This window comes from Azolla caroliniana, unplaced genomic scaffold (genome assembly GCF_043228905.1).
Source record: "Azolla caroliniana isolate FFs.n. ecotype wild unplaced genomic scaffold, voAzoCaro1.0.p SCAF_18, whole genome shotgun sequence".
In the NCBI taxonomy this organism is placed as follows: domain Eukaryota; kingdom Viridiplantae; phylum Streptophyta; class Polypodiopsida; order Salviniales; family Salviniaceae; genus Azolla; species Azolla caroliniana.
Window position 1 is genome coordinate 3909733 of NW_028230453.1, and position 69325 is coordinate 3979057.

Consider the following 69325-nt stretch of genomic DNA (forward strand, 5'->3'; position numbering starts at 1 on the left):
ACTCCCCAATGGCAAATGCCCCTATATACATCAACAAACAAAAACGCTTGCCTCTCCACTCAATGCAACCGTGGAAGCCTTGAAGGCTTCTTAAGTTAATGTTAAATTAACACACAATCATTGCATTAATCAAGGAATATGATCGTCTTAATTTAGAAGATAATTATTATATTAGTAGTACTATATGTCTCAATTAAGTAGATAATTATTAAGCAAAAAACATGCATATCTCCATTAATTAACGTGGAAAAGTTACGTAGAAGAAAGTGGCTCTTAGTGGATGCAAAGGGGAGAGAACGAGAACCAAAGGGTAGCTCAAAAGGGCACCCAAAGGCCCCTTTTACATGAGTTGGAAACCCTAAAGGGTCCCTTATCACATTACAATTTACTCTCCCATTGGCCATTTACGATTCTCGTCTAAAAAAAGGGTGGTTCCCCACAATTTTTAATATGGTATGTTTCTTATATTCTTATAACTAATCTTTCACCTTGGAAACACTAAGCCTTATAGCTTTGTTAAAACTAAAAAATATACATTATTTCCCTTAAAAATGTATTATTTGCCTTGACATAAAGGCAATGCACTAAAATAATAAGTTTGTGCGAGAACAAGCCGAATGTTTGTTAGTGGTTGCCAAGATATGTTACCCTAGTAATGTTGATATCTCACCCCCTCAAAGGTTGATTTAGGTATCAAGAACAATATTGGATAAATTCTTATATTTGAAGTACTAGGTCTAGCCATTTGCTACTTGACTCAAAGTGGTACATGAAATAATGGTCCTATTATATATTGTCATTGTCATTACTAACATGGACAAAGAAATCACTCAATTGATGAAGAAAGGGTTAAGATTAGGCATGGTTTGGGTTTCAATAACTCATAAACATACCCAAAAGTATTAAGAGGGGAAAACCTACTAAAATTGGAAGATTATATGGTTGTCTGAAGATTCAAACTCTTAAAAGTGTATGTGTAGGAACTCAACCATGGGTGGAAATAATAAGTTATCTTGTTGGAAAGGGTGGTATGCCCAACCGAAATATGAGGTTGTGTCTTCATGGGGTCATGATGTCAATAATGCACAATCATTTAAATGGTTAGAATCTATTATAGTTTGTAAATAATTATATTGTGTAACTATAGTAGGGGGAAATTGGAATAGATTAGATGTGTGTGTGTGTGAGAGAAGAGACATGAGGCCGATAGAAGATAAAAGACTCAAATGTAAATTAATAATGAGTAAGAAAATACAATACTTAAAATATTAAAATCAAACCTAGAGTTTGCACTCTTAGAGTATTTAATAAAGGTTATTGTTTAAAATTTCAATCAAATTTCAACTAATATTATTAGTAAAGAATAAAGATTTGGGAATATATATCATTATTACATGATGATGATATTATTTTAAGCGTGTTATAAAAAAACATATAATATTGTGAAATGTCTCAAACTCTCCTACTTTCTTCCATTACATCTCAACTCTTTTATAGAGTCTCTTAGTACATTCCAAGACACCTTTTATTATCTTGGCACGCTTATATTTACTCCTCTAGTTACCTCTAACTAACCCCTAACTAAACTAAGGTATAACTCTGAGGGGTTTGACCTTGTGGTTTTACCACACGATCCCACAACTCCCCCTTTCAAAAAACCTATGCATATCGGTTGTGCTTGATGGTGCCTCTGATTCATTGTTGTGGGAGCTACATTTGATAAGTTGCCATTACAAATGGCGTCCAGGTTGCTCGTGTTCGATGGCGTCTCTAGTTCATCCTGCTTGTTGGCTAGGACTGAAGGGCTTTCTGATTTGTCATTGCAGGGGACATCATGGTGAGTTGCTTATTCTTGTGATGCCTGATTTGTCGTAATATCCATGGAGTGCTTGACATATGGCTTCATCCACATCACATGTGCATAGGTCATCCGCCCATTAGGATCTCAATGGAGGGAATAGGTGTTGGTCCTCATTGATCGAATGACAATAAAAAGGTTGATCCATCTATGCATCATTGATTCACCGAGTCTCGTCGCCTGATCGGGAAATAGACTAGGACCTTGGCTCCAGTTGTGTACTCTACCACATGTCAGCCTTTATCATAGCACCACTTTTGTCGGGACTGAGATAGTTGTAGGTTCTTGTGCATGCTCAATCATAAGATAGGTTGGATCTGTTGCAAGTATAGGCACCAATCCATTGGGTCGGCTCAAGTATTTTTGTTGGGTAGGTCCATATTGATGTCAGGGGGTAAGCGGGGGTCTCCCCCATATAGTGCTCAAAAAGGGTTGATTCGAGTCGAGGCTTGCATCAAGGTGTTATACACATGTGTGATGAAGGGTAGGATCAAGTCCCACGTTGTCAGTAATGGGTCGATGAATGCGGTAAGTTGTTGTTTAATCGTCTTGTTCATCTATTCTGTTAATCCATTTGTATGGGGGTGATATGGTGAGGTAAATATCGATTGAATGCCTAATTGTGTGGCTAATGCTTGCAGTACCTTTTCGCTAGATTACGGTCCTTTATCTGATAGGATGCAAGCTGGGCAGCCATGTGGGAAAACAATTCGCTCTATCAGCTTTGTTGCTATGGTGACGGCTTGTGCATCCAGAATTGCGGCGGTTTTGGTTCATCGCGTCAAGTATTCGGAGATGACTAAGGTATACTTGTTTCCTGCCTGGGATTCGGGAAAAGGGCCAACGATATCTCATCTATTAACTCAAAGGGTTCAGAAACGGTAATAGTTGGAGTTGGTCATCATTGGAATGGGGCGGTTTAATCTCTTGACACGATTGGCATTGTTTGATGTAATCCGCGATCATTGTACGCATTTGTGGCCAATAATATCAGAGACTGATCTTTTTCCAAAACCATCGGTGATCATGAAAAATTTGCATATATAAATTCTGCAAGCTATGTGGTATGTATATTCGTGGCTCTTTTCCTGTTTGTATAAAGTATAAGACATTGTTTTGTAGTTGGAAATGGGTGTGTGCCTTTTTGCATGATGTTGATTGGATCTCATGGATGATTTGTCGTATTTGCTCATCAACATGTTGTAGGCTGCTATCTGTGCCATCGTTGTGGGTATTTGGACTAGTGTAGGATTGAATTGAACACATTGTGTTTCCACTCTTGACAGACCATCGGCGATTAGATTTTGACCTCCTTTTTTATAAGTTAATGTGAACCGATATTCCTGTAAAGCCATTGCCCATCCTAATAGAAGACTTGGTGGGTATGGCTTGTTAATTAGATGAATTAGGGACTAGTGTTCTGTTTCTACCTTGACGTGGGTGCCATGCAAATAGGGATGGAACTTTGTGAAAGCTCATACGATTGCTAACCATTCATTTTTTGTTGTGGAGTAATTCTTTTTTGCAGGTGTAAGGGATTGACTTATATAGGCAATCGGCCGCTCTGCTCATGTTGTATCTACTTGTACTAGTACAACTCCCAACCCATCATTGGATGCATGTATCTACAAAGGGAAGGGGCATGAGAAATTGGGGTGAGCCAACTGACCTGCTTGGTGTAGTGTGTCTTTCAATTGGATGAAGTTGTTCTCACATTTAGTTGTCCACTCAAACTTTGAGCCTTTTCGTAATAGGTGTTGTAGGAGTGTTGTCATGGTGGCCATGTTGGGGATGAATCAGAGTGAAAAAGTCACCATGCCTAAGAAATGCTGCAAGGACTTGACTATGGCTGGTTGGGGAAATTTGGTCACGGCCTCGATTTTCTTTGGGTTCATCTGTAGGCCTTTGGCAGAAATGATGTAGCCCAAAAACTTTAGTTGGGTGCTACCCCATCTGCATTTCTTCCACTGTAATTTCAGATTGTGTTGTTGTATTCGTTGTAGAACTGCTTGTAATGCCTGAATGTGCTGTGGCCATGTGGAAGTATGAATTAAAATGTCATCTAGGTATACGAGCATTGTACCGTCAGAGATAAGGTATGCGAATATTGAATTTGTCATCCTGTAAAACATGTTGCCTGCATCGGATAAGCCAAATGGCATCATGTTGAATTGGAATAGGCCTCTTCGTGTTCTGAAAGTTGTCTTATGTATGTCTTTTGGGTCCATTGGAATTTGCCAATATCCTGCCGCAAGTTCAATACAGGTGAAGTACGGCAAGCATCCCAAATGGTCCAAGAGATCATCGATTCACGACAGGGGGTAAAGGTCATGGATGGTGACTTGATTGAGCTTGCGAAAGTCAACACAAAATTTGTATGTGCCGTCATCCTTCTTGACCATGTGTGGCTCTGATACCCAATCACTATGTGAGGGTGAGATGATCCCCATTTGAAGCATCTCATTCACTGCCTGGTCAATGCGTGCATGATCTAAAGAGGAACGTCGCCTTGTTGTGGTCCAAATGGGTGTTCTAATGCTTGTGTTGATGACATGTTGGTCTGGGAATGAGAATGTAGTGGGCTTGTCGAATGAGTTGATTAGCTCGAGGTATTTAACTAAAACATTTTGCACATCATTTAGTTGAACCTCCTTGCTCAATGTTACCTGGGCATTGCTGATTTGGTGGGCACGTTTGCTTGTGAACAGGGGAATTGACCTTGGTTGCGGTAATGTGAGGTGATGTGTATCGAAATCAAGTTGGGCCATGCTCTACATGAACCAATCACATCCAAGTGTGAGTGGGAACAATTGATGCACACGTATGTAAAAGGTGTGTGTGATTGTGGTTGGGCCAAGCTTGAGTGTGTAGACGGTTGTGGTGTTGGACTGATATAGGCATTGGTGATTGCCGAACAACACCTTGATGGAGGGGGGGGGGGGGGGGGGCTTTGGAGGTTGCAAGATTGAGGCGATTGACCAAATCTTGGCTGATGGAAGATATGCTACTACCGGAATCGAAGAGAACTTCATGTGGGCTATGGAGGATTGTGGCGATGGATGTGCGCACCGAAGAACTTGAGGATGTGGATGCTTGTATATGTGAGAGAACAGTTTTTTGACAAGTTGGCCCAATAACTGTTGTTAGCCAACTATACTTGCACATTTTGCTTCTGTGTTTGAGCCATTTCCGACAGTGTTTCTTCACGTGCCCATAGTTATTGCAGAAAAAACATTTAGGTCTTCCTTGTGCATCACGCGTTGGCAAAGTCCTTCTTGCTTGTAGACTTGTAGTTAAGCATTTTGGACATCGACTTCCATTGGTGTGGTGTTGCTATTGTATTGCTTCTCGGAAGTGTCATTGGATGACCAGGTCATTTGGAGCTCTGTTTGTGTTGCTACTTCAATGCATTGTGCAATGAGGATGGCTTCTTGAAATGTATTGGGGCCTTGATCGCACACTTGACGATATATATCTGGGTGTAGCCGTGGCTATAAGAAGAATAGCTTCATCAATTCTGGCATTGTCGGATTTGTACGGGTAAGTAATTGACATTGACATTCTTGAAATGTATTGGGGCCTTGATCGCGCACTTGACGATATATATCTGGGTGTAGCCGTGGCTATAAGAAGAATAGCTTCATCAATTCTGGCATTGTCGGATTTGTACGGGTAAGTAATTGACATTGTAATCGTATTGCAAATTGTGTTACTGGCTCATGTTGTTGTTTGATTGTCTCTAGTTGTTGTAGCATCGTCTAAGTTGAGTCATGGTGAGCAAAATTCCTGATCATGAGGGATTTAAGTATCAACCAATTGTTCTTGGCCTCCTCTTTTTGTTGAATGAACCATGTTGTTGCGATACCCCCCAATAACGTTCTCATTTCTAGTGCTTTCCGGGTTTTGGGCCATTGATGATAGCTTTCCACCATTTCAAAATGATCGAGCCAAGAAAGGATGTCCTCATACGGTAGACCAGAGAAGGATTTAGGTTGTACTCGTGGATCTAGGCGATTAGCGTGCCTATCTGTTTGCGAAGAGAAAAAAGATAGCATGTCTTGATTAGTCATATTTGATTGTATTGCGATGTTAGATACAACTTGTGTTAGTTGATCTATTTGGAAAGTTTGACGGTTTTCTTGGTGTTGTTGTAGGAATTTTGGATTCATGTCGGTGAATTCTATTACGTTGTTGTTATGTATTGGGGATGCCATATGATGTATGTTGGTTTCGACTTGTTGTGCCTGCATCTTGTTGTGTTGGGGTATCGTTGCGACTTCTTCTTCTTACTGTGGTGGTGTCTGATCTGTTAGAGTAGCATCTTCTTTTGTTGCGGCTCTTTCTTGATGTGGTGTCTAAGTGATGCCTGTCTTCTTCACCAAAGTTTGTGAAATGCCTCAAACTCTCCTCCTTTCTTCCATTACATCTCAACTCTTTTATAGAGTCTCTTTGTGCCTTCCAAGATACCTTTTATTATCTTAGCACGCTTATAGTTACTCCTCTAGTTACCTCTAACTAACCCCTAACTAAACTAAGGTATAACTCCCCTAACCCTAGTAACTTATAGTTACTTGGGTTAGGTGAGGGGTTTGGCCCTGTGGTTTTACCACACGGTCCCATAATATAAATATATTATTATACACACTTAATAATAGATACATATATTTATTTATAATATGTGACATATATATAAGATATATGACATGGAAAATAGAATTTTAACATGTCATTTGACATATATAATTTTTAGGGGTTTTTCACATGAAAATGGAAATTTTAACTTTATATATCATTTGATGGACATTTTTATTAGGTGTATGTTTTTTACGAGCATGACACCCATCAAATTTTTGTCTTGACTACCGACCCACCAAGTATAAAGGAAAGAGGGAGATGCTTTATATGAAGTCACCCTCTCTCTGCATTCTCTCACTAACACGCCCACTCTCTCTCTAGCAACTATAGAAGCTCATGTGTCATGGGGACCGTGGAAACTCATTAGTAATGTGTCATAGAATATGATTCTATGTCACAAAGTTAATGTTAGAAAGTAGTGGTGACCTTTGACCTTTGAGTGTTCATACATTCTCAAGAAAGGTGTGTTCACACACCAAACTTAGGTTGAGTTTGATTCTCAACATAGTTCAACACTTAGTGCTCTTTTGGTGACAAAGTATGAGATTCGCCATGTGGCAATTGCCATGGTGTAGACAATACAATATTTCTCTACCAATAGGGATTCTTTCATTCTCATGACTCCTACATTGGGATGGAGAGCTAAGTCTCAAGTCTGATTTCACTTGACAAAAGTTGGTTTACTGGTAATAGGGCAAAAGGCCATTTTAGTGCCATGCAAACTTATCATGGCCTAATGGAGAATGTGAAGCAAGTTTCATATATCTCCTAAGTATGATTGTATTTGGTGATCACGATCTTCATTACCTATATCTAGAATTGGATGTAGATGACTCATGGAAATATTTTGGAATTTCCAACAATTGAATCTACAATGATCAAGGATGATGCCAAGAAAACAAAGAATGATTGATGCACAACTTGTATGGGAGAGAGAGAGAGAGAGAGAGAATCTTGAGAAGGGGATGCTTGTATGGAACCAATTTGCATTGGCTTCCAACTTACATATTAATCGGAGGAAGCCTAGTCTCATATCATGCACTAAAAGGGATTTGGAATGTTTAGGATGACAAGGATTCGTGGTTAGGAAAGACTCTATTTTTCGAACTTGGGGTATCCATCGGGAATGAATGTTACAAATGGTTAATTGATTGAATGGATGTCTAGTAAGTTAAGGGATGGCAAGTTCATGTATTGAAAGTCATAATCTTGGCCATGTCATGTATGCTTGAAGGTTGTACAATGTATTATGGAACCCATGATATTATATTACTCGTCATTGCTGCAATGGACAAAGAAAGTTTTGCATTCTGTTTTACAACCTCTTTGATATTGTTGTGGAGGAAGAGGGATAAGATAGGAATCACATGGGTTGAGTGGAATCATCTAGCAACCCCTAAGCGTCTAGGGGGAGTTGGAATATTGGACTTACCTATCCATATGATGGCTCGTAGATTTCCATTATTGCAAGATGTGTGTTCACACTCACAACCATGGGTATCTATTGTTCAATATTTCATTGAGAAAAATGGTTCAACACGTGGGAGGACAACGATTAAGGCTTCATGATGGCAATTACTAAATAGACGTATTTCACTTAATATTCTTGGCATGTGTTCAACAATTGGTTATCTCATGGTAATAATCACTCTTGTTATGTGCATGGAAACCATCTTCTATTAGAGAGCATTCTAATTCTTTGCAAAAAGAGTTACTTATGTCTTCCCGGTTATTATGTTGGCTTGGAAAGAGAGATTGCGCTCTTAGTTTAATCGCCTATTTCATTTGGGGGTCAAAGAGGTGGGAGATATAGTTGAGGTTCCATTACAAAGAATTTTGGAGTTTGTTGAATTGTGACAATTATTACGCATCCCGCCTAATTATGGGTTTATATGGCAACAACTACAAAATATTGCATTGATGCAAGGCCCTTTACTTTTACAAACAAAAGAACAACCATGGATTGATTGGTGTTTACAGGGTTAGACACCGTTTTTACAAGTGACTACTAATATTTTGTATCATAGCTTCGTTGAGTCTCTTGGATGGCTATATGTAAGGCTGAAGAAGAATGGAAAATACATAACTCTGATCATAGATGGTAGCAGATCTTAAAACGTAGTTGCCATTCTAAATTGCCACTTGTAGCAAAGGTCTTCCTTTGCAGAGTTTTGATTGTTGAACTACATTTGGGATTACCTCTAAAGCGTTGTGGATTGGCAACGGGCAATTGATTCTTTTGCACTGTTCAAATGGAAGATAATACTCATCGTTTTATACAATGTCTGATTGCTTGTCACATTTGGAGGTACATTTCTCAAATTGGGCAAGTTTGATCACAATGTTATTTGATGCCTAGATAGTGGGTGTTTGCACAAATTATTAAGTAGTGATTTCACACACATTTATTAATATATTGTGTGTTTTCATGAGAGAGAGAGAGAGAGAGAGAGAGAGAGAGAGAGAGAGAGAGAGAGAGAGAGAGAGAGAGAGAATTAGAATTTTTATCGTCCATAAAGAGGCCAATTTTGACCTATGGGACCAGAGTATACATGTGTTCTTGATATATGTCTCCTTCCTAAGAAGGGGTATTCATACATTGAAGCACAAAGTCTTTATGTGTTAGTAAAGCATACACATATGAGCTCAACCTTCTAGGTGGTGTCTTAAGTATGGCACTTAAGTTATCACTCCCTCTTAGTATGTCAGCATATCTTGAATGAATTGCACTACATATATGTCGAGCATGTGGAGAGCAAGTGACATTCATCCTCTACCATGCCTTCATTGCATACTTTACATGTCTTCAAATTCGTTACATTTTGATACCATGACGCAACTTCAATACCTAACTTGTGTGTGTGTGTGAGAGAGAGAGTTTTACCCACCTTATTATATATCAATATGTTTGACTACGTTAGGTAATGGGGTCTATGGTACGACTGGACTACGAAAAATATGGCTTCTTGTTTTGATGGTTTCCATGGTGTACCAAAAACAGGTATGCAAGCTAAAAGGAAAATTGACATGGCAATTCTCGCCTTTATAACACTGATGCCGACAAAGTGTCAACAAGTTTAATTTGCCACAAGGCCTTGAATATGGTGGTAGAGACAGAAATGGATGGTTTTTCTGCATTTTCATGTGGTTTTGACATAATTATTAATGCACTCTAATTTTAAGGGGGGGGAAAAGAGATCGATCGAGGGAGGGGTATCGTTCTGGAAATAATGAAAATATGAGGGGTATTTGGAGAAATATATAAAATTTAGTCACTAAGCTCTGCATACATTGAATGAGCGACAGTAGTACAGAGACTCAGAAGAACAGCGGAGAACCTCGGCGATGGCGAGCTTAGGGTTCGCTCCTGCACTCACTTCCACTAGAACTATAACATGCCATTCCTCCTCCTCCTCCTCCTCCTCCTCCTCTTATTCTTCTTCTCAAGCCTCACGGACGTTGTTTTCATGCGCTGCAAAAAACGTTCGCCTTAGTAAAAGAGCTCCCGCAGCTTCAGTTTTACACAGCAAGTTCGTTCCTAGATCGATCTCAAGAATTCACTTCTTTGGAAGTAAGTCTCTTTTCTCTTTTCTAGCTTTATCTCACATTTTTTCTGTCGATTTTATTAGTTTTTTGGTTCCGCATTCATTCATTCGTTTGTTATCTTGTAATGATACAATATTCAATACTACAATTTGATGTGTTATATTATTGTTAACTTTATTATCATGCATCCATCATGTATAAGACCCCCTACTGTTATATGTATATGTATTATATGTATCTATATCTAGCATATATATGTATATGCATGTGTTCTGAAATCGATCACAAGGTGATTATAGATTTCAATAATAAATCGGTGTGTTCTTTCACAGATTTAGTTCCATTTTAAATGGTATTATATACCTGTGATTATACCTTTGTTAATTATATATATAGTCAGAATTTGATCCTGATGGGCTCAATAACAAATTGATGTGTTTTTGTCATAGTTGTAGTCTCTTTGACATATGTAACTAAACACATGCTGTTTTTAACAATCACATTCTTTATGTGTTCAGAGATTGATACTGATTTGGTAAGTTCCAATAGAACAGCAAATTAATGTGCTTTTTTTGCAAATTTATAGTCAATTTTTGTATGTGAGAAAATATCTACCTTTTATACCACCCCTACAGTTTTAAATATTCAGAATTCTCAATGATGTTAGAATTTATGAACCCAAGCTTTGTTTGTACATCCCTGAATTCACTACATGCCTTCAAAGTTCAGCAATAGGTAGAAAAAAACGGGTTTTAGGCATTCTCTCTCTAGACATTCTCCTGTATCTAAAATTGCATAACCTTCTGATTTTCCACTTTTTTTATGGTTATAAATGTTTTAGGGAAAGTATGAAACATAACAATACAATTTCATTCCTTTAAAATTGGTATAAATGGTTTTTTACACATTGGAAAAGTGGTGTTTCCCTTCAAGTTGCTAACCATTACAAGATGAAATTCTTTGTTTACTCCAAACATTAAGGCTGAATAGACAAGAGAAACCATCATGTGTTTTCCGCTACAATAGTCATGTTCATATATGCTCCCATGGAATCTTTGTCTGAACCATGTGAAAGGTTTTTTAAATTTCCATGTCTCTCTTTTTTAGTGGTACAATCTGTTAAATGTATAGCTATGGCCTCCTTTCAAGTAGAATTTCAGAAACTCATTTGCAAGAGGGGAATTTCAAGAAGGTGTACTGTTATAATCACTTGACCGAGAACAAGCTAAAATGGTTCTGACATTGAAAGTGCAAAGCACCATACATTCAGTTCCTAGCCTAGATGTAAAATTAGCTTTAGTATTTGTTGGTAATTGGTGACCTGCTAAGTGGGAAAAGTATTTATGGGTAATGTGACAGTATGCTTATCTGTATTTCTGTTTTCACTCACAAAAATATGGAAAATGAATATTATCCTTGGCATTGCCGTTAGGAATGGTCACTGGTCATAAACATTGTCTGGGGCTATCACCCTTCAACACCTCCTCTCAGCTCCAGACTGGTGCTCCTAGATTGAGATGCATAAGGAACTGACCAATAGTGTCCCTAGGAAGTGGCATGGTAAAGAGTTGAGCCACATTTTCGTGAGTGGAACAATAGTCCAATCTGATGATTTGAGTAGCGAAAAACTCACGAACAAAATGATAGTGATCTTCAATGTGTTTAGTTCTACCATGGAAGGAGGAATTGTGTGCTAATGCACAAGCACTTCGGCTGTTGTTGAAAACTTGAATAGGAGTGGCTTGTGGAATTCTAAGATGGTCAAGGATTCGTCTTATTCAAATAGGTATGATATTCGCTTCTATAGATGAAGTAGAAACTGAATTTTGTTTCTTGGATTTCCAAGAAATCAAACCTGAGCCAAGCAGAAAGCAGTAGCCAGATGGAGTCCGTCTTGTGTTTGCATCTCTGCCCAATCAGCGTCTGAGTAACCAATTAACTCAATGTCTCCTCTGAATAAAAGGCTATTGTCATACGTGCCTGTTAAGTACTGTATAACACAAATGGCTGCTTGCTAATGAACTTGACATGGAGCCTTTGAAAACTGACTGAGAACACTTACATTGTAGGACAGATCAGGTCTTGTGTAGCCTCCTGTACTTTGTATTATCTGCAAAAATTGGAGAGTATTCTTCATGAGAAAGCTTGGATTGCAGATCCATGGGACCAGAAAGGCGCTTGCAATCAGTCAAGCCATAAGTTTCAATAAGTTGTCGAAGATACCAATGCTGGCTGAGAAATATGCCTCCATGTGATTGATAGACTTTGATGCCCATTAAGTAATGTAGAAGCCCTAAATCTGTCATTTAAAATGTTGCTTTTAAATCATTGAGAAATTACTCTATCTTTACTTCAAAAGAAGCTGTAACTAGTAAGTCATCTACATAGAGAATAGCTAGACACATCAAGATATCTTGGGGATGACATAGAGATTGCTGTGAGTAGAACATTGCTGGAATCCAAAAGAAAGAAAGAAAAGCTTGACACTGTCATACCAAGACTTGAGAACTTGTTTCAAGCCATTAAGGCTTTCTGCAGCCTATAGACCATATTGTGCTGACCTGAAATCTCAAAACCGGGGGACGGCTGCATATATACTTCTTCCGTGAAGTAGCCATTAAGAAAAGCAGACTTGACATTCATTTGGATTATACACAGTTTGTAGTGAGTAGAAAGTTGTAAAACACATCTGATAGAAGTATAATTTGCTGTGGTAGCAAATTTCTCCTCATAGTCTACTCCTTCTACTTGGGAGTACCCATTTGCAACTAATTTGAGCCTTGTATTTGTCAATTGTACCATTTATGTGGTATTTAGTTTTGAATATCTACGTCAAACAAATAACTTGTCTGTCTTGAGGATATTGGACAACTTCCCATGTGTGATTCCTCTCAATAGAATCAATCTCTACTACCATGGATGCCTTTCATTCAGGAAGAGTAAGGGCTTCTTTTTCTCTGGTATGCTCATGTGTTAGTAGCACATTACATAGTAAGGCAAAGTTGCTCATATTGTAAGGTTGTTGGGATTTATGAGCTCCTGTGAGATGTATAGATGAAGTGGCTGCATATTGATGAAGACCATCATCGGAAATATGTGAATCATGAAGTGTTTGTTGTAGCCATATTGGAAATTAATGTGGAGGATTAGATTCATGAATAATAGGGGAAATTGGCATAGAGGATGAGGTTTAAGTAGTTGAAATAGGAGGGGAGGATGTAGGTGGGATAACTAAAGAAAAGGTAGGAGCTGGAATCTCCAAGGCAAATTCTGGAAAAACTCGAGTTAGACTAATAGTTGAAATAGGAAGGGAGGATGTAGGTGGGACAACTAAAGTAGAGGAAGGAGCTGGAATCTCCAAGACAAATTCGGGAATAACTCGAGTTAGATTGTGATAGCAGAGGTTATGGAGACCTCACAGCTTTGATACCATGTGAGAAAATTGTTATGAGCAATAGTAAGGTGCCAAGGAGTCTAGCAACATATGTCTTTTAAAAGGCCAAAATGGCCTATAAGACTAAACAAGAGATTACATTGTAAGTGTTGTCTCGTCTTTGAGAACAACAAATCAAAATAAAATAAATATTACTGGGTAAATATAAAAGTAAATAAGGTAAAAAGTAACAAAAAAATCTGGTTTTCAGCACATGTAAGATTCTCAAGTTAGATATGTTATAACTTTTGTCTTCAAAAGATCTCTAGCATAGGTTGATCCAGAATGGAGAGGTCTCCGAAGCACTTGCAATGGCAGGAGATAATGGCCGTTATTTGTCGATAAGGGTGGTGAGGTCGTGGTCTATGGGGCCGGAGCCTACATGCACAACAAATTGCTATTGCTCGACTTATTGTAATCCCTGTCCTGGTCGGAAGCCCAATTTGTGTAACCCTAAACCCCTAAACCCTAAACCCTGAACCCTAATGTGATACCTCATCTATATAGAGACCGGAGAGAAAAAAATGTGTAGTAAATGTTGTAATGAAGTAGTGACCAGCTCACAAAGTCAAACAAAATAAATGTTGGAATAAAGAAAATCTTGAGAGACAAAAACATATAGAGAGTTGTCACCCTCCCAACATATTGCAATGAAACATATTTTAGTACAATGTATTCATTGCAAACAATATTCCAGATTTTAATAAAGGATCATTTGTGATGACATGTATTTTAAACCAAACCTCGGAATCTTGTCTATATTGGTGTGTTCTCATAGGTATCAAGTTTCATCAAAACAAAGTCTTGTCTTCATCAGAAGTAATTGAGTCCCCACTGCATTGAGGCATCTATTTATAAATCCCCCTATCTGAGGTAGGTGAAATAAGATAGATGTTGATACCAAGCCCCTAGGATGTGGAAGGGAAACCAAAGGAGGCATGGGAACCTATCAAGGTACACAGAATTAAAGAGACCTTTCTCTTATGATGAAATCCTAACATAGCTAGAACAGTTATATAGAAAAGAAGAAAGAAAGAAAGAAAGATATATTAATGCCTTTTAAGAGGCCAACATAGCCTATAAGTCCAAACAAGAGATTACATCTTAAGTGTTGTCTCGTCTTTGAGATCAACAAATCAAAATAAAATAAATATTACTCTGTAAATATAAAAGTAAATAAGTTAAAAAGAGATGAGGGAAACTGGTTTTCGGCACATGTGAGATTCTCAAGTTAGATATATTGTAGCTTTTGTCTTCGAAAGATCTCTAGCATAGGTTGATCCAGAATGGAAAGTTCTGCGAAGTGAGGGAAGGACCTGTGATGGCGGGAGATAATGGCTTTTATTTGTCGATGACAAGGGTGTTGAGGTCGTGGTCCATGGGGCTGGGGCTTGCATGCACGACAAATTGCTATTGCCCGATCAATTGTAACCCCTTTGTTATGTCCTGATCGGGAGCCCATTTGTGTATACCTTGATTGACTTGTAGCATCAGGAGTGATGGGGCTAAAGAAAGTTGTGATTGTTCTTTGTGGATGAGCTTGTGTGGCTGTATTCTTCAACAACTTTTCCCAATGTCTCTTCGGCTCTAGCAAGAAAAGTCCTAGGCACTGTTGGTCCTCATATTCCATTACCTTGCGTAGCGGGCCAAAGCCTTGTTTAAAGAGGTAATGGTATCTCCCTTTGATTTCATAATAGACACTACAATGACAAACATAATGTTCTTCAGATTCCACTCCTTGATGACACAATTGGCAAATTCTTTCTTCTAGAGGTATTCGTGTATATTTGCCTACCTCAATCTGTAACTGATGTGATGAAGTTCGCAGCTGCCCTATCACACTGCGTAGTGCATAGATAGATGTATGTCCATATAAGGTGGCCTGATGATGAATCCATCCTCTGATGTTTGTAAGAAGTGTCTTATAGTGGGCCATCTTTGTACCAAGTGATATTTTGGGGCTCATCCATGTTATCTTGTTTTTCAAGTTAATAATATAAGTTCGTATCACTCTATTCTTTTCCACTTTGGTCATATTTAGATTGGGACAGTCCAAGCTATATTGGAATGGGGCTAGTGCATCTAAACTCATGCCATGAGACTCGAACTATTGCTGCATTTTAGCACACCAATAATGAACGTCTCCATTTTCAGCTAGTTGTCTTGATGACATAAGGGCCAACCTTGGGTACCTTCATTTAGGGAGCTCCCAAAGACGTTGGATAAATGTCACTGATTAGAACAATGCCTCGGTGATTATAGGTGCTGTTCCCATCTCTGCCCAGATTATATCGTGGGGCACCGATGCTTTGCTCCTTATCTTGCGGGCAATCATTGACACTAAAGGTCTCTCTAAATCTTTCCAATGATTTGCCTTGTTAAGACTCGGTCCCCACGTTTCTACTCCATAGAGAAGGGTTGGTGTGACAAGTGTATCAAATAACCATAGCTTAGTTTGTGGTTCTTGGAACTGCAAATGTGCACATTGTCTCTCGAGAGCACCAAGGGCTGCATATCCATGAGAAAGTTGGGCACAAGCAGCCTCCCATAAGGAGAACTTAGGCCTTGTAAATATTACTCCTAGGTATGTGTAGGAGCGTGTGTATTCCACCTTTTCTTCTCCCAAGAAGAATTCTGGTTCTGATCTTGTTACCCATGCTTGAGTGGTGTTAAACATCATCACTTTAGTTTTATCCATGTTGATTGACAAACCTTTGTCCGTACAAAGTAGTTTTAAGGCATTTAGATGTTTTTGTAGTCCCTCTGGAGAGTCAGAAATCAGCACAATATCATCAGCATATAGTAATATTTGTATAGCTATACCTGCTAGGTCTGCTCCCGAACCCCTGAATCTCTCTATGTAATGTGATACCTCATCTATATAGAGACCGAAGAGAGTGGGTGATAGTGGGCATCCTTGCTTCACTCCGATTGTACTAGTCACTGCCTCTAACAAACCCTTGGAAGATCCCACTTTTCTTGACACGGATTCATAGAGTGCATAGATTCCCCATTGCATATTTGTAGGAACACCAAGGGCTTCTAGCCGCTGGATAAGCCGAGCACTGTGAGAAAAGCTGTTAATAGCAGCAGCGGAAGACTTAAAACTAAATAGACACAGCCAAGCTGTGAGAAGGCTATTAGACAGCAGTAGAAAAAATGGTTGCAAAGAGCAAAGACACAACCAAGGAATAGAGCTTGTTTTTAAGTAGCAACAAAGAAAATGAAAACTTTACAAAAGAGGCTGGTATAGCCTATTTATACAAAATTGGGGAATGTGGGTGAAATGGCTGTTTGGTAGTTAAGTGACTCTTGTACTACCAAACAGGTACAAAAAAACTAGGAATAAAAGGGAATATCTTGGAAAAGGTAGAAGAGAGAAAAGGCATTTAAAGCATTGCAGATTCTAGAGAGAGAAGGCATTTAAAGAGTTGCAGATTCTAGAGAGAGAAGAATCTGAGAAAAGAGAGAATGTAGTACAGAGATAATAAATATGAAAGAGAGTGCAGGTCTGGAGCTGCCACCCTCCAACACCTCCTCTCAGCTCCAGAACGGCCATCAAACATTGAGTCGACTGAGGAGCTGATTAATGGCATGCCTTGGAAGCGGGAAATATATATATATATATATATATATATATATATATATATATATATATATATATATATATATATATAGAGAGAGAGAGAGAGAGAGAGAGAGAGAGAGAGAGAGAGAGAGAGAGAGAGAGAGAGAGAGAGATTGTTGTCAACATAACAGATCTGAAACCCAAGAGAGAGAAAGAAGCTATCAATTTTGTCATGCCAAGCTTTGGGAGCTTGCTTTAAGCCATACAAGGCTTTGTGTAACTTGTAGACCATGTTTTTCTGCTCTAAAATCTCGAAACCTGGAGGCTGTTCAACATAAACCTCCTCTTTCAAGTCACCGTTAAGGAAGGCTGACTTGACATCCATTTGAAAAATGACCCATTTGTTGTGAGCAGCAAGTGCAAGCGCACATCGGATAGATGTGTACCTTGCTGTTGGAGCAAAAGTTTCCTCATAATCCACTCCTTCAACTTGTGAGTAGCCTTTTGCCACTAAACGTGCCTTGTGCTTATCCAAAGTACCATCAGCATGGTATTTGGTCTTGAAAATCCATTTCAATCCAATGACTTGTCGATGTGGAGGCCGTGGGACCAGCTCCCATGTATGATTCCGCTCAATGGAATCAAGTTCAACTTCCATTGCTGCTTTCCACTTTGGAAGAACAAGGGCCTCTTTTGCTGTTGTGGGTTCTTTTGATTGCACAACAGTGCACAATAAGGCAAAGTTGCATGAGTGAAGAGGCCGTTGTGACTTACGTGTTCGAGAACCAGATGTATACTCATGAAGTTCAGCATCAGAGAGATGAGAATCACGAATGGTGGCTTGAAGCCACTTGGGAAGTGGTGGAAGCTGGTTTGTAGAGGGAGTGGAAACAAGTGGAGTTGAGGGAGAGGTTTGAATTGTTGGCGAAGTTAGAGATTGAGTAGGAGGAGATGAGGGGCTTGAAGATGAGACATCTTCGTCTAAAATAGGAGATTCCGGAGGAGCTTGGATTTCAACCATGAACTCAGGTAAAATCCTAGAGTCATCCGGCTGAGACTCCACAAAATGAACATCTTTGGATATGACTAGGGACTTTGACTCTAAATCCCATAACCTGTATGCTTTAGATTGTGTGCTGTACCCAAGAAATTTGCATTTCTTGGTTTTGGACTCAAATTTCGTCCTTTTATGATCTGAAATGTGAACATAAGCATTACAACCAAAGACTTTAAAATGAGATACTGAGGGCTTTACACCTGTAAATGCTTCTGCAGGTGTCATTCCAACAACTGCTTTTGTTGGGCAGCAATTGATGATGTAGATTGCTGTGTTGATAGCTTCACCCCAAAACGAGAGAGGAAGATCAGATTGAGATAGCATCGTACGAGCCATCTCTTGGACTGTCCGGTTCTTCCTTTCCACGACTCCATTTTGTTGAGGAGTATTGGGTGTAGAAAATTGGCGAGCAATGCCTCGTTGAGAGCAGAAATGGTGGAAAGCTTTAGAGATAAACTCTCCACCATTGTCCGACCTGATCTTTCGAACTTTCTTCGATGTCTCGTTCTCCACGAGAGCTACCCATTCTTGAAATTTTGCGAAGGCTTGGGATTTTTCTACAAGAAAATAAACCCAAACCTTGCGGGAGAAGTCATCAATTATAAGCATGAAATAGCGTGCACCACCAAGAGTAGTGGTTTTCATGGGACCACAAAGATCCATGTGCACTAACTCCAAGATAGATGTTGCTCGGTGAGTGGCTTCATGAGGGAAAGGCTCTCGATGTTGCTTGCCATGAAGACAAGCAACACATGGGGTATTGGGAGATTTGAAAATAGGAAGACCCTCAACTAGTTGGGAGGAGGAGAGCTTTTGAAGAGAATCGTAGTTGAGATGACCAAACCTAGCATGCCACAACGTGGGATCTTCTTGTGCCACCAAGGCATTAGAGCCTTGAAGAAGATGAAGAAGATGAGATTTGGAGTTTTCCAAGGGGCTATGGGAGCTTTTTAGGCGATATAAACCCCCTTCTTGTGTGCCACTAGCTACAATTTGTAGGCTGTTGGTGTCAATCACTTCCAAAACTGAGCTATCAAAGTAGACTCCATAACCTTGCTTGGTGATTTTGTAAACCAAAAGTAGGTTGGTAGAGATGCGAGGCACATGTAGCACATCTTGAAGAACGACAGGTTCTTCACTTGAAGAATTGTCAAGAACCACATTACCCACACATGAGGCCTCAATGCTTGAGGCATCTCCTATAGAGATTTGGGAAGAGCTAGGCTTCACATCATGCAAAATGGATTTGTCATAGGTCATGTGTGAAGTGGCACCACTATCTACTAACCACTCATCGATGGTTGAAGTAGTTGGTCCAGCCAAATGTGAAGTATGTTCCTCAATGCCAAGGAAAACTGTTTCTTTGGCTGAGTGGGCCGAGTTGGATTTCGGTGTAGGTTGATTTCTGGTAGAAGAAGAATTCTTAGCATTGTCCCTTTTCTTTTTCCGACAATCTAGCTGAATGTGACCTTTGTAGCCACAATAATGACAAGTGAGCTCCTTGTAAGCTGGGTTGTTTGGCGGTCTTGGATTGGGTTTGTTGTAGGAGTTACCATTTTGCTTCCACTTGCCTTTACTTGTCGCATGTAGAAGCATCTCATTGGAAGTTTGAGCACTTTTCTTCCATGTTGCCCTATCTTGTAGCATACCAAGAAATGTATTCATGTCAGGTGTGTTGGGAAGAAGAGAAATGGTGTCACAAAAGGCTGAGAATGACTCAGGCAACTTTATCATTAGACGATGCACAAACTCAACTTCAGTGGACTTGCTTCCCAAAGAAACTAGTTCCTTTTGGAGAGTGACAAATTCCGTTATTTGATCCATGATGTTGGGAGTGTCATGAATCTTGAGATTTGCTAGTTGGCTTTCAATAGCTATCATTTGAGCATGATTAGCTCGATGATACCTCCTTTTGATGGCTGTCCATAGTTCATTGGCTGTCTCGTCATCTTTATCTTGAAATTGACGAGCGATGCTCGGTTTAATATTAAACATGAGGAAAGCATGAGCACGAGAATCCTTATCTAGCCAAGCTTCAATCTCAGCGTTAGATGAGCTAGCAACTGATTTGGTTGAAGAGGATGAAGTTACTGGTGGTTTCTTGTCACTACCATTGACTACATTCCATAAACGATGGTATTGTAGCAAGGTCTTTATTTGTAGCTCCCAATCCAAGTAATTGTTCCCATCCAAGATGGATTCTTTGGGGAGTTGGGGAATGGTTGATGAAACAATGGTGGCATGTGAGGCCATGGATATCCTCCTCTTGAGCTACAGCTGGACAATTTACAGCAGTTGTAAGTAGATACTCGGGGTCTTTCTACTTCTCCCTAGATGCTAGGTGAGGCTCAGATAAGGGGAAAAGAAAACAGAAGAGCCTCCTTTGTAGGGTTGGGAGGGAGGGATAAAAGAAGATAGGTCTGTGTGCTCTTTGGCAAAAAAAATCAGGCTGAGGATATGGAGACCTCACTGCTCTGATACCATGTGAGAAAAGCTGTTAATAGCAGCAGCGGAAGACTTAAAACTAAATAGACACAGCCAAGCTGTGAGAAGGCTATTAGACAGCAGTAGAAAAAATGGTTGCAAAGAGCAAAGACACAACCAAGGAATAGAGCTTGTTTTTAAGTAGCAACAAAGAAAATGAAAACTTTACAAAAGAGGCTGGTATAGCCTATTTATACAAAATTGGGGAATGTGGGTGAAATGGCTGTTTGGTAGTTAAGTGACTCTTGTACTACCAAACAGGTACAAAAAAACTAGGAATAAAAGGGAATATCTTGGAAAAGGTAGAAGAGAGAAAAGGCATTTAAAGCATTGCAGATTCTAGAGAGAGAAGGCATTTAAAGAGTTGCAGATTCTAGAGAGAGAAGAATCTGAGAAAAGAGAGAATGTAGTACAGAGATAATAAATATGAAAGAGAGTGCAGGTCTGGAGCTGCCACCCTCCAACAAGCACATTGTACAATGTCAAAAGGCTTTTCGGAAATCCACAAAGCAGCAATAAATACTCTTATTATGGCTCTGCCCTCCTCAATAAGGGCCTGGAGGGTCAAAATGTGATCCAAAGTTGTGAACCCCTTCCAAAAGCCTGCCTGTCCAACTGAACAGAAGTGAATACCCATGATCAATAAATTTCCCTTAATGCCCACGGAAGTTTGGAGTGTTAGGAGCTAAGGAAAGCGTGCGGTATGAAAAATCCAAGCATAAGGAGCTAATGCCTGTGGTAAGGCTGCAAGATGCACTTCGTCTATGCTCAGAATTAGCAATGGGCTTAGTTCCGTTCGGTTTCTTTGCCTTGAAACCAAACCATTTATATAAAAACAAAAACCAAACCGAACCATTTAAACCAAAACCGTTGTTGAAACCAAACCGAACCTTTGAATAAAATTTTTTAACCTAACTATTTAAGTTAAACTAATTAAAAAACTAAATAAACAAAAATGCATTAAATTAAATAAACATTTAAGTTAAATTTATTAAATTAATAAAAAAAACATAATTAAACCATTAAATTAAATAAGCATTTAAGTTAAATTAATAAACCATTAAGGGAAAAAAAATTAACCAAAAACCTTTAAACCAAACCAATTAAACCTATAAACCGATAAACCCAGGTTTTAGAACCAAACCGAACTAAAATCGAACAGTTTATTAATAATCCAAACCAAACCATAAATTTTTTTTGGAGCCGACAAATTGTTAAACCGTGGCTTAATGGTTCGGTTCGATTTAAAATTGCGCAGTGGAGAAATAACGGATACATGTTATTACTAAGGAAGGTAATAGCACAAGGTTTTCCGGGAGATTTTCAAAATAACTGAATTGAGCCACCATACAAAGAAGGGAACATGAATCAGCTCACCAATTATCACACTTTTATGGCGGGATCTTGTATGACTAACCTTCTAGGTACTATTGCTGAAGATCGGCTCAATGAATGGGCTGAAAAACACAGAAACTGGACGGTCAAGCTTACAATAAAAAATGGAAGCAAAATTTTGTGCTGAGAGACAATGAAAAAGGTGAGCAATCACAACGAGCAGAGTGCCTTTATACAGGTTAGTGTACATGAAACTAAGGTTCACACTCCATTGTGGGTAACACACGAAGGTAGAGCCACCAGACTAAGGTTATGAGAGGTATACAAAAAGGAATGGGTAGGATTACCCAATGCAAGAGGGTGCAATGATAATTGGTCCATATAGCCATGGATTGTTATCCTCTTGCTGACATAACCAAGGAAATCATGAATTGCAAGGAATTATTTTTCTAAAATAATGATGCATCAATTGTACCTTTCAATAATTACATTTTGATGATAACAATGTCAAAGTTTCAAACTTTAATATTGGTTTTGAATATGTATATAGAAAAATTACATTCTTGTTTGTAGTTTGACATGTTTATGAAGGTTAGTTGTGGAACTTTAAACAAATAATTTTTTATGGGTTTATTGCATTTGCTGTTTAGATGGAGCACCACTCCTTGCAGGCTTACCTATTAATTCTGGAAGAGGAGGTGTTTTAGCGGCTTCCATGAATATATTTGAGCGTGTTGTCCGAATTTTCCGGGTACATCTCAGATTGACTTATCTTATGCTGATTTAATATAGTATAAGCTCATAAAGTTCTGCAATGTTTCAGTCCTATGCCAATGCTATTGTAAGTGCAGCAGAAGATCCAGAAAAAATTCTTGAGCAAACTGTCATAGAGATGAATGAAGATCTTGTAAAGATGAGACAGGCTTCTGCGCAGGTTCTATTTTAGGATCTGATGTATTCTTACTCAAGCAACAGAAATTTAGCTTTATTCTCTGTTTCTGACCTCCTGTAGCTGCTGTCTGAAGGTTTTGGCTTCTCAGAAACAGCTGGAAAGTAAATACATCACTACACAAAAGAATGCTGATGATTGGTATATTATGCTATGCTGGCAAAACCTCTATTTAATAACCAGGCTTTGTTTGTTTATTGTGCTAGATGTCTTCTATGAAAATGTGTATTTTCTGAGAGCAAGTTTTGTTACATTGCTTCATGATAGGTATGGAAGGGCCAAATTGGCATTGCAAAAAGGAGAAGAAAATCTTGCACGTGAAGCTCTCAAAAGACGGAAAGACTATGAGGTATGACAACGTGACAATCTGATTGTGATGTTCCATTTCTCCTTTGCATTGGTAATAATGATACTTTCAGTATTAGATATGAAAATCATGGAACTGTAACTGAAAATGTTATGAAGATGCCAATAACTTGTGGTACCTTGTTGAATTTAACTTCAGAGTGGTAAAGCTAGATAAGATTGTATAAGTACACACATTCATAAGAAGGCATACTTCATGATGGCTTGCCTGCAGTGAGTATAATCACCTTTCTGTCTTCAATACCCCTATTTCTCCATGTACTTTACAGAAAACTGCCATAATCTGAACCCTTTAGGGCAAATTAGCATCATACAACTTAGTTCAAAGATAGTTGTAGTCTAATCCACATGTTTGCAGCCTCTGGATATCGTGTCAATCATGTAGCTCATGAAGAGTATCATTACTTACCCTCGACCGCCTGTGATCTCCTCTAGTCTCCATTGGATATTTATGAATCCCTAATTGATAGCGTTACTGCCTATGATGACATGACCATCTCTGTAGATCACTCTCTTCCTCTCCTGGTGTAGCTGAAGAACTTAGGGGTCTTGCATGATCTTTTATGCTCATCAGGCATCTGGGTAAGGTTGTCGTCAAGAAAGATGGAATCACCACTTAGCTTTTGTAAAAGGATGACTGTGCTGCCCGTTCTAGTTTTAGCGATTGCACCATGATGGCTCTTGCGAGCTGCTGCAACAGATTGATGCATGTGCTTTTCCCCTGGAATCATTCTACTCTTGAAAAACCTTTGTTGTAGCAGAATCTGTTTATATAGTTAACTTATTTCATATCACTAAGATTTTAGCCTGAATGGTTAAGGCTTGGGCCTCTGAAGGAAGTTTCAAGTTTGAAACCCATCTGCCACAGTTTCTATGTAATTGATGCACTCTTCTCTTCTCCTTGTTTTGATAGGATATGCTGAAGAATTGAAGAATATTTCTATTCGGTTGATTTGCCCTTATAGTTTTTAATTATTCTTCTCCATAATGAAAACACCCTTCTCTTCTCATATTCAGATGTTTGGTTTGATAGGATAATGCTAAAGCATTGAAGAACCAACTTGAACAGCAAAAAACTGTAGTTGAAAAATTGATCTCCAGTACTCGGGTAATTTCATCATATCTAATGCAGAATGCATCCTTTTTCTCTAATGAACTTCTTGCAATTGTCTTAGTTCAATACTTGTCAATTGTTTCAGCTTTTAGAAAGTAAGATACAAGAAGCAAAGTCAAAGAAAGATACCTTAAAGGCGCGGGCACAATCAGCAAAGTGTGCTTTGTTTTTCTTCTTTTTGAGCTATACAGAGTTTTATTTTATTGTGAATAGTAGAGAATAATTCTTTAACTCAATGATTGCAGAACTGCTACCAAAGTGAACGAAATGCTTGGTAATGTAAACACAACTGGTGCTCTATCCGCATTTGAGAGGATGGAAGAAAAAGGTTATTGCCTAGTATCCTTGTTCATGTTGCTAAATGTGCTCTGGTTATCCTTTGGAACTTTCAAAACCTTTTAATTCAAGATCAAGAGAATTGAGGAGTTTCGCGTCTGTTTTGTAGAACCTTCCTTACATTGAGGAACTCTAATAAATTGTATTCTTTATGTGTCCAGTTGCTGTATTAGAGGCAGAAGCAGATGCATTGAATCAACTCAGTACAGATGATCTTGCAGGAAAGGTAATATGCAATATGATTTTTATGCTTGTGAAAACATTTCTTGATCAGATACACATTTTTTTGACAGTTTGCACTACTGGAGGGTGATGCAGTGGATGATGATCTTGCTGCATTAAAACGAGAAATGCTAGGATCACCAAAGGTGATTTTCTCATCTGAGATGTTTGCCGTTTTTTTCAGATCATTGAAACATGTGTGTTGACTTGACTGACAGTTCCTTTTTCCTAGATGAAAAAAATATTTTTGTTTTTACCCTTGTTCATGTGTGATATATACCCTAACAATGGATGATTATCTCTTGCGGAACCAGAAAAGATGAGTGAGCTGAATAGAGAAGTCATCAAGATATCAAACAAAACTGCAAATTCTCCCTCACCTCTTAGAGTTGTATATTAATAAATATATCCCACTCCAATGATTCATATCCGTATATTAATAACTATTTCTATACCCCTCATTTGGAGCTGTTTTTTTGTCAAACCTGACACAAGTTTGACTGTAAAAGGTCACAATCTGAACATGCGTGCTCATCCAATGAGGCTGTGATCATTATGACTTCTCGCTTTCCTACTGTATGTTGAATTTGATCTCACAACAAGAACATAGGTTAATATAGGAGAATCAATTCAAGGGTAAGCATTTTTTTTTTTTCTGCTTTTTGACCCTAGTATAAGTCCCTGCAATCTAATCATGCGTGCAAATTCTCCTTAACAACCTTACCCGTTTCAATCTCTAAAAATAATCTATCTTATTGTAGTGTCACTAAAGCTTTGAGAAAGATCAAATTCTCCATAGAAACCCTTTTCGATACTCTTTTGATAGGCTTGAGACTTCTCAATGATTCGTGGCAGTGTGAAATCATGAAGTGCATTTGTATTCTGGAGAGAGTTGTCATGATAATAGATTAGAGGTATGTAATGCTTCGTAACATGTTATCTGATTTTTTGTTTGCAGAGAGCAGGTGAGCTTCCTTCTGGTAGATCATCAGTAAGTAGTGGTCCTTACCCTTACAAGGATGTTGAGATCGAGAAAGAGTTGAATGAGCTCAGAAGAAAAGTAAATGAATTATAGTGTTTCATGATGGGGCCAATTGTGTACATACATAACGCATATTTTTGAATCTTGCAGTATTTGAGAAAATGTATATTCCTTGATCGGTCCATTGCCGCCGTAGGCTTATTCCATGCGCATACTCATTTTTATCATCTAATTCCACCAAAAGCTTAAATATCGTGTTTCATGTCGAATGATAGGATAAACAAACCGTTGTATATTGTTAACATTGTGATGACATTATGTCATGTGTGTGTAATTCACATCATAAGGAACACTCAAAGCATATTTGGTAGAATATCATAGGCTATCCAATCCTGTAAATGTTAGAATGTTTGATGAGTGGTTATAAAGAAGCACAATTCTGCCCATATCACTCATGAGGGTTGCATCTATTGGTTGTGCAACATATCATAATTATCAACATAGAATTGCCATTTGTACTTGTGTTGATGCATCAATGATCATCCCCAAGTTGTAAATCTATCCCCATATGTGCTCTAAGAGTGCACATTTTGTGATAGCGCCCCAAATGAGGAGCGGCTAGTGTGCCCCATATGGGTCAATAAGGTGTTAAACTAGGAAACTGTAGATGTGTAGGACACAATGGATTTAGGAAAGAGCAAAATAGGTAATAGGATTGGTTAAGTTACGATGTACTTAGTCTTGAAGTATGTGCCATTTACTTCAAGATAAATAGTATCTAGCACTAGTTTGTATCTAAGGAATTGGGTCATATTAAATGACAAGTCAATTGATAGAAAAGGAATATCTCCACTAACTTGCACATTTAATGTTATACTCAAACCAAACATAGAATATAATCCACTTTCTTACACAATGGTTGGATTGATCATCAATCCTTACTAATTTTGTAGTGAGTTAGTCTAGATCCCATCTAAGTTCTAAGGTGTGAGTGGATGGGTGAACTATCATTGTGAGCCACTCTCATATGTAATAGAAGTTTTGTTTTCATACATCCATCTCTGTGGTTATAACTTTATATACCTATTTAATCGATTCTCAATATTTCTAATATGGTATTAGAGTTGAGAGGTTGATCTAGATTAGGTATATACGGGTAGTTCTTGTCTAGCAACAGAGAGAGAGAGAGAGAGAGAGAGAGAGAGAGAGAGAGAGAGAGAGAGAGAGAGAATCAATGGCCTTGTCCACGAATGTTGCAGTTGATCCACTGCGCATTCACCCACCTCCATTGTCTGATGGAAAGCTAGATGGAACCAACTACACTCTATGGAAGTTCAAAATGTCTGCCATTTTGGACTCCTATGAGTTGTTGGAGATAATCATGGGACCCACAGGTGGAGACCCTAAGCCCATGGTGACCTTTGACCTTGCACACCCTATCACATCAATCCCTCCAAATGTTGATCTACTTCGAGCTTGGAGGAGAAGGAATGTTGTGTACCATAGTCACTTGTGCATGTGACCCTGTACTAACATTAGTGCAACATACAACCAGGGCACACGAAGCTTGGAGCATGTTGGTCAGCCAGTATCAAACCAGAAACTATACAAGGATACAAATCCTCGAAAATCAACTTGTTGCAGAGAAGCTCGTTGATGGAGAGAAAGTAGAATCCTTTGTAAAAAGGATTAAGGATCTTCAAGACCAGCTCGTGACTATTGGAGTAGTCGTCTCTCCAGAGGATATGGCTCGTCGGTGCATTCAAGTACTTCCTTCCAAGTATGATGGCATTGTGACAACATTGAACACTTAGGTTCGACCCACTCCTTTAAGATTTGATGAACTAAGTACAATGTTACTTGAAGAGGAGCTTCGGCTGAAGACAAGAGAAGGAAGGGAAGATACGACATTTGTCTCTGAGACTAAGGGTGAAGGGGCATCCAATTCAAACAATGCGAATAGGATACCAAAGAAGAAGAAGTTAAATGGATCGTGTTTCTACTGTGACAAGAAGGGTCACACAATCAAGGATTGTCGGAAGAAGATGGCGGATGAGAAGAATGGTTCTAGTAAGACTTCTTGGAGAGAGCCTGAGTCCGCCAACAATGTCGTAGATGAGCTTGAGTTATGGGTCGCAACTGAAGAAGTGTGTTCTTCAGTTGACTCTCAAGTTGTCAACGACTCTTGGATTCTCGATAGTGGAGCATCCTAACATATGACCAGTAATCCTGACTGGTACAACTCTTGGACACCTCTTCAAGAGCCCATCAATGTTGTGGTCAGGAACAATGCTCAATGTCCAGCCAAAGGAACCAAAACCGTCTCCTACAAAGCAACGACCGACGAGACAAAGCATCTCTCTCAAGTGTTGTACGTGTCATATCTCAGGAAGAATCTATTGTCCATTTCTGCACTAACCGACAAGGGTCTTGATGTTCGAATCAAGAAGTCGGGTACAAAAATAACAGATTCTACTGGCAAGGTTGTAGGAATAGGGGTAAGGCGTAACAATCTTTATAAGTTGAGCGCGTTTACAATTTCTACTAACCACAACACAAGTACTAAACAAAGCAATGGCATGAGAGATTTGAGCATCTCAATGTTGTTGTTTTGAAGGAGATGAAGAAGTCGAATATGGTAGTTGGGTTGCCAACCCTATCTGACTTAAGTCATGTTTGTGATGCTTGTATGATGGGGAAGCATCAAAGGTCAACCATTCCAAAAGAGAGTCAAAATCGGACAAAGACTCCTCTGTAGCTAATACACATCGACCTCTTTGGAAAAATGGTGACTTTTGCAATGGGTGGATCTCTCTAATATATGCTAGTAGTCGACGAATTCAGTAGAAAAATGTGGGTTTACTTCCTTCGGGAGAAGGCTGAAGCTTTTAAAATCTTCAAAAGATGGCATAAGTTCGTTGAGCGGGAGTCTGTAAAGTTAGTGAAGGAGTTACGCTCTTATCGAGGTGGAGAATTCTTATCAATAGAATTCTGTGAGTATTGCAAAGAGCGTGGTATTAAGGGCCAAATTACAACTACATCCCACAACAAAATGGTATTGTCAAACATCGAAACCGAACAATTATCGAGAAGGCTAGGTGTATGTTGAAAGCACAAGCGATGCCTGACCCATTCTGGGTTGAAGTAGTGAATACAACAGATTACATCCTCAATCGAAGCTACACAAAGGCACTTCAAGGGAAAACACCCCAAGAAGCTTATTCAGGCAAGAAACCTTCAATGTTGCACTTTAGAACCTTTGGGTGTGCATGCTACGCACATGTTCCAGATGTGAGCAGAAAGAAGTTGGATGTTAAAAGCAAGAAGTGTATCTTTCTCGGATATAGTGAATAGTCAAAGGCCTATCGACTCTACGATTTGGAGGCAAGAAAGATATTGACAAGCCTCAATGTGGTGTTCGATGAGGAATGACCACAACTATCTGAGAATAACAATTCTCAATGTTGAGAATCAAGCTCAACAAAATGCAACGTGTGAACACACCTTTGAGAATCTATGTGCACTCAAAGGTCAAGAGTCATACCACTCTCTACACATTAAACTATGTGTCATAGAATCATATTCTATGACACATGACTAATGAGTTACATATTCCTCATGACAATGAGTCTTCACATTCCCCAAGAGAGAGAGTGGTTTTTGTTGTAAAGTTAATGAAGAGAGAGGGTGACTATATATAAAGCACCCTCCTCACACTTCATGCTAAGTCAGTTGTGACTCCTTGTAATGCTATATTTTTGTATTTCATATTCTCCTTATGAATATATACATCTTCTTCTTCTTGAGTATTCTATTTTCCATTCTATCTATCCATCTTGTGTCGTCTCTTCTCTTCTCTATTTCCTCTCACACGTACACATAACACATAACACATATCTCTTCCGCTACACAAGAATCATATCGGATTCTTTACATGGTATCAAAGCGATTTGGTAGCTCGATCTAGCCCACTCGCCTCATCGTGATCGTGTGTTGTGCTCTACACCGACGTTCAAGAAGAACCGACTCATCGCTATCGTAGTACCACTACATAGCTCGTGTTCGAGAGAGAAGGAAAAGAAGAAAGGAAGCTTAATCGACAATGAATACTCAAATGGGGAGCTCTCTCCCTAGCGAGAAGTTCGACTGAAACAACTTCGCATCTTGGGAGTACAAGATGCACCAATACCTTGTCGGCCAAGGCTATTGGGGTTACATCAAGGGAGCACAAGAAAACTAACCCGACCCGGAAGACGCCGATTATGCAACGTGGGAGCAAGCGGCAAGCCGAGTGATGTATTGCTTCGCAGCATGTGTTCACGACCACATGCTCGGGTACATTCGAGAAGCCGAGACGCCGAAGGAAGTGTGGGAGAATCTACGAAAGATTTTCGGCGCCAACACTACCGCGAAAAAGCTTCAACTCTGCTAAGAGTTGAACAACATCCAACAAAGGGATATGTCCATCACAAGCTACACCTTGAAGTTCAAGGAGCTTTGCGACTCGCTTGGATCGATAAGCGTCAATGTGGACGATGATGAGATGGTGCAAATATGCCTCGGCGGCCTTGCACCACGATTCGGCGCGATGCGGACCATCGTACTAGCACGGGAGAATCCACCCTCCTTCTTCGATCTTCAATCTATGTTGTTGGTCGAAGAAAACCATGTTCGAATAAGGAGCAACGCCTCAGAAGGCCACATGCTCTACACGCATTCGGACGGAGGAAGAGGACGCGGTCATGCAAGAAGAGGCCGATTCGGTCAAGGACGAGGCCCGACTTACGAAAACAACTTGCATTTCGGCATAAAGACGGAAGCCATCGAGGAACCTTCGGAAGAAGGGGGTGCTTCCATTATGGTCTGAACCGACAAAGCTCGATCGAATGCGGATATTGCGGAAAAATCGGTCTCCACGAAGAAGAATGCCGTAAGAAGATACGCGAGTTGGCTTCCACTAGTTAAAAACTCACCAATTACGTCGTCGACTCCGAGTACGACGATTACGGTGGATTATTCGTAATGAGACATAGAGAGAATTCTATGTCGACCTCTACTTCTACTAGTGCCTCCGGTCCGGAAGACGTATGGTTCGTCGATTCTGGTGCCTTGAACCATATGATGTCGCATCAAGAATGGTTCCGAGAACTTCGAGAGCCGGACCGACCCGGCTATGTCGAAACCGAAGACGACACTATGCACCCGATTCGGTACATCGGCAATGTTCCGATCAAAAAAGAAGGTAAGCAAACTTACATTAAAAATGTCTTGTATGTACCAACTATCATGAAGAATTTGGTCTCCATCGGCCAAATTGTAGAGCAAGGAATGCAAGTTCGATTTAATCAAGGTGGTTTCTTCATCGAAAAAGAGGGCCAACTCATTGCGTGCGGACGAAGAGAGAGCCGAATGTTCATTCTCGACTCACACGAGATGAAATCAGCAATGTTCGCAAAAGGCACGAAAGCCGAGTCTGACATAGAGTTATGGCACAAGCGGATTGGCCATATCAACCTTCAAAAGCTCAAGGCGATGCAATCGAAAGGAGTCGTCATCGGACTCCCGACCTTCAAAGAGAGAGAGAGAGATTGAAGGCGTATGTGCGGCTTGCCAATTTGGCACGCAACATCAGCATCCAGTTCCAAAGGAGAGGAATGTAATCAAAGGCGTACTCAACGTAATTCATTCCGATGTATGGGGACCGGCTCAAACGGCGACATTCGGCGGATGCCGATACTACGTGACCTTTATCAACGACTTCTCTAGGCACACTTGGATCTACCCGATGCGGCAAAAGAGCGAAGTGTTAGAACACTTCCAAAAATTCAAGAGTGGAGTCGAAAAAGCTACGAGTCGAATATTTCTCGGATGAGTTTACGACGTATCTTCGAAAAGAAGGGATTCGACGAGAATTTTCGTGTCGATATACGCCACAACAGAATGGAGTAGTTGAATGCAAGAATCGACACATCCTCGAAATGGTACGTGTTATGCTTAACGAAAAGCACATGCCGAAATCGTATTGGGTGGAAACAACTAACACAACCGTCTATATCATGAATCGATGTACGACATCCGGTGTGCATGAACTCATGTTGTACGAGAAGTTTTTCGGAAAGAAGCTAGATCTATCACATGTTTGGATATTCAGCTCCATTGCATATGTGCACATCCCCGACAAAAAGCGACAAAAGCTCGACCCGAAGTCGGAGAAATGTATCCTCATAGGATACTCACTAGAGCAAAAGGGGTACAAGTGCTATAACCCCTCAACTCGAAAATCTCGAGTAAATCGAGACGTTGTTTTTTACGAGTCCGTATCTTGGTACGCACCAGAGACAACTTCGACTTCGATTCCGCTCGACTCGGATTCCGCCGAAATAGAGATAGAAGCCGAAGATCGGTTCACGCACATGTTCAAAGAAAGCCCGATTATGACAAGGCTTAGTGGGCCACAAGAGCCCTCGAGCGATCAAAGTACATCTCGGCCAAGTCCGAAGCTGGACAAAGGGAAGGAAAAAATGCTGGATTATGAAGATGATCACTTTAATGACAACAAATCGACTCACTCCCTTGATAGTGAGTTCGAAGGCCTTGAGATCCGAACAAATGGAGCGGAGAAAGCCGTAGTATCCACAAATGAGAAGCTCTGCCGATCCACCTATGAAAAGAACCCCGTAAGCCAATTCGGCTACAACGATTATATGGCGTACCATTACACTTTTATGCTGAAGGTAGCGATAGTACGGGAGCCGGAAACGTTTTCCGAAGCCGCGACGGACCCCAGATGGGTTGAAGCGATGAATGAGGAGATGCAAGCACTCTCCAAGAACGAGACATGGGATCTCGTTCCCCACTCACCGCACAAGAAGGCAATTGGCTATAGATGGATCTACAAGGTGAAGTATAATGCCGACAGCTCCGTAAACCATTACAAAGCTCGACTCGTAGCGAAAGGATACGCTCAAACGCATGGAGTCGACTATGAAGAGACATTTGCCCCCGTGGCAAAGATGACAACAATGCGGACCGTAATTGCACTCGCAGCGGCGAAAGGGTGGCACCTCCACCAGATGGACATCAAGAACGCTTTCCTCCAAGGCGAATTAGAAGAGGAGGTGTACATGCTACAACCTCTCGGCTTCGAATTGCGCATTCATCCGAAAGTCGAATGCTGACTCAAGAAGTCACTCTACAGTCTCAAGCAAGCATTGTGTGCTTGGCATTCGAAGATTAGACAATATCTTCATCAAATCGGCTTTCGAATGTCGAAATCTGACAACTCCCTCTACGTACAACACGACTCTAGAAGCTTAATTGTCATCATCCTCTACGTGGATGATCTGGTTATTGGAGGTGAGCATTTAATCGACATCAACAAGGTGAAGTCCCTCCTCTCCAACAAATTCGAGATGGCTGACATGAAGGAACTCTTCCTAGGCATCGAGGTAATTCGGATTCCGGCCAACATTATGATCTCCCAACGACACTACATCCTCAACTTGTTATACAAGTTTGGGATGACTCAGTTTAAATCCGTGGCAACCCCTCTCGATCAAAACCTCAAACTAGATGTTGACTCTAGCACAGACGAGTGCGAGCCGACCCAATATCATCAATTGATCGAGAGCCTCATCTATCTCACGATCACTCGACTCGACCTTAGCTATCCGGTCGAACTCCTTAGCCAATTCATGCAAACTCTCGTGAGATATCCATTTCGATTGCGCTAAGCGAGTATTACAATACGTGAGCGGCACAATGGATTACGGCGTTCTCTACACATCGGCCCCACCAATACGACTCGAAGGGTACACAGACGCGGATTGGGCAGGCTACAAAGCCGATCAATGATCAACCTCTGGTTTTGTCTTCTCCCTTGGTAGCGGAGCAATTTCGTGGAGTAGCAAGAAGCAACCAACCGTAGCTCTTTCGAGTACGGAGGCCGAATATTGGGGCACAGCCATAGCTGCATGTGAAGTTGTATGGCTCAAGAGGATTTTGAAGGATCTGGGCGTCCCCATCAAGGATTCGACGCCCATTTACTGCGACAACATGAGCAGTATATACCTGGCTCCGAACCCGGTGTTCCACGCACGCACAAAGCATATCGAAGTGCACTATCACTTCATTCGAGAGTGCGTACAGGCTGGAGATGTCGACCTTCAACACATCAACACGAATCTTCAAACGGCCGACATCTTCACCAAAGCCTTAGGAGCCGACAAGCTTCAGCAATTCATGTCAGACCTTGGATTGACGATCCCTGATTTGCCAAGCTTGAGGGGGAGTACAAGCGAGAACCGGATACGTTCTGAACTGGGTACAAGCCGAGGCGGATACCGGAGATCGTCTGAACCGGATACCAGCCAAAGCGGGCATCAATCAAAAGGAACCGACCCGAGTTGAGCTTGAGGGGGCATGTTGAGAATCAAGCTCAACATAGTGCAACGTGTGAACACACCTTTGAGAATCTATGTGCACTCAAAGGTCAAGAGTCATACCACTCTCTACACATTAAACTATGTGTCATAGAATCATATTCTACAACACATAACTAATGAGTTACATATTCCCCATGACTATGAGGGGACTATGAATCTTCACATTCCCCAAGAGAGAGAGTGGTTGTTGTTGTAAAGTTAATGAAGAGAGAGGGTGACTATATATAAAGCACCCTCCTCACACTTCATACTAAGTCAATTGTGACTCCTTGTAATGCTACATTTTTGTATTTCATATTCTCCTTGTGAATATATATATTCTTCTTCTTGAGTATTCATTCTATCTATCCATCTTGTGTCTTCTCTTCTCTTCTCTATTTCCTCTCACACATACACATAACACATAACACATAGCTCTTCCGCTACACAAGAATCATACCCGATTCTTTAACTCAAGTTATCTCATCAACCGATGAAGTATTCCACCCAATACTGACCCACTGTCTAGAAAAGGAACCTGAACCATCTTATGGTAAGGGCTCACTAGTTCAGCCTATGCTAGTGCCACATGTAAAGAAAATACCAAAGTGAGCTCAACAACTCTTTAATGACCATACTCCTAAAGTTGAGTTTCTTGAAACTTCAACTGATGGATAATAGAGATTAAGAAGAATACACGAGCAAGGGAGAACCTCTGACCACATTGTCAACATGGCTCTGATGGTGGACATTATAGGCTTAGTGAGTGAGCCGGCCTCAGTGGAGGAAGTCATGGCCGACCTGAAGTGGAAAGAGGCGATGATATCAGAATACAATAGCATCATGAAAAATGCCACGTGGGAGTTAGTAGAGAGGCCAACAAAGAGGAAGGTGATAAGCACCAAGTGGGTGTGGAAAGTAAAGTATAAAGTTGATGGTTCTTTGGAGAAATTTAAGGTCAGGCTATTAGCGCAAGGATACTCCCAAATTGAAGGGTTCAATATACAAGAAACATTTGCCTCGACAACTCGCATGACAACAATTCGAATGGTCATAGCGTTGTCGTGAAGATCCGTAACTACGTGCGGATCATGAGGCGGAACCACTAGGGGCCTGGACCGGAATGATTCTAAGTTTGCACTAGCTTTAGCGAGAAAGGATGTAAGATAGATTGAGAGAGAGAGAGAGATCGATATTAAGATTCCAATTTATTTTGAGACAGATTGAGGAAGAGAGAGATTGAACCCGTGACTTCAATTTTGAGGGAGAAAATACATCACCAATAAGATAACTAGTTTCTTAATATTAATTTTGATATAAAGTACAAAGCTTGCTTGATTTCCATTCCTTTTTCCTCTACTCTTTTATAGATTCCCCCATGCATATGATGCATGTGAGGGTACAAGACATGCATACAATGCATGCTTGCCATTTTGGCGTTCATGCATCACATGTCATGCATGATGACCATGTCACTCATCCAAGCTCTCATGTATGGGAATTTACATGTGAAAAGTATAACGATGAAAATAAACTTCAAAGAAATAGCTTGAGTTAGTGGTAAGCTTATTGGTTCTTATCTTGTAGGTGTAAGGATCAAGCTTGGCTTGCACCCCTTTGTTTGCACCTAAATATTACTAGGCTTTAGTCTTCTTCTTCTTTTATATTTACAATTGAGCGCACATCATATGTGCACATGTTTAACTTTACATCTATCTTTTCTTTTATGATTCTCATTTCAGTCCTATTTACAACATGCTAGTATATGTGTCTGTGTGGCCTTCACCCCTTTCACACGTGCACATTGCACCTTCTCGATTTCGTTCATTGCACACAATATTCACATCGTTGCTAAAAATCTTCACGACAACGTTGACTACTTCAAGAGGATGGCCGATTTATCAAATGGATGTCAAATCAGCATTTCTGAATGGGCATCTCAAGGAGGAGGTATACGTGACACAACCACCAGTGTTTGAGATGTTGAATTCAGAAAACAAAGTTTACAAGCTAAAGAAGGCGTTGTATGGTCTAAAGCAAGCACCAAGAGTTTGGAACAAGAGGATAGACAGCTTCTACGATCAATCGACTTTAAGCAATGTGCTTTGGATGCAAGTATGTATGTCAAAATGAAGGACAGGAAACAAGTCATCATCGTCATTTACGTGGATGATCTAGTACTTACTAGTGACCATGAAAAGTGTATTGGTCAAACACAAGAGTGTTTGAAAACTGAGCTTGAAATGACAGACTTGGGGATTCTACACTACTTCCTTGGAATTGAGGTTTGGCAAACCTCGGTTGGCATCTTCATGTCACAAAGAAAGTATGCAACAGAGATCTTGAAGACCTTTGGGATGATTGACAACAAGTCAAAGTCGACTCCAATGGAGTCAAACTGCACACTATCCCAAGAAGACTTGTCACCAATGGTTGACATAAGGAAGTATAGACAACTAGTAGGAAGTCTAATTTTCTTATTCAACACTGGGCCAGATATTTGTTTTGCAATCATTGTGGTGAGTCGATTCAACAACAAGCCGAAGGAGACTCATTGGAAAGTTGCACTACGTGTATTAAAGTACATTGTGGATACTTTAAATTACAGAATCTTCTACAAGCCAACGATTGACGAACTTAGTGGGTATTGCGACTCCGACTGGCCTAGAGAAGTGATTCTAGAAAATCAATTTCTGGATATTGTTTTTCAATAGCTTCTGGAGCTGTTTCATGGAGTAGTAAAAACAACCAACAGTGACATTATCTTCAACGGAGGCAGAATACAAAGTAGCATGCATAGCAACATGCAAGACAATCAAAGTTGCATGTCCATTGCCAATAACCCCATATTTCATGCACATACTAAACACATAGAGGTTTAGTATCACTATGTGCGGGAGCTAATAAATGATGAGATAAGTAGTATCTAGCACTAGCCTGTATCTAGGGAGTTGGGTCATATTAAATGACAAGTCGGTTGATAGAAAAGGAATATCTCCATTATTATCAACTGACTTGCACATTTAATGTTATACTCAGACCAAACATAGAATATAATCCACTTTCTTACACAATGGTTGGATTGATCATCAGTCCCTACTAATTTTGTAGTGAGCTAGTCTAGATCCCATCTAAGCGCTAAGGTGTGAGCGCATGGGTGAACTACCATTGTGAGCTACTCTCATATGGAATAGAAGTTTTGTTTTCATATATTCATCTCTGTGGTTGTAACTCTATATACCTATCTAATCGATTCTCAATATTTCTAACAATTTGTACTTGCGTTGATGGCCTCCAAGATTGAGATTCTTGAATGCTAGTAGCTCACACAACAACAAGGAAGATAATGGACAAAGCATAGACACATGCAAATGTATGATGTTTCTTGATCACTAGAGAATCACGTTGCCATAATATACATTACCTTCTAAATGCATTAATTATCATGTGATTTGTACCATATCACCCACATTCTTTGTTGTCAATGTTTTTTTGCCATTTCCATCCCATGCCAACTCCAAAATCTTTTGCTACCAATGGTTTTGTATTTAATTAATGCTATTCCTTTGTTAATTGCATGTTATTTATTTTGTGCCATATCAAATGGATGACCATATTTTATGTCACTTAAAATTCCTTTCCACGTTAAAGTTGCATCAAAGTGGACAACAATATTTCATATGACTCTACCATGTAAATGTATTCTTTTGTTTGCTAGTTGGATATAAGGTTTAATATAAACAAGTAAGACAACAAACAATTGATATTTTGGTGGCACATATTGGCTTCAATTGGCTTTGAAAACCACATATTTTGTGGTCGACAATTGTGCACCACATTAACATGAATTTTGTTCTATTAATCGAACTCAATTGGACTAGATTATTTAGAACCAATTATTGTTGACCATTATGAATATGAAAATTGTCCATGTTATGGTAGACAATAACATTTTGCGATCATCAAGGAGAAAGTTTCTAACCCGACACAAAGTTGATGATAACAAAATTTATGAAATTTTTATGATAAGTATGATAACAAAATTTATGATGAGTATGATGAATAAATTTATGATAATTTATAATAAGTATGATGATTAATATCAATAAAAAATGGTTTGGTTTTGATTTATGATAAACCAGTTTGGTTTGGTTTAAAAATTTTCGTAAACGGTTTGGTTTCTCCTATTCTTTAAACGGTTTGGTTTAAATGGCTTCGTAAATTTTAAAACAGTTTGGTTCGGTTTTTTTTATTAATAAATGATTTGGTTTGGTTTGGTTTGGTTTCAAGGCCAAGAAACCAAACCGGGTCCATTGCTAATTGCAAACACCTTACCTTCTCAGATTTAAATGAAGATTAAAATTTTAGCCACTAGTTTTTTCAACATTGTTATAAACTTCAAAGATCACATCTTGAAGTCGACATGCCATACGTGTTCGAAGATCAAATCTCAGACGTGGCTCAGCTTTTAACACTAATTTGTTGCTTCTCGCTGATTTAAACCTCTCGGATTGCATATTGGTTATTGCTCGTGCATCCATAGATGAGAGCAACTCCTTTTGCATATTTGCCATGAGTTGCCGACAATGCTCAACAACAGCCATGTTCATCGCTCCTGATTCTTGCTCGAGCAGTTGAAGTGCTTCTATAGTTTGATGTGCTTCTAACTTTATTTGTTCGCTTTGTCAACTTCTACTTCTTGTGTCAAGTCTAGTTATGTATCAAAGAGCAGTGTGGAAATGGTAGATGTGGTGGTTCAAATTCATGTGGTTTTGGTAGCTTTGGTTGTATTAATTACTTGTGTATCTACAACAAAATTGTTTAATGGAGGAAACCATATCCTTGATCGTTGAAATGACATCATTGCTTGTACTTGGCTCAAACCGTAATTATCCTTGAGTTAGGTGCAAACATATATTTCTTTCTAGGGTTGGGGAAATGATCCATTCATGGACTATGTTGATGTCATCTCTTTGGTTTTGCACATGGATCTCTATTCTCCATTTGTGATGTAAACAGCCAAATCCAACCTTCTACAAACTTAGAACCTGTTTTGCATCACAAAATATTACCCTTCAAATATTGATTGTAACTACCACTAAACCCTAACTAGCCTACCATACATGGTGAATGCCTTTCTACTTGTCATGTTGGTTTTGTGGGGTTCTGACGAAAATCTATTTGTAATTACTCCCAATTGAAGACACCGTTTATGAACCTTTCCAAAGGTTAAACATGCAAGTCTACAAAACCAATCCCTTGGAGTGATCATCTTTGAGTCACTTGGAACACTTAAAAAGAACATGTATGTCAGGCTCCTTCACTTCTCTTTGCAGACCCATCTAAACCTTATGACGTTGAGACTAATGGAAGTGATTATGTGGTAGGGGCAGCCTTGTATCAAGATGGAAACCTGTTGTATTTGAGAGTAACAAACTTACTCCAACTTAATGTTGGCGCTCAATTCAAGAAAAATAACTTTTTGTTATTATACATGCACTTAAGTCATGGAGACATTACATACTTATATGGGAATCGTTTTGTGGTAACTAGCCTACTAGGGACCACCAATCCTTGAAATATTTTTGTGACCAAGAAGGCCTCACGGGTTGTAAAGCACAATGGGCATAACTCATTAAGAACTTCTAATTTTTCTATACGATATCGTAAGGATCCATGAACATAGTTGCTAATGCGTTGAGTTGTATTCATGAAGTTAACATGCTTCACTTCACTGAAATTAAATCTGATGTATATGAACAACTTCGAGGAAAGTTCCTTGATGACAATTATTTTCGAAAATTCTAGGTTAGAGCGAAATCTAGATTAGATGCCATAAACACTTCATCCTCGAAAGGAACCTTTCACATTGCTAACAGTCTGCTTTACCATAATGGAAATGTTTGCATCCCTAATTTGCTTGAGGTAAAAAAGAAAATTCTTTTTGAATGTCATAACTCACCGTGACGAGGGAATCCTAAGAATATTGTACACGTGTTATTATCTCTACTCAAATTTTTTGGCCTCAAATGCATCCTAATGTTGAAGATTATGCGATTAAATGTCATCAATGTCAATTTAGTAAGGCTCAACAACTTAAGGCTACATGTCTTTTACATCCTTCAGATATTCCTAATAACAAGTCGGAAAGTATATTAATGGATTTCATTGTTAGTTACCACGCACTAAAAAAAGGTCATTATTCTATTTGGGTGGTTGTTAATAGATTAACAAAAATGGCCAGATTCATTCCAACGAAATCCACAGTGACAACTCAAGACTTGGCTTATCAAATTGTCAATGAGCTATTCGATTCAACGGGTTACCGATGGATATAGTGAGTGACAGAGATACTAAGTTTACCAATGATTTTTGGATGCAAGTCTTTAAGAAACTAGAATCTACGTTGAGAATGAGTCTCATAGATCACCCTCAGCCTCATGGACAAACAAAAGGAGTTAATAAGATCATTGAGGATATGCTTCGAGGATATGTGGGTAGGAAGCCTGCTAAATAAATGGGAACACTTTCTTCCTATTTTGGAGTTTACATACACACACACACACATACATACATACATACATACATACATACATACATACATACATACACACACACACACACACACGTACTCATGCACACACACACATACATTCACATACATACATACACACACACACATACATTCACATACATACATATACACACACACATACATATATACATACAATGATACATACATAACATTCACACATACATACATATATACATACATACATAACATTCACACATACATACATGCACACACACGTACACACACATGTACATACATACATATATACATACATACATACACATGTACATACATACATACATACACACACACACATACATACATATATACATACATACATAACATTCACACATACATACACACACATACATACATGCACACACATGTACATACATACATACACACATACATACATACATTCACACATACATACATACACACACACACACACACACATACATACGAGTGTGAGTGAGTGAGTGAGTGTGTATATGTATGTGTGTATACGTACATGCATAGTACATATGTATGTATGTATGTATGTATGTATAGTAATAACATCATCGTCGTCTCTCTCTCTCTCTCTCTCTCTCTCTCTAACGGCTCTTTCTGCCGTTGTCGCCGCCGTCTACTGCCGTCGCCGCCGCCGTCGTCTGCAGCCGCCATCGTTGCCTACTGTTGCCTCCGTTTTCTGCCGCTGACGTCTGCAGACTGTCGCCGTCGCCGTCATCTGCAACTACTGTCTGCTGCCGCCGTCGTCTGCAACTGTTGTCTGCTGCCGTCGTCGTCTGCAACCGCTGTCAGCCGCCGTCTGTTGCCGCTGCCGACTGTCGCCGTCCGCCGTCGTCTGACGTTTAACGTTTGCCGCCGTCGCCGTCGTCGTCGGTTCTTGGCCATCGTCGTCACCCGTCGCTGTTGTGGGTAATCGGTGCCCTTGTCGCCGTCGTTGTTGTCATCGTTGTCGACCGTCGCTATCACCTACACCTCTTACGGCGTCGTGACGAGAGAGTACAAATGTGCTTCTACACTTGTACCTAGCGCGCAAGACATCGATGCTCGGCTAAGTTTTTTCTGCCCTTTTTGACTTTTTCTTTCGTTTATTCTTTGAATTACAACATGACTTCTCGACGAAACCATAAGGAAACACACGACGAAATGATAAGTAAGGAAGAATTTTTAGATGTCCTTAACCGGTTAGTAAAATTTGAAAAATGGGCGAAAGAAATTGAAGCTGAAAAACAAAAAGATAAGGAAGAAAAAGAACTACTTTTTGCGGAAATAGCGAAACTTAAGGTAGACAATGTGAACCTCCGAAAACAAGTTAAGGACCTCGAGATATCTAGGGAAGATGGTGAAATATCTTCCCTAGAGGATATTAAGGACGAGATAAAAAAGGTTAAAGAAGAGGTTAAAAGTGATATGGAATTAGCTAAAACTGGGTGGGTTGATGTAGTAAAACGTAATATTAAAAAAGAACTAAAGGATGAAAACATTGTAAACACTACCCTCGAGGAAGAAAAAATGCGTCAAGCTCGACGCCTAAATGTACGAGTTACTAGGCTCAAGGAAGGGGCATCTCCGGATGAAGATGCACAAACATTAGGGAAAATGTTAGGGTACGAAGCCCTACCAATCACTAAAACCTGGAGGGTAGGGCGTGACACAACTAGGAAAAGAGCTTTAGTCCTTCAGTTTAAGGACTCAGAATCTAGAATCGCCTTTTTTAAAAAGAGACCAATTCTTCGAGGCTTGGGCGGGGAGCCTATCTACCTCGATGAAGACTTGACCAAGATGCAAATTGAGCATCGTAAAACTTGTATGCCGCGAGTCATACAAGCTCGTAAAGAGGGGCATCGTGCTTTCTACCGGGACGGACGTGTCATAATAAATGATCGTGCCGCCAATTGACGGCGTGTGGCCCATGTGACAGATAATAAACTTAGGATCACTTTATGGAACTGTAACGGCGCACTTTGGACACATCCTGGCCGTCTAGAGGAGATTTTGAAAGTATCTGATATACTTTTTGTAGTAGAAACACATCAAAGCCCAAATCGAGGACTGCCACGAGTTGACGGTTTTCGTTGGGAATCTGTCTTTAGACAAACCTCACGTCGACACACTACTAGAGGGTCTGGGGGGGTTGCGATATTATTTCGGAAAGAGATAAATAATAGGATAGAAATACTAAAGTCAGACCCAGAAGCCCGTTTTATGTGGGTGAAAGTCCTCACTAGTAAGGATCAGGTGATATTTATCGCAGTTTGTTACTTCCCCCCGAAAGGGTCCCGCTACAATATGGCTGGAGAGGCGAGTATAGTTGATGAAGGAACGCCACATGGGCCTTCTCCATACGAACCTTTGTCGGATGACATAATCCGATATTCTTCTCAAGGGGAAGTCTTCCTGGTAGGAGATTTCAATGCGAGAACCCAGTCCCGACAATGCACAATATTTCAGATGGATAGAAACCTAGAAATGGTGAATGTCGACCCTTTAGCCTTAGGCATAACACGTACATCGAAGGATCAAGGTGCGGATGCCACAAGCTTTGGCCATCATCTGCTTGAACTTGGAAGCCGACACCAGATGATCATATATAATGGCTTAGCCAAGTGGCCGGGCTCGGAAGAGCTCACATGTTTCCCACATGGAGGAGGGGAAAGCACCGTTGATTATCTAATAGGACGCCCTGAAGCTACCCACATGGTTAGCTCCTTCCGGGTGGCCCCATGCCCCATTGGGGCAGACCATACCTTCCTATACTTTGAGCTAAAATGTGACACCTCCCACACCACCAACTCTAGTAAACCAGCCCATCACACTATAATACATTTCACGCATGAGCTCGCGGACATCTACTCTCGACATGTTCAAGCCCATCTTTCCTCGTTTGATTCTTCCTTGCCTTTAGAGAACCTCACTACAGAACTCACACACATCCTTCACTCAGCCGCCACTAGTAGCTTCCCATACACGAAAGACTCCAATCATAGTAGAATAGGGTCTATGCCACAAAACAAGTGGTATGACGAGGATTGTAGAGAGTTGTATAGACAACTTAAAGTATCGCGACTCAGTGGTACTATCTCCTTAGTACAGGCCCGCAAAGAGATGCGCAAGATGACACGTCGTAAAAGACGAGCTTGGGAAGCATCTCAATATTGGGAACTCTACCATATGCTCATGAGTAGGGATTGTGCCCTTGCATGGAAGAGACTACGGGAACCGAGACCACAAACACCCATCGAGGATCCAAATATTTGGCACACATATACCGAGAGACTCTACCATGTCCCGAACCAACCACCTATTCCAATGCCCTCCACACCTCGACCTACCATGGGGACACTTTTCACGACCTCTAGGGTCACGAAGGTCATAAAAAAATTACAACATAGGAAATCCATGGACCACACAGGATTGCGAGCCGAGCACATCATATATGCTCGAGAGTGCCTAGCTCCCCTTCTCACTCTAATCTTCAACCGCGCCCTCGCCGAGGGTTTTCCACCACAATGGGCCATGAACACTGTGGCCCCTATACATAAAGGAGGGGACCCAATGGACCCAAATACATATAGGACCATTATGATAGGTCATACGCTTGCTAAACTATATGGTGCAGTAATGGAAGCGGAGCTCAGTGATTATATGGAAACATTAAGTCTTCGAGCACCTGAGCAGGCTGGCTTTAGACGAGCCTTCTCCACTATTGACCACATCTTCACACTTAGGTGCTTAATTGACCAAACAAAGGCTCGTAAGAAGAAACTATATTGTTGCTTTGTGGACTTTCGCAAAGCCTTTGATACAGTTCCTAGGGAGAGGTTGTTTGATAGACTTAAGAGCTTGGAGATACCAAATGACATGATTTGGGCCATTTATGCCCTATATGAGCAAGTCTGTGGGCGCGTAAGATGCCCAGGTGGCCTATCCGATTGTTTCACTAGCACCATTGGTGTAAAACAGGGTTGCCCCCTATCACCGACTCTTTTTGGGATCTACATTGATGAGATCACTGATTTTATTGCTCGTAAGGGAGGCATAGGAGTGGCTATTGGGGATACGCAAGTTAGTCTCTTACTCTACGCAGACGACATTGTCTTGCTCTCGGAGTCGGAACACGACCTACAAAAGCATCTTAATGCCCTAGATGACTTTTGTACACAACGAGGACTGGTAGTGAATCTAGCGAAAACTAAAGTCCTTATCTTTCATACATCGTCCAGAGTTAGGAGTAAATGTCACCTCACCCTCTCTCATAAACTAGTTGAGGTGGTGGGATCTTATGTATACTTGGGAGTCACTTTTAGTGCTCGCTCAGGTAAATTCTCGATGACCCAGGCAGCCAAAGATAGGCTAACGAGAGGATATGCATCCCTCTCACTCTTAGAGAGACAATGCCACCAAGCATACTTTCAAGAGCCACGGACTAAGGGATGGCTTTTCGACTCATTAGTGACCCCGTCCCTCATGTATGCATCAGTAGTATGGGCTCCAGGTCTACCATCTTTCATGTGGACGCAATTGGAGAGACCTTTAGTGGTGATGTTATCACGTCAACTCCGAAGCAAATCGACAGTACCACATGACATTATTAGAGCGGAGTTTAGCCTACCCCCGATGTTAGTAGAAGCACTCTTTCAAGTGGTAGCTTTTATTCATCGGATACATAGTCAACCACAAGATAGGATATCCCATCGAGCCTTTGAGGCATCCCGATCCTCACATGTGTCTGGAGACACTAACTCTTGGTATAGCATTGTGGTGAGTTGGTTATTTGCAAATGGCATAGACATTAATAACCTACCTCCCCTTAAGTACAACCATGGGACTGATCAAACTTTAATCTCTCGTGAAGATCGTAATAAAGTGATACGCCAAGAAATATGGCAAATCTACACTCGATACAAATGGATCACCCCACGAGAGCCACTCCCATCTAAAATGGTGTACTATAAGGAACACTTCTTGCACTTCTCTAAGTTAGGGTTTATTACACGACCAAGATACCTAGATACTTTCTTATCAAATGCACTAAGGGTGGCCATTGGACAACTTAGGATATCATCTCACCAACTTGAGATTGAGAATGGTCGAGCTAATAGAGTCCCTAGAGAGGAAAGGCTATGTAGGTTATGCCACATAGAGATAGAGGATGAGTATCACTTCACATGCAAGTGCCCAACTTATGCCGAGATACGGGCGGAATACCAAGACATACTAGGACCCTCTCCCACCCTCTCCAAACTATTAGATACCCCGAGTGTAAAGAGACTAGGTAGGTATATCTTAGAGCTAAAACAACATAGGGAGGATAAATTACAAAGTGTTAATCATAACCCTTTTACTACTCATCAACATGTACCTAGTGTAATTTTTCAGGAACATGGGGAGACGATGAATGTGGATACACTTATGCCGCTCGGCCTCTCCCTTGAGGAAGCAGAAATACAAAGAGCAACCAAACGTCCTCGGATGTTGGGCTTCAACACAAGTCAACGTGGAGTAGAAAAGATTAAGAAGATAAGGGAACGTGAGCTACGTCGACTCGAAGCTATGGTTGGGGTACCTCTTACATGGGGACCACGGGCCACATCCACATGGCAACCCTTTGACGCCCCGCTTCTCTTCGAGAGACTTGGATGGAAATGAAATTAGGCCTAGTATAGAATCATTCTCATTGTAGAACATGTTTTTTATATAGAACATGTTTGTTGTTTTCTTAGAACTATTTAGCTTAAACTCTATTTTATCTTATTTTTATTTTTACTTTCGATGAATGGGTAAATATCCCATTTTTGTTGTACACCATTTGTCTCATGGGCCAATTTTGGCCTTAGAAGACGTTAATATATCTTTCTTTCTTTCTGCTCAAAATACAAAACAAAAACAAAACAAATAAAGAGAATACAGTGAGTGAAGTAAGTCTGCTTCGTCTGTCTGTCTGTCTGTCTGTCTGTCTGTCGCTGTCAGTCCGTCATGGCTGCTAGCAGCCGTGCTGTTTCTCTGCTCTCCTCCTCCTCCTCTTCTTCTTCTGCCTCCTCTCCCTCTTCTTCTTTCTCCTCCCTCCTTTCTCCATCACTATCCTCCTCCTCTTCATCCTGTCCCCCTCTTCCTACTACCTCTTCTTCGTTTTCGTCTGCTTCTTCTTCTTCTTCTTCGACTTCAGCTAAAGCTTGCCTTGATTCCGTTCCTCCTTCTCAGTCTTCCTTCCCGTTCAGGAACGGAAAGGGAAACTCCAACGGGAGCGGGCCGCGTCAGAGACACGGAGATCTTCCGATCCCTGCCATGGCATCATCTGATGCTGCGCATCTCTCCAGTGGCCTTGCTGCACCGACTTCTGCTTCTTCCGCCATTGATTTCCTCATGCTTTGCCAGAGTTTAAAGGTACGCTTTCTTATGTATTCTTCTAGGAAGCGGATGACTCGCATCATCTAGGAAACGGATAGGTTATTGCCATCTTTCTTCCAAGAAACAATGAATTCTTCCAGGTAAAGGATCGATCACATCTTCTAGGGACGGGTAGGTTATTATTATCATTCCTCCACGAAATGGACGGATTATTATCACTTCTAGGAAATGGGATTGATTATATTTATCTAAAAAACGAATCCATTACATCCATCTATAGCAAACGGATTCATCTACCAGGTTTCTGCTAAATGCAACTGGTACATCTTTCTAGAGGAAAAAGATCAAATCTTGTTGATGTCCAGTCCGATGGTAAAGTTGTAAGGTATGAGTTACTCTTTCAACTGTGATGAAATGAGAATTTTATGCAATTAAAAGATCACCGAATAATTTTGTTTAGCAACGAGATCACTTACATCTATATAGAGCAAAAGAACAATATTTGTTGAATATTTCATGAAAGTATTCGATCAATCCAATGACAATGTGATAAATAGCAGTTAAGATTTCATCTCTCATGAATTGATCATTAATAATTTTCTGTAGCATATTTGCAACGACTTTATCAATGTACAGCAGAAATCAGGCGTCCATGGAAACTGTTGTAATGAGTTATGTCTACAGAAGCAGTAAAAAAAGGACCTAATGTCTTCTTGGTGAATCAACAATTTTATGACGTACATTGGACTGAGATGTCTGAAACTGTAGTATGCTTGCATACGAACTTTGCTTAAATTAACGATGATGGAAACTAATCATTTAGAAGATAGGAAAAGGAGCGGTGCAAAAACTACAGCCAATATGTCTGTTGAAGAGTAGCACGGTACAGAATCCATGTTTTGGACTTGTAGTGCGTGCCTATGTTAAATCGTAATATATGCAGCTATATAAGGCAACTGATCAAGTTTGTTAACATTGTTAATAAGGAAGCCTTCACCATGGTCACAACGTCATGGATTTTAAAAGAACATAACTGTTTTGGATTCATCCTCAAACAAAGCTGTGCACATTGCTCCATGAATCCTAAGAACAAGCTCAGTTGTATGCAGAGCACTGCATGATTTATTTACGAACTTGTCAAGTGTATTGACCTGGTTTTTTATTATATAATCTCATTTGAAAGGGAAAAACCTCAAGAATACTCGCATCCATCTAAATCTGGTTTACAATCAGATAAGAGAAGTGATTACGGTCTTTAGCTTTTCATCCATTCTCGTGACATTAAATGATTGGTCTGGAAGAGAGGTAACCATGGTCCTTAGTTTGTTATCTAAGCAATTGCATGATTGCACGCTTTTAGCTGTACCAATTCATCTGAATCAAAAAACATAAACGTACCCACGTGTCATCTATGTCTGCTGGTATTTGGCTTATCATCCATTCACATGCCAAGAGAAAGCAAATTCAACACCATTGCTTCAATATGACTCAGTTCACATTCTCTCCAATCTGGGATGGGGCATTGGGGGCATAGGTGATGAGAATCATCAGCTATGCATATTTTGTCTTGAACAAGTTTAGAAGTTAAGATTTTCACACTTCGATATGATGCATTGCTTTTGGCCACATTTGAGATTGCTTTCCACACATTGTCGATGTAATCCACTCCCAACACACATTCTAGTCACATTCACGATGTGCATCTCAATTGTAGCGTTCATTCGTAAAATTCTTTTCTGAGACACTACATAATATTTTTGGTCCTATGTCATATTTGACCACCAAGAATGAAAGTAAAAACTATCTATCTATTTATCTCCATCTTGGATTTGCTTGCATTGGAGTTCATTAATGGCAAAAGTTTTAGTCCAACTACTCAATTTCAGACCTTCTCTGTAAAAATGATTAAGTTCTGGTCCTATATGTCATAATTGACCTCTGAGAATGACAGCAAAAACTATCTAACTATTTATCTCCATCTTGGATTTGCTTGCGTTGGAGTTCATTGAAGGCAAAAGTTTTAGTCCAACTACTCGATTTCACACCGTCTATGTAAAAATGATTAAGTTCTGGTTCTATATGTCATATTTGACCTCCGAGAATGATAGTAAAAACTATCTATCTATTTATCTCCATCTTGGATCTGCTTGTGTTGTAGTTCTTTTGAGGTCAGGATTTATAGTGTAGATAATAAAACTCTTTCCTACCATATATTTAGCTATATTGATTTATTTCGGTCTATAATACCTCGTTTGTTCTCATACACCATGTTAGCATATTAAAATCTCTCTCTCTCGATGGTAGCGCTAAAAGGATGCACAAGGCACCCAAAATACATGTTCCATCAGAGGTCGAAGAGGGGAAAGATGACATCTTATGTCATTTGATTACACAAGATCTCAATTGTATGAGAGATGATGTAGAAAGAGTTTTAAGAGAGTAAATGCAAAAGGAGATAGAGAAACAGAAAATAGAGTTGAATGCCTCTTTCAAGATGGAGTTATGAGAAGCCACACAAAACGACATCACAAGTCTTGTCACAAAATTGAGCTTACAGCTTAAGGGTGGCACTCAAGGGTGGCATAATATATATGGATGAGTCTAGGGTGGCTAAATGTATAAATGATATGGGAGCAAGGTTATTAATTTTCTTCTTCTTCATCAGGAGGGATTTGAGGGTTTTATACATTCAAGGTTCTTTGATCCATGAAATCATAAATATTGGTTATAATACTAACGGGGAATGCTAACAAAAGGATCTCTTTTTAATGCAGACCACGAAGAGGACTGGTTGGGTAAATCATGGACTGAAGGAGACAGAATCTATATCAGATCATATGCACCGGATGGCTATTATGGCTATTATTGGGGCAGATATCCCTGGCATCAATAAAGACAAGTAATTGCATGTTTCTGAACATGATGCATTGTTTATTATTTATGGACCAAGTTTATTAGACTGTGAATCACAGTTTATTGATGGCAAAAATCATTAAACTGAAAATTTATGGATGGACAAGTGGGGATCTTAAATTATGGATAGATAAATATACTGCAGTTTTCTTTTTAGATTTGTCATATCTTGCGTAATGTTCAAACATGCATTAGATTGGATTGACAGAGTTAGACAGAATTTTGCTCTTTGTCCATAGGCACATCCATTGACAAAATTTAAGTATTTTCTCCAAATAAGTAGTTTCAAAGTGTTTCAGCCATTTTTATTTTACATTGATTTCTATTCCATAGACAAGTTGTTTGTGTTTATAACTTATGTTTCTCATATGTTCATGTGCAGATGTGTAAAGATGGCAGTGGTCCATGACATTGCAGAAGGTAAAATAAAGAAACTATGTAGTAGTATTTGTAAACATTTTAGGATGTATACATCCATTCTCAGTTCTCAACAGTTAAGAATCTTTTTGTTCTTTATAGCTAGTATCACAGCTAAATGTGAAACCTTTGATGGCCTATTTGGATGAATGTTTGTGTAACAGGAGACCCAAACTTATTTGAGTAGTCTTATCCATTATGAAATAGTCACTTTGTAAGCTTATGGAAATCGTGCATTATGAAACTGTCACCCTTGTGAATTCGAAAATACAACCTTGGTACAGGTTACGGTGTCTGTGGTTGAAGATTTTTTTGTATAGGAAACCTGCATTTTATGTCACTTTTATAGGATTCTGCTGTTATAGTCCTTTGTTTTAGGGTTTACTGCTAGAAAAGGTTGGCGCAACTACTGGTTGAACAGTTCTATTTCCGACAAATGATGCATTCTTGCTTCTTGGACATGTTAATAAATGTCTTTTTATTGTTTATTATCTGTGTAGCCATAGTTGGTGACATCACTCCTTCGTGTGGCATTCCCAAAGAAGAGAAAAGCAGGCGAGAAAAAGCTGCCATTGATGAAATGTGCAATTTATTGGGTGGTGGGATTGCAGGTAATGCATTTGTCATCATTTTAATTGAAGTTTTCACTACATACTTAACAGAGTGTCAAATAAAATAAAATTACAATCTGGCCTGTCATATTTGATGAATATAAGAAAAACATGGACCATCTCAATTCATTTCAATAATAAATCCATTGATTCGGAAACAGTATTTTAAGCAACAAATTGTTCAGAATTGGGACTAAATATTTAAGCAGTTGCATGCATGTCAGAAAGTAGTGAAAGGGGACAGCAATCTCTTAGTGAGTTGGAAAAGAGGCTGGAGACTGTATATGTTATGCTTTTTTTTATTGTGGAATGTGTTTTGTATTATTAGATGACATCTCTATGTAGTGAGGATGGCCTTGTTCTAAAAACATCTCAATTTCATGATAACTATTATGTACAAGGAGCTGTAGTGCCATTTTACCTGCATGTGAGCTAATGCCAAGAAATTTCCCAACTCTCGTGGTAGTAAGTATATGGATCATCTCAATGTTGTTTGTCCCAATACTGTTGTGGGAGTTTCAAAAATCCATCAGATACACTTTTTCTACTCCATCCAACATATATGGATAATCTCAATCTAAAGAAATCCAAAGGGGTTTATTGGTGCTGTAGAATCCATATTTTGGTGGTGTGCTATCTGTGCACTAATAATTATTAAATGAACTATTCTGTTTGGCCTTCCTGCATACTGTCTTATAACTGTTACATTTGATTTTGAAGTTCTTTGTTTATTCTAGTAACTTTATAGATATATTTTGCTTCTCAAATTGTCTGCATCTCTTCTGCAAGTGTTGAGACTTATACTTTTCGCAGCTGAAGAAGTGAAAAGCCTATGGTTGGAGTATGAAAATAATGCTTCACTCGAGGCAAGTCTTGTTAAAGATTTTGACAAGGTAATTACCTGTTTCTGTCATTCTTTTTCACATCACTTTGATGGCACTGCATGGTCTATTCGTCAAGATTGTGATGCACATCCATATGATACCATGCTTTTCATTTCTTATTCTAACGATGTAACCTGAACTCTCATATGCAGGTTGAAATGATTTTACAAGCCTTGGAGTATGAAACAAGTCAGTCATACTATTTTCCTTTACATTTCGGTTTATTAATCTGAATGGTCTTCTGTGGTTCTGACCTGTTCCCTTTATTATACAGCTCAGGGAAAGGTTTTGAATGATTTCTATGAGTCAACAGCTGGTAAGACCCTTTATAGGTTTGTTGCCATGTTTTGTTTTGCAATAATTACTTACATATTCCTAGTGGGAAGCCTCATTCATTTCCAACTTATATTATCATCCGTTCAAAAAATATTCACGGATTGCTATATTTTATTATGAACTCTTAACATGTTTTTGCAGGAAAATTTCAAACTGAGGTTGGGAAAGCTTGGGCAGCTGAAATTATGGCAAGAAGAAAGAATAGGATAGATTTGTTGAACCAATAACTTGGGGAAAGAAATTACTTTCGGTAAGGTGGGGACACTCGCTCATCTACCCCAGGTGCAATTGCTCTTATGATCTCAAATAGTGGTCGATGATGATCAATTGGGTTCCACAGGAAAAGTTTTAATCATTGTTTCTCCGGGTTGTCTAATGCAATTTGGAATAAGCCTAACTTGTAAGGCATTTTTTCATGAAGTTGTAAAAGAATGCAACTTCGAACAAGAACTGAACCTAGTTGATTTAACTCAAAATCTATATTATACAAGCTTAACTAGTTGAGTAATATTTAAAGTAAAAACTTGACAAGAACGAATTAATTGGAATTGTAAAATGCTTATCCCAATTAATTTCAAAATTCATTATGAAATTAAGAAAATGTGCATATTTGTCTGAATGCTTCTATCGTTGTCTTGTCTAAAATTGTGCATAATTTGTTTTGGGATCAAATGCATATTGCACAATTTTACTCGTATGTTTATTGTGCTGCATGCATAAAGAGGCTTGCTTTACCTGAAATTGTATGTGACAGATTCACAAGACAACGCCTGCCTTTGTTTGAATCTCAATGAGTAGCTAGAGGCCATTAAAAAATGTGCAACATTGTCTTCCAATCTTGTGTGTTCTAAGCCATTGTAGTGTTAATAATACAAGAAAATGCCATCAGGCTATGTAAATATATATGATGTATAATAAATTCAGCTGCATGCACCTGCAGCACATCTATGTATGTTTTTGTGTGCAGGTTTGGCGAAGGTTTTGGATGTCCTATCCATATGTATACATCCATTTGTGAATTGAAATGTAATATTGGTAGCAATAAATAGTTGCAACATACATCTGCTCCTTTTCATTATTGATAGTCAATGGAAGGGGATAATCTTATGAACATATACCAAAAGTCCAAACATGCATAAAGATTTAAAACCATGACCACTTCAAGGAAGATGTGTAACCTGAACCATTTGGATAGACTATGTTTCACATATTACTTTTATAACTTTGATTAGGTTATTAAGATACATATGGAATATTATGAAATCGTACTACCTTGCATAGGATATCGAGTGAATGCCTAGTGGCACATTTGCATGAATTTTAAGTGGCAATCATGTATGCTTAGGAGGTGGCACGCATGCATGTGTCTAAGCCATGCTATATAAACATGTATCCGAGTATTGATGAGCCATTCTAGTTCAACGCTAGTCTTTGGCATATTCTTGTAACCTTAAGATCAATGCATAAGTTTGTGAAAAGGGAGCATGGCTTCAAATCGATACACATTATACAAGACTATTGTAACGGTTTTAATCAACAACGTTACATACTCAAGATTAAGTAAGGCTCCACAACCACTCACGCAATAGTAAAGGTTGTGGAATGTTCGAAGGCGCTAGACTCAAGTTATGGTTCTTGAAAGGGAGTGTGTGTTCGAATCTCACTTTTCACAAGTTTCCAAATTAATGCCCCTTTTGAACCACTTAGAATATGTTGTCGCATCAATACCCTTTATACAAAACTTGACTACGCCTTGTAGTAAACTTAACTTTTGCTATTGCTCCATGACCATTTAATCAATAGTTAGGATGGCCGAGTGGTCCAAGGCGCCAGACTCAAGTTCTGGTTCTCATAAGGGAGCGTGGGTTCAAATCCCACTTCTAACAAGTTTTCGAATCGATACTTGTTATACAGAACTATTACAATTTTAATCAACATACCCACCTATAAAATTCGAGATTGACCACTACCAAGCACCCAATAGTCAAACTGGTCAAATGGTTTAAGTCGTTAGAATCAAATTATGGATCTTGAAAAGGATCGTGCGTTCGAATCCCACTTTTGACACCTTTCCGAATTGTTGCCCCTTATGAACCCATTTCTAATATGTTGTTGAATTAGTACCCAAGTTTATACAAATGTTAAACAGACCTTACACGAAATTTAAGATTTAAGATGGCTCCACGACCCACTTAGGATTGGCGAGTGGTCTAAGGCACCATATGGCAGACTCAAGTTCTGGTTCTCGAAAGCGAGCATGGGTTCAAATGGATACTCATTATACAAGACTATTGTAACAGTTTTAATCAACAACCTAATGTACTCAAGACTAGTCATGCTTGCACAACCACGCACCAAATAATCAAGGTGCTAGAATGGTCTAAGACGCTAGACTCAAGTTATGGTTCTCGAAAGGGAGTGCTTTTGACAAGTTTCCAAATTGATGCCCCTTTTCAAGCACTTCTAATATGTTGTCACATCAATATCCTTAATACAAAACTCGAATGCACGTTATACTAAACTCTAATTTTAGTATTCCTCCACGGCCCATTTAACCAACATTTAGGATGACCGAATAATCAAAGGCGACATTCTCAAGTTCTAGTTCTCGAAAAGGGGCATGGGTTCAAATCCCACTTCTTACAAGTTTTCGAATCGAAAGTCGTTATACAAACCTATTACAGTTTTAATCAAAATTCTCGCCAATAAAAATTAATATTGACCACAATCACTCACCCAATTGTCAAAGTGGTCGAATGGTCTAAGACAATAGACTCAAGTTATGGTTCTTAAAAGGGAGTGTGGGTTCGAATCCCATTTTTGACCAGTTTCCGCATTGATGCCCCTTTTGAAGCCACTTCTAATATGTTGTTGAACTAGAACCCTTTATACAAAACTCGAAAGTATCGTATACGAAATTTAAGATTTAAGATAGGGCTACAACCCACTAAGAATTGGCGAGTGAACTAAGGCGCCAAACTCATGTTCTAGTTCTACAAAGAGAGCGTCGATTCAAATCGATACACGTTATACAAAACTAATATACTCAAGATTGAGCATGGCTCAAGTTTTTGAATCGATGCTTGTTACACAAAACTATTACAATTTTAATCAACATTCCAGCCTATAAAATTCGAGATTTACCACTACCACTCACCCAATGGTCAAACTCGTCAAATGGTCTAAGTCATTAGAACGAAGTTATGGATCTCGAAAGGGAGTGTGGGTTTGAATCCGACTTTTGACAAGTTTCCGAATTGGTGCCCCTTTTGAACCCACTTCTAATATGTTATCGAAGTACTACCCAAGTTTATACAAATGTCGAACGTACCTTATACGAAATTTACGTTTTACGATGGCTCCACGACCCACTTAGGATTGGCGAGTGGTCTAAGAGACCAGACTCAAGTTCTGGTTCTCGAAAGGGAGTGTGGGTTCAAATCAATACTCCTTATACAAGACTATTGTAACGGTTTTAATCAACATTAGGTACTCAAGATTAAGCAAGGCTCCACAACCACTCACCCAATAGTCAAGGTCATGGAATGGTCTAAGGCGCTAAACTCAAGTTATGGTTCTCAAAAAGGAGGGTGTGTTCGAATCCCACTTTTCACAAGTTTCCAAATTGATGCCCCTTTTGAACCACTTCTAGTCTGTTGTCGCATCAATACCCTTTATACAAAACTCGAATGCACCTTATATGAAACTTAAGTTTTAGTATTGCTCCATGACTCATTTAATCAACGGTCAAGATGGTCGAGTGGTTTAAGGCGCTAGACTCAAGTTTTGGTTCTCGAAAGGGAGTGTGGGTTCAAATCCCACTTTTGACAAGTTTCTGAATCGATACTCGTTATACAAAACTATTACAGTATTAATTAACATCCCCACTTATAAAAATCGAGATCAACTACAACCACTCACCCAATAGTCAAAGTAGTCAAATGGTCTAAGATGCTACACTCAAGTTATGGTTTTTGAAAGGGAGTGTGGGTTTGAATTCCGTTTTTGACAAGTTTCCGAATTGATGCGCCTTTTGAACCCGCTTCTTATATGGTATCGAATTAATTCCCTTTACACAAAAGTCGAAATCACCTTATATGAATTTTAAGTTGAAGTATAGTTGTACAACCCATTTAACCAATAGTCAACATGGCCGAGAGGTCCAAGGGGCCAGACTCAAGTTCTAGTTCTCGATAGGGAGTTTGGATTCAAATCGATACTCTTTATACAAGATTAATATACTCAAGATTATGTATGGTTCCACAACCACTCACCAATTCGTCAAGGTGGTGGAATGGTCTAAGGTAATAGAGTCAAGTTATGGTTCTCAAAAGGGAGTGTGTGTTCGAATCCCACTTTTCACAAGTTTTGAAGTTGATGCCACTTTTGAACCACTTAGAATCCAAATTGATGCCCATTTTGAACCATTTTGAATATGTTGTCGCATCAATACCCTTTATACAAAACTCAAAGGCACCTTATAGTGAACTTAAGTTTTACTATTGCTTCAGGACCCATTTAACCAATAGTCAGGATGGCTGAGTGGTCTAAGGCGCTAGACTCAAGTTCTAGTTCTCGAAAGGGAGCGTGGGTTCAAATCCCACTTCTGACACGTTTTCCAATCGATTCTCGTTATACAAAACTATTATAGTTTTAATTAACATCCTCACCTATAAAAATCGAGATGGACCACAACCACTCACCCAGTAGTCAAATTGGTCGAATGGTCTAATACACTAGACTCAAGTTATGGTTTTTGAAAGGGAATGTGGGTTGGAATCCCGCTTTTGACAAGTTTCCGATTTGATGCACCTTTTCAACCCACTTCTAATATGGTGTCTAATTAATTCCATTTACACAAAAGTCAAATTAATTCCATTTACACAAAAGTCGAACGCACCTTATACAAATTTTGCACGACCGATTTAACCAATAGTCAGCATGGCCGAGAGGTCCAAGGCGCCAAACTCAAGTTGTAGTTCTCAAAAGCAAGTGTGGATTCAAATCAATACTCGTTATACAAGCCTAATATACTCAAGATTAAGCATGGCTCCACAACCACTCACCAAATCGTCAAGGTGGTGGAATGGTCTAAGGCAATAGACTCAAGTTATGGTTCTCAAAAGGGAGTGTGTGTCTGAATCCCACTTTTCACAAGTTTTCAAATTGATGCCACTTTTGAACCACTTAGAATATGTTGCCGCATCAATACCCGTTATACAAAACTTGACTACGCCTTATAGTAAATTTAAGTTTTACTATTGCTCCATGACCCATTTAACCAATAGTCAGGAGGGTGGAGTGGTCCAAGGTGCCAGACTCAAGTTCTAGTTCTCGTAAGGAAGCATGGCTTCATATCCCACTTGTGACAAGTTTTCGAATCGATACTCGTTATACAAACTATTACAGTTTTAATCAACATTCCCGCCTATAAAATTCGAGATTGACCACTACCACTCACCCAATAGTCAAAATGGTCGAATGGTCTAAGTCGTTAGAATCAACTTATGGATCTCGAAAGGGAGTGTCGGTTTGAATACGACTTTTGACAAGTTTCCGAATTGATGCCCCGTCAGAACCCACTTGTAATATATTGTCCAATTACTACCTAGGTTTATACAAATGTCGAACGTACCTTATACGAAATTTAAGTTTCAAGATGGCTCCACAACCCACTTAGGATGGGCGAGTTATTAGAGATATGATATAAAGTAAGCATATGATAAGGATAAAAGCTAGATAGATAGAAAGGAGAGAGAGAAAGAAGGATGTCGATCCACCCGACCACCCCCAAGTGAAGGGATCGAGACTGACGTCCCATACCACCGTCGTGGCATCGAGTCGTACTTGGTGTTGGCGTGCTCTCAACAAGAGTTGAACCACCACAAAACATAGTCTCGACGTAGTCAAAAGATGATCAAATGAGGGTAGCTAGGCCTCATATTTATAGCGATATCAAAGGCCCCAAGGCAAGTTCACACTTGGCCTAATGGGTTGTCTCAATCCCGAGGATTAAAAGTAATCCTCCCCTTCTTTACACTCTCGTTTAACCCTCACACTTATCCGCATGTATAGAATACTACGACAAATTCTCACGACGGGATATTATATGGTCATGCCTGTAACATGAGTGGTCTAAGGGACCAGACTCAAGTTTTGGTTCTCAAAAGCAAGCGTGGATTCAAATTGATACTCATTATACAAGACTATTGTAACGGTTTTAATCAACAACGTTACGTACTCAAGATTAATCAAGGCTCCACAACCACTTATCCAATAGTCAAGGTCGTGGAATGCTCTAAGGCACTAATCTCAAGTTATGGTTCTAGAAAGGGAGTGTGTGTTCGAATCCCACTTTTCAAGAGTTTCCAAATTGATGCCCCTTTTGAACCACTTCTAATCTGTTGTTGTCGCATCAATTCCCTTTATACAAAACTCGAATGCACCTTATACTAAACTTAAGTTTTAGTACTGCTCCCATTTAATCAACAGTCAGGATGGCCGAGTGGTCTAAGGCGCTAGACTCAAGTTCTGGTTCTCAAAAGGGAGCGTGGGTTCAAATCCCACTTCTGACAAGTTTTCGAATTGATAATCGTATTACAGTTTTTATTAACATCCCCGCCTATAAAAATCAAGATGGACTACAACCACTCACCCAATAGTCGAAGTGGTTGAATGGTCTAAGACGCTAGACTCAAGTTATGGTTTTTGAATGGGAGTGTGGGTTCCAATCCCTTTTTTGACAAGTTTCCGAATTGATGCACCTTTTGAACCCACTTCTAATATGGTGTCAAATTATTTCCCTTTACACAAAAGTCGAACGCACCTTATACGAATTTTAAATTGAAGTATAGTTGCATAACCCATTAAACCAATAGTTAGCATGGCCGACTAGTCCAAGGTGCCAAACTTAAGTTCTGGTTCTGGAAAGGGAGTGTGGATTCAAGTCGATACTCGTCATACACGACAAATATACTCAAGATTAAGTATGCTCCACAACCACTCATAAAATCGTCAAGGTGGTGGAATGGTCTAAGGCAATAGAGTCAAGTTATGGTTCTCAAAAGGGAGTGTGTGTTCGAATCCTAGTTTTCACAAGTTTCCAAATTGATGCCCCTTTTGAACCACTTAGAATATGTTGTCGCATCAATACCCTTTATACAAAACTCGACTACGCCTTATAGTAAACTTAAGTTTTACTATTGCTCCATGACCCATTTAACCAATAGTCATGAGGGCCGAGTGGTCCAAGGCGCCACACTCAAGTTCTAGTTCTCGTAAGGGAGCGTGGGTTCAAATTGATACTCATTATACAAGACTATTGTAATGATTTTAATCAACAATGTTGCGTACTCAAGATTAAGCAAGGCTCCAAAACCACTCACCCACTAGTCAAAGTCATGGAATGGTCTAAGATGCTAGACTCAAGTTATGGTTCTCAAAAGGGAGTGTGTGTTCGAATCCTAGTTTTCACAAGTTTTCAAATTGATGCCCCTTTTAAACCACTTAAAATATGTTGTCGCATCAATACCCTTTATACAAAACTCGACTACGCTTTATAGTAAACTTAAGTTTTAATATTGCTCCATGACCCATTTAACCAATAGTAATGAGGGCCGAGTGGTCCAAGGCGCCAAACTCAAGTTCTAGTTCTCGTAAGGGAGCATGGCTTCAAATCCCACTTGTGACAAGTTTTCAAGTCGATACTCGTTATACAAAACTATTACAATTTTAATCAACATTCCCGCCTATAAAATTTGATATCGACCACTACCACTCACCAAATAGTCAAACTGGTCGAATGGTCAAATGGTCTAAGTCGTTAGAATCAAGTTATGGATCTCGAAAGGGAGTGTGGGTTTGAATCCCACTTTTGACAAGTTTCCGAATTGATGCCCCTTCTAAACCCACTTTAATATATTGTCGAATTGCTACCTAGGTTTATACAAATGTCAAGTGTACCTTATACGAAATTTAAGTTCTAAGATGGCTCCACGACCCACTTAAGATTGGCGAGTGGTTTAAGGGACCAGACTCAAGTTCATGTTCTCCAAAGCGAGTGTGGGTTCAAATCGATACTCATTATACAAGACTATTGTAACGGTTTTAATCAACAACGTCCGTACTCAAGATTAAGCAAGGCTCCACAACCACTTACCCAATAGTCAAGGTCGTGGAATGGTCTAAGGCGCTAAACTCAAGTTATGGTTCTCGAAAGGGAGTGTGTGTTCGAATCCCACTTTTCACAAGTTTCCAAATTGATGCCCCTTTTTAACCACTTCTAATTTGTTGTTGTCGTATCAATACCCTTTATACAAAACTCGAATGCATTGTATACTAGACTTAAGTTTTAGAATTGCTCCAGGACCCATTTAACCAACAGTCAGGATGGCCGAGTGGTCTAAGGCGCTAGACTCAAGTTCTAGTTCTCGAAAGGGAGCGTGGGTTCAAATCCCACTTCTGACAAGTTTTCCAATGGATACTTGTTATACAAAACTATTGTAACAGTTTTAATTAACATCCCGCCTATAAAAATCGAGATGGAGCACAACCACTCACCCAATAATCAAAGTGGTCAAATGGTCTAAGACGCTAGACTCAAGTTATGTTTTTTGATAGGGAGTGTGGGTTCAAATCCCATTTTTGACAAGTTTCCCAATTGATGCGCCTTTTGAACCCAATTCTAATATGGTGTTGAATTAATTCCCTTTACACAAAAGTCAAACGCACCTTATACGAATTTTAAGTTGAAGTATAGTTGCACAACCCATTTAACCAATAGTCAGCATGGCTGAGAGGTCCAAGGCGCCAGACTCAAGTTCTGGTTCTCGAAAGGGAGTGTGGATTCAAATCGATACTTGATATACAAGATTAATATACTCAACATTAAGCATGGCTCCACAACCACTCACCAAATCGTCAAGGTGGTGGAATGGTCTAAGGCAATCGACTCAAGTTATGGTTCTCAAAAGAGAGTGTGTGTTCGAATCCTAGTTTTCACAAGTTTCCAAATTGATGCCCCTTTTGAACCACTTAGAATATGTTGTCACATCAATACCCTTTAGACAAAACTCTAATGCACCTTATAGTAAACTTAAGTTTTACTATTGCTCCACGACTCATTTAACCAATAGTCAGGATGGTCGAGTGGTCCAAGGCGCCAGACTCAAGTTTTGGTTCTCGTAAGGGAGCGCAAGTTCGAATCCTACTTCTGAGAAGTTTTTGAATCGATACTCATTATACAAAACTATTACAGTTTTAATCAACATTCCCGCCTATAAAATTCTAGATTGACCACTACAACTCACTCAATAGTCAAACTGGTCAGATGGTTTAAGTTGTTAGAATCAAGTTATGGATCTCGAAATGGAGTGTGGGTTTGAATACGACTTTTGACAAGTTTTCAAATTGATGCCCCTTTTGAACCCACTTCTAATATGTTGTCGAATTACTACCCAAGTTTATACAAATGTCAAACGTACCTTATACGAAATTTAAGTTTTAAGATGGCTCCGCGACCCACTTAGGATTGGCGAGTGGTCTAAGGGACCAGACTCAAGTTCTGGTTCTCGAAAGGGAGCGTGGGTTCAAATCGATACTCATTATACAAGACTATTGTAACGATTTTAATCAACAACGTTGCGTACTCAAGATTAAGCAAGGCTCCACAACCACTCACCCAATAGTCAAGGTCGTGGAATGGTCTAAGGCGCTAAACTCAAGTTATGGTTCTCAAAAGGGAGTGTGTGTTCGAATCCCACTTTTCAGAAGTTTCCAATTTGATGCCCCTTTTGAACCACTTCTAATCTGTTGTTGTTTATACAAAACTCGAATGCACCATATACTAAACTTAACCCATTTAATCAACAGTTAGGATGGCCGAGTGGCCTAAGGCGCCAAACTCAAGTTTTGGTTCTCGAAAGGGAGCGTGGGTTCAAATCCCACTTCTAACAAGTTTTCGAATCGATACTTGTTATACAAAACTATTACAGTTTTAATCAACATCCCTGCCTATAAAAATCGAGATGGTCCACTCGCCCAATAGTCAAAGTGGTCGAATGGTCTAAGACGCTAGACTCAAGTTATGGTTTTTGAAAGGGAGTGGGGGTTGAAATCCCGTTTTTGACAAGTTTCCGAATTGATGCGCCTTTTGAACCCACTTCTAATATGGTGTCAAATTAATTCCCTTTACACAAAAGTCGAATGCACCTTATACAAATTTTAAGTTTAAGTATAGTTGCACGACCCATTTAACCAACAGTCAGCATGGCCGAATGGTCCAAGGCGCCTGACTCAAGTTCTGGTTCTCGAAAGGTAGTGTGGATTCAAATCGATACTCTCGTTACACAAGCCTAATATACTCAAGATTGAGCATGGCTAACCAAATCATCAAGGTGGTGGGATGGTCTAAGGCACTAGATTCAAGTCATGATTCTCGAAAGGTAGCGTGGGTTTGAATCCCACTTTTGATAAGTTTTCGAATTGATGCCCCTTTTGAACCCACTTCTAAAAATGTGTTGAAGCAACAAAAGAAATTACCTATAGGATCCAAAGAGTGAGTGACTTCTTTATACAAAGTTCTATCTAAAAAGGTGGTCAATGAAGCAAGATGAAACCCTGAGTAGCTGACAACAGCATGTGGGTGAAAAACGTACTTCTTGATGCTACTCCTAATAGCACATGAGCCGAATCTAGCTTTAATTTAACCGCTAATAGTGTAGGTGTACGATTACTCATTAGCAACATGAATGATTGAGATACTATCAAATAAGGCTTTTGCTTGAATGAAAATGTATATCCCTTCTTCAATGTTAATGTGCAATGGCAGCCAAACGAATTCAGTTTCTTTGTGCTTAATGGAACAAAGAATGGAATGTGTTGTGTTGTCATCTGTGGTTGCATTCTTCTTTATGATGTTAAACCCCGTTCTTCAGAGCATTGGCTATGGTTTTTGAGTCTTCAAAATCATGAGCCCCCATCAGGGAGTTGATATACAGTGTATTGCAGTTTAACTAGACTGCAACCATATTTCACATCATTGAATGAAGGAGTTATGAGATATTGGTAGAATCAAGGCATTGCAATTTGACTAGATGGCCAAACCATATTTCAGAATGATAAAAGCTTTGATATATTGTAGAAGAAATGTTGTGGGAATATATTAGAAGTTACATTATCATTACAGCGGGAATTACTGTTTTACCAACAGGAGTACAAAATGTTTGAGAAAATGCTACCTCTGCCTTTTTACAGTGTTTTTCTTCCTATGCTAGTAATAATATACAGGATTTTCCGCTGAGTCATGTTTTATCATCACCATCTCTAATCTGTCTGCACTATTAGTATACAAACTATTAGTTCTCATCTCTTTATACAGGATTTCAAATCGAAGTATTCAGCTTTCATGGTTTATCAGATTGGTAATCTGACATATGATGGGTTTTCTCACATATAGATGTTCTTTGTCGCAACCTATCCCTCTGATCATGTATCTTCCGTACACCATTACCAACAATAACAGTTGAATAGATGGCATGTGTAATAATTGGCGCAAGGATGTTCCCGGTCTACATAAACACAGGGAATAAAGGGATAAAATGTTTGCATTTGCATCTCTTTATTCAAAAACCACTTATTACAAATTCTCATATTTTTTACCTGGATCCACTCAAATCCAAGATACAATGCCAACATTGATTCAAGAAGTGGAGAGTATATTCTCCTCAACTGTCGTCGCTTATACCAAGCTATATTATGGAAAAGCCCATCTCACTAATAAGATTCACAAGACCAAAAATCTGTTTGAAGTTCTCTTTTAGAGAAAAAAATTTACCTGCAAAACTCTTCTTCAATTCTCGCAATGAGTTTTGGTTCCTGAGAACAGGAGCAATCACATACTTCGGATCTGTGTACAATATAAGAATCATATTATCGTTAATTATCACACTAGTATTACCAACTAGAAACATACCCATGCAATAATCAAGTTCTAACTAGGACTCAAAGCTTCAACTAAAGTTCTATAAGACCATGGCAGAGCCCCTTCTAAAACAACTAAAATCGTACAGGCTGAATTCAAAGATTACAACCGTTAGGATGTCCAAAATACTGTACATTTGAATTAGTTAATCTGAATCTGTGACATACAAGTTTCTTGGCAGCTTTACATCTAAGTCAACAACGTTTGAATTAGATGTAAATTTCTGCACGTTTGAATTAGTTAATCTGAACCTCAAATGACAGTCAACAACATGGTAATGCAGGACCAAAAGGCCTTAGTGTCCATATTTTATGCCGTTTTCCAGAATGTCTTCATAATATCATATTTAGAAACAAATATTCAAAGCAGGTTACTACATTAAAATTGTTGACAAATAATCTAGAATTTATAAAATCATGTGTAGTGCAAATATATAAGTCTGCTATATTGAAGCCATTGTGAAATTATCCTTTGATACAGAAAATACCTTTAGGGAAAGATGTCATAAAAAGAATAGAACCACTAAGGGCAGCTGTTAAGACTGCAGCAAGAGCATGTGCAAATGGTGGCAAGGAAGGGAAAACTCCTGTCTGCACATTAGGCAAATAAAACACACAGCATGAGGTTTTCCACACCAAAAATGAATAAAAGGAATTAGTTTTTAAAAGAAACACCCGTACCAATGAGGCAATGCCATCAATGTGTTCTTTGACCTTACCATCACTTAGAAAAGCATGTGTTAGTCCTCCCTGCATCAAAAGATGAAATGGATTTTTCTATTTGAGGAAACACATGCGATACATAAAATTACGAATTCTCGAGAAAACACACTACCTGTATGGCAACCCTAAAGAAGAGTTCTTCCGCAACTGCCGCCAATGACACAACAAACATTATCTGATGAAAATTTCGTACTTGTTAACACAGCACACAACATGGACTAGATTATAAAAACAGAAAGTTAACCGGTTGATATTTTCACATTGATCAGTTTGTGAAGTTGATAAAGAATCATCATAAAATTATCATTTATAAACCTGCCATGGTGACAAACCAACGAAAAAACCCATCAATTCTTCATCTTCAGCATCCCTTATAGCCCTAGCATGCAGAGATATCTTTACTACGTCATCCTGTAAAAGATTTGAAACATAAGACAAGAATTCATCCCATATTATGGAGCAAATAATACAAGATTATATACTTACATCATGGATGAATAGAAGGGCCATCATAGGGGGTATTGCATATCCCAATCCTTCCATAGCAACATGAGCAGACATGTTGAAACCCCCTATTCCATCAATTCCAATGAAGTGACAAATGGCTTGTCCGCCAAGTGCCATTGCACCATAAACACCTACAAGCACCAGGATGTAAGTATCAGTTCATCTATTCCCTTTCTAATACAGAAGTTAAATACTAAGCTTACCCCGCAATTTTAGAGTCTGTGCATTTTTAGCAGGTAAAAAAAAAAACCTCTTTCTCAGATATAGAAAAATTAGGAGAGATTCATTTTTTTTATGTCCAAAAGTCTTAATTTCTCACTGATTAAAATTAAAAGAATAGGTTGCACCAAAAATTATGTAGGGTAACTTTGGATTGATTTGCAGGAGCTTCAAATTGTAATTGCAAAAGTGCAAGACAAAAAATTATCATCATTAATTTCTGTACAAATTTGCTAAGCAATCATAGCTGTGACCTCCCATTAGTTATAATGATGTGGAATAGTTATTTCCTGGAATCACTTTGTGATAGCTCTACTTTTGCTGGCAGCTTATCTTGTCAGCATGAGATGGAGTTTCTTGTATACTTCCTAGCAATTCATGCCATTCAAGCCTTCTTTCTAGGTCACATGATGTAAGGAAATTTTGAGAAAAAATACTCCACATGTTTTATCATTCCATCTTTCCACCATTAAGAAGGTCCTGGAGATCCATAGAATTTCAGCTAACATACCCTAATTCAACATATTTCTCTGATCTTCCCTTTTTAGATTGACAGGTGCAACTTTCTAAATTTCGTGTTCCAATAGTTTTGTTTTTTCTTTCCCTTAAACGGTGATTCCTTCAACAGTAGATATCCCTGTTGTAAAGTTTAAAAACTATATTTACACAGGGTCTACTGTGGATCCTGGTACACATTCTTCAGAAAATTCTTTCTTTTTTACCGGAACTAATAAAGTTTCATCTAAATCTGTTAAAATTACTTGTCAACAGATATATCAAGATTTGGAGGTTGTTCTTTTTAATTCGAAAACATGTCAAATTTTGGAGATGAGATGTCCAACTTACTCTAGACAGTGTGAATATAGTTTTTAAACTTTACAACAGGGATATTACGAATGATTTTTGTTCAAGAGAATATGGTCTTACCAACAGCGTAGGCAATTCGGAAAGTCGGACCAATCTGCTCCCATAATGAATCACTCTGCTCAATACCACTCACACCTTGAGCTTGAATCCATGCACCATTCTGGTGAATCATGCATTTGTTGAACGGTTAAAACAGGCTTCTTTGAATTCCAAAATCCATATAAATACAAAGGAAAGAAATAAAGAAATATGTAGAAGAATCAAAAGTGAGAAATGGTTCACCTTGAAGGAGAAATCCTTTCTTGTTGACGGGTTGTCTTCAACATTCTCTGAACCACTGTCATGAAGAGATCGCAAGCATAATAATCGTTGGGTTCGATTCTTCCTTCTTGTGGCGAAAAGCGATCTCGGTTGCCCAAAAACAGTCGGAAAAGCAAGATCGACCGGTGCTTGCAGAGCTGGAACAGAAATCCGAGTTCTTGATCCACCAGATAACAATCCAGAAGCCATACCGGATGCATGGATGAGCTGCGCCATTTTAATATTTACTTATGGCATTCTTTCTTAGCTTTCCAATGGTGTCTGGAGCAGGGATCGATTGGTGAAGACAGAGCAGAAGGATGAATTCTCTCTCTCTATCTATCTATCTATCTATCTCTTTCTCAGAACACACAAATATATATATATATATGTATATATGTATCTGTGGAATTTGAGGGGCAAATTTGAGGGGCAGCTCGCTGAGAGTCTCTGTTTCTGTGTTTCTCTGTGTGCTTTCTTTTCCTGAAGTCTGTGGGCGAAGAAGACAAAGAGAAGAGAATGACTTGGACTTAGAGAGAGAGAGAGAGAGAGAGAGAGAGAGAGGAAACGTGGTGCTTACGCTTTCTTCTTCTTCTTCTTCTTTCTTTCTTTCTTTCTTTCTTCTTAGACCCATCTTTTCTAATACATCATATATTTGACTAGAGAATACTAGAGATTATGTATGTATGTATTAAGTTTGGTTCTCGAAACCCAACTTTCGTGAAGAAGCAGCCAGGCCAGACTGCCCACTCTGTGTGTGTGTGTCTGTGTGTGGCATTCGGAGTGCCACATGTTTCCATGGAACTAACCAGGAGAAGCTCGTCTTCGCTTCTCTGGAGCCTGTCTACACCCATGATATGATCTAACCCCTTCAAAAGAGTAGTACATTGTGCGCTATAGGTAGATTCGATCAATCAAGTTCGGCGCAGAATGTCCGAAGTTTCCACAACCCTTATGGTTTTTATCCCAATACCCTTCAGCAATGTTAATAAGATGGGTACTCACAATGCCCGAGATTGGGCAAAGTGTTGATGATTTCATGGAATGCATTCCTAGGAATCTCTAGCTATTGTATTGATGATCTGTTACTTTGGGATACAATCGATTCCACCTCGAGATTATAGGTACAAATATGCATCGTTTGAGACTGTTTGTGAATGGTTCGCCATTACATGGCACATAGTTAATCTATAGCAATTAAATGGCATGACACTTTGCCTTCTTCGTGAAGGTGACAATCATCACACTAGAAAGATTCATATACGTATGTCACAACACCTTAATGGAAAATAGCCCATGCATGAAGCAATACAAGATACCCACAACAATGAACATGGGATCTTGTCTCGTTTCCACCATCTCCACATTGATCACTAAACAACAAATATCTTCACAAAACATTAGCAATCAAAGCAATGAAGACTAGAAAATTTTCAAAGAGACCCAACATGCATCCACATGATCTGTTGACATTCAGTGGGAGTGCAAAACTATACCAAGAAATCCAAGCTTGTCGTTGCATGATGGCACAACACAATCAAGCTTGAAGGGGCATTTTGAGATATCAAGCTCAACAAGTCTTTGTACGTGGCACACTTCTTGGATAATCTGTTTTAGAGTGTATCCTTTGTAATATGTAAATGGATTTGAGTTAGCTTGTAATAAATGTAAGTGGTTACTTTAAATATTTGACTCACTTTCCCACCAATATCTATTCACAGAGACTTCAATGCAAGTAAACATAGAATGTTATATGCAACTTAAATGTAAGTACAAATGGAATGTTCGTAGATATACATACTTTTATAAGATTTTAAATTAACAAGGATTAGACATTTGTGAAAACTCAGAATCTAATTTTGAAGGAGAAGATGCCCAAAAACTAAAAGAGTCTATAGAAAGGTAAATGGATTATAAAAGAATGGCATTCACTTAGAAGAGGATAAATCACTAGTCCATTGCTGAGAGGATGAATTACTTAGATACCACAATTAGGAAGAATAGTTGGATAAACTCCAATGATACTACGATTGTGAAACCAACAAATTCTCCAACTTTTATTTTATGAATGCAAAAATTTAGCACTTGCAATTCCTACCTCCAAAATATGTTTGTTGAGATAAGTTAAATATGTTTATGGAGTACTATGTAAGGGTTTATCCTTTTAAGTTTAATTTCTTTTGGCAAGCATGCATTAACATCAATTCAAGGCTTGATAAAAACTCTTTGTTACTTTTGTTTGAGATCATGTACATTAACAATGTGCTCCCAATAAATGGCTTTGCGCCATTAATGTTGACTTGTTTTTCTAACCGAAATTTTTAATAAAC

The 69325-nt window shown here is 39.3% G+C and overlaps 4 protein-coding genes and 6 non-coding genes across 10 annotated transcripts; 9 read left to right on the forward strand and 1 right to left on the reverse strand.

Moving 5' to 3' along the window:
* The first annotated feature begins 9799 nt into the window (after nucleotides 1-9799).
* LOC147852135 (membrane-associated protein VIPP1, chloroplastic-like) lies at nucleotides 9800-26135 on the forward strand. The gene is made up of 11 exons (XM_087334144.1): nucleotides 9800-10064; nucleotides 22567-22667; nucleotides 22740-22850; nucleotides 22942-23006; nucleotides 23133-23214; nucleotides 24265-24339; nucleotides 24431-24501; nucleotides 24591-24673; nucleotides 24843-24907; nucleotides 24975-25049; nucleotides 25862-26135. Exons 1-11 carry the CDS (start codon nucleotides 9839-9841, stop codon nucleotides 25976-25978), a joined length of 1071 nt encoding a protein of 356 aa, XP_087190270.1. The 5' UTR covers nucleotides 9800-9838; the 3' UTR covers nucleotides 25979-26135.
* A 15662-nt stretch (nucleotides 26136-41797) lies between these two features.
* Nucleotides 41798-42792, forward strand: LOC147852136 (uncharacterized). The gene has a single exon (XM_087333778.1). The coding sequence runs from the start codon at nucleotides 41999-42001 to the stop codon at nucleotides 42788-42790; it is 792 nt and encodes a 263-aa protein (XP_087189904.1). The 5' UTR covers nucleotides 41798-41998; the 3' UTR covers nucleotides 42791-42792.
* Nucleotides 42793-46841: 4049 nt separating this feature from the next.
* On the forward strand, nucleotides 46842-53001 carry LOC147852137 (uncharacterized). The gene is made up of 8 exons (XM_087333992.1): nucleotides 46842-47275; nucleotides 50014-50138; nucleotides 50535-50572; nucleotides 51070-51180; nucleotides 51994-52073; nucleotides 52217-52253; nucleotides 52339-52380; nucleotides 52542-53001. Exons 1-8 carry the CDS (start codon nucleotides 46868-46870, stop codon nucleotides 52625-52627), a joined length of 927 nt encoding a protein of 308 aa, XP_087190118.1. The 5' UTR covers nucleotides 46842-46867; the 3' UTR covers nucleotides 52628-53001.
* Nucleotides 53002-54202: 1201 nt separating this feature from the next.
* TRNAL-CAA (transfer RNA leucine (anticodon CAA)) lies at nucleotides 54203-54286 on the forward strand. The gene has a single exon. It is a non-coding gene; the product is annotated as a tRNA-Leu (tRNA).
* A 1860-nt stretch (nucleotides 54287-56146) lies between these two features.
* On the forward strand, nucleotides 56147-56230 carry TRNAL-CAA (transfer RNA leucine (anticodon CAA)). Its single transcript has one exon. It is a non-coding gene; the product is annotated as a tRNA-Leu (tRNA).
* A 698-nt stretch (nucleotides 56231-56928) lies between these two features.
* On the forward strand, nucleotides 56929-57012 carry TRNAL-CAA (transfer RNA leucine (anticodon CAA)). Its single transcript has one exon. It is a non-coding gene; the product is annotated as a tRNA-Leu (tRNA).
* A 1879-nt stretch (nucleotides 57013-58891) lies between these two features.
* Nucleotides 58892-58975, forward strand: TRNAL-CAA (transfer RNA leucine (anticodon CAA)). The gene has a single exon. It is a non-coding gene; the product is annotated as a tRNA-Leu (tRNA).
* A 1807-nt stretch (nucleotides 58976-60782) lies between these two features.
* On the forward strand, nucleotides 60783-60866 carry TRNAL-CAA (transfer RNA leucine (anticodon CAA)). Its single transcript has one exon. It is a non-coding gene; the product is annotated as a tRNA-Leu (tRNA).
* A 1403-nt stretch (nucleotides 60867-62269) lies between these two features.
* TRNAL-CAA (transfer RNA leucine (anticodon CAA)) lies at nucleotides 62270-62353 on the forward strand. The gene has a single exon. It is a non-coding gene; the product is annotated as a tRNA-Leu (tRNA).
* A 1154-nt stretch (nucleotides 62354-63507) lies between these two features.
* LOC147852144 (uncharacterized) lies at nucleotides 63508-67287 on the reverse strand. The gene is made up of 10 exons (XM_087334356.1): nucleotides 66978-67287; nucleotides 66756-66855; nucleotides 65589-65740; nucleotides 65418-65513; nucleotides 65215-65277; nucleotides 65061-65129; nucleotides 64868-64970; nucleotides 64234-64305; nucleotides 64059-64147; nucleotides 63508-63967 (listed from the first exon to the last, which is right to left on the reverse strand). Exons 1-10 carry the CDS (start codon nucleotides 67230-67232, stop codon nucleotides 63803-63805), a joined length of 1164 nt encoding a protein of 387 aa, XP_087190482.1. The 5' UTR covers nucleotides 67233-67287; the 3' UTR covers nucleotides 63508-63802.
* Nucleotides 67288-69325: the final 2038 nt, after the last annotated feature.

What these genes read in the sequence shown, in the direction of transcription:
- LOC147852135 (XM_087334144.1), top strand. Translation starts at nt 9,839, where the DNA reads ATGGCGAGCTTAGGGTTCGCTCCTGCACTCACTTCCACTAGAACTATA. An exon ending in TGAGAGGATGGAAGAAAAAG is followed by an intron (nt 24,674 to 24,842) that starts GTTATTGCCTAG and finishes TTATGTGTCCAG; the next exon opens with TTGCTGTATTAGAGGCAGAA. An exon ending in AAATGCTAGGATCACCAAAG is followed by an intron (nt 25,050 to 25,861) that starts GTGATTTTCTCA and finishes TTTTGTTTGCAG; the next exon opens with AGAGCAGGTGAGCTTCCTTC.
- LOC147852144 (XM_087334356.1), bottom strand. Translation starts at nt 67,232, where the DNA reads ATGGCGCAGCTCATCCATGCATCCGGTATGGCTTCTGGATTGTTATCT. An exon ending in GAAAGGATTTCTCCTTCAAG is followed by an intron (nt 66,856 to 66,977) that starts GTGAACCATTTC and finishes ATGATTCACCAG; the next exon opens with AATGGTGCATGGATTCAAGC. An exon ending in TTGATGGCATTGCCTCATTG is followed by an intron (nt 64,971 to 65,060) that starts GTACGGGTGTTT and finishes CCTAATGTGCAG; the next exon opens with ACAGGAGTTTTCCCTTCCTT.
- LOC147852137 (XM_087333992.1), top strand. Translation starts at nt 46,868, where the DNA reads ATGGCTGCTAGCAGCCGTGCTGTTTCTCTGCTCTCCTCCTCCTCCTCT. An exon ending in CCTGGCATCAATAAAGACAA is followed by an intron (nt 50,139 to 50,534) that starts GTAATTGCATGT and finishes GTTCATGTGCAG; the next exon opens with ATGTGTAAAGATGGCAGTGG. An exon ending in AGCCTTGGAGTATGAAACAA is followed by an intron (nt 52,254 to 52,338) that starts GTCAGTCATACT and finishes TTTATTATACAG; the next exon opens with CTCAGGGAAAGGTTTTGAAT.
- LOC147852136 (XM_087333778.1), top strand. Translation starts at nt 41,999, where the DNA reads ATGACTTCTCGACGAAACCATAAGGAAACACACGACGAAATGATAAGT.